Source organism: Mercenaria mercenaria, unplaced genomic scaffold (genome assembly GCF_021730395.1).
Source record: "Mercenaria mercenaria strain notata unplaced genomic scaffold, MADL_Memer_1 contig_1713, whole genome shotgun sequence".
Lineage (NCBI taxonomy): Eukaryota > Metazoa > Mollusca > Bivalvia > Venerida > Veneridae > Mercenaria > Mercenaria mercenaria.
The window spans coordinates 1-69,970 of NW_026459714.1; the positions used below are offsets into that span (position 1 = coordinate 1).

The 69,970-nt window shown below is 34.2% G+C and overlaps 3 protein-coding genes across 3 annotated transcripts; 2 read left to right on the forward strand and 1 right to left on the reverse strand.

The window, feature by feature from the left end:
* The first annotated feature begins 1,007 nt into the window (after window positions 1-1,007).
* On the forward strand, window positions 1,008-19,475 carry LOC123553807 (calcium-activated chloride channel regulator 4-like). Its single transcript, XM_053532712.1, has 10 exons — window positions 1,008-1,141; window positions 4,838-4,944; window positions 5,489-5,713; window positions 6,636-6,926; window positions 8,236-8,451; window positions 8,980-9,250; window positions 15,508-15,594; window positions 16,161-16,385; window positions 16,797-17,206; window positions 17,462-19,475. Exons 4-10 carry the CDS (start codon window positions 6,825-6,827, stop codon window positions 17,498-17,500), a joined length of 1,350 nt encoding a protein of 449 aa, XP_053388687.1. The 5' UTR covers window positions 1,008-1,141; window positions 4,838-4,944; window positions 5,489-5,713; window positions 6,636-6,824; the 3' UTR covers window positions 17,501-19,475.
* A 3,851-nt stretch (window positions 19,476-23,326) lies between these two features.
* Window positions 23,327-24,413, forward strand: LOC128551799 (uncharacterized). Its single transcript, XM_053532714.1, has 2 exons — window positions 23,327-23,552; window positions 23,879-24,413. The coding sequence occupies exons 1-2, from the start codon at window positions 23,327-23,329 to the stop codon at window positions 24,157-24,159; spliced, it is 507 nt and encodes a 168-aa protein (XP_053388689.1). The 3' UTR covers window positions 24,160-24,413.
* Window positions 24,414-36,539: 12,126 nt separating this feature from the next.
* Window positions 36,540-40,685, reverse strand: LOC123553808 (uncharacterized). Its single transcript, XM_053532715.1, has 7 exons — window positions 40,648-40,685; window positions 40,001-40,136; window positions 39,489-39,535; window positions 38,575-38,771; window positions 38,296-38,333; window positions 37,928-38,065; window positions 36,540-37,167 (listed from the first exon to the last, which is right to left on the reverse strand). Exons 1-7 carry the CDS (start codon window positions 40,683-40,685, stop codon window positions 36,898-36,900), a joined length of 864 nt encoding a protein of 287 aa, XP_053388690.1. The 3' UTR covers window positions 36,540-36,897.
* Window positions 40,686-69,970: the final 29,285 nt, after the last annotated feature.

Sequence of the window (69,970 nt, forward strand, 5' to 3'; positions counted from 1 at the left end):
GATCGAACGGTGTCATAATGTGAAAATGATATATTTTCATCATTTACTGATTATTCACACCAATTATGTAACTTAGGTTTACTAATGTCGGTATATATGACACATTTTATTCATGTAATAGTCCAAGGTCAAGGTCAAACTGAGGTCAGGTGATGTCTGAAGATGAGGAATGGTCACAGGTTACATCTGCATTAGTATCAAGTCATTCTAGTTTGGGTACTGATGCTAGACGAAACGGTCCCATCTGGTTAACCTCGTACGGATGGACGGACGGACGAACTGACGGACGAACGAACGGACGGGCGGACAGGACAATCGCTATATGTCTCCCGCATCAGTAAATGCCGGGGGCATAAAAACCTGCACCTTTACTTAATATGAATTTTAAGGTATTACACATATTTTATGTAAGTGTACATAGATTTACCCCAACCCACTAAGCTGTTTACTTAGCCATTGATTGCTGGATTAACAGATAATAATTTAATTAAAAGTTGTCATGTCAAATACTTATGATATTGTTTAGGAAATTCTGAACATTATAAAGCATAAAACTTGTAAAATATAATCAAGTAATTAAAAGTGGTAGAATTATTAAAAAATTATTAAAAGAATGTATGTAAAACAACAATTTTTCTGATCATTTTGCATGCAAAATCCATCATATTTTGTAAGAATTTATTTCAATTTAGTTAAAGATGAAATATAATATGTTTTAATTTATTCTGCAACAGAAACTAGTATAAGACTAGGACGATGCCTTTAAATTTGAAATACATGTACATTGTCCAGTCAATATGTATAGTATGATTTTTAATTTTCGGCGGCCATATTGGCGGCCATCTTGAATTTGAGCACTTTGCCCACCACTTGCATTCTGGCATCCACTGGTTTTGGAAACTTAAGACTCTTACAAACATTTTGATATATAGTTTGCGATGTGCACATTTGTAGACCACCTACCTCCCATGGAAGTGAACTCGTTTGCGACAGTATTTATAGTTATCAATGTTCTGCGATAAGAATGATCCGGCAACACCTGTAAAAGAGCGATATAACACATTAGCACCAAATATACACAATAAATTGTGCAACTATAAAAGTGCTTGGGAAGTGATGCGACGACACGAAGATTTCAAAAGTAAGGGTTTTGTATGTGTGGATAACGCATGATTTTTCGTGTTATAACATCTGCAGAATCCCGAGGGATTGGTAGATGCCCGAGGCCGGTAGGGCGAGGATACCAACGTTCCCCGAGGGATTCTAAAGATGTTACAACATAAAATGAACATGCGTTAACGCTATTCAAGCATAAAACGCGTAAAACAACTAATAAACGAATAAATTATCCACCAACGTCATTAATTTTCCATGAAAAGCGCGGGAACGTCTGCGTTGTTGTTTTCATCATGACGTCATTTCCTTCTGAATTATCGGTTTTGGGGCCGTGACGCGTTTATGCTTTGCCACGGAACGCGCATATATAAAAAGGTGTTTTAACAGCAAGTGAGCGCGAGAATCTCTCTGTTAAAACACGTTTTCTCTCCTGTTAAGACACCCCCGAAAAAAGACAAGAACATGAGTGTTATGCTAGAATGAATTTAAGGTATTAGACCGATAATAGTGTACCTCCTTTTGAAGAGTATTCAATTCCTACGATAAACCTACTTTGAGTTAAATTTTTCAGGTGGGCATAGGTTCAAGCCCCACTGGGAACAAATTTTGTTCCCTTATATTCCTTTTTTTCTAGTAAGTTTTTACTTTTTTATTATTCATTAATTGTACAAAAGTGGATTTTTTTCATTTGATAAGCGATTTCTTGCTGTTCAAAGTGAATTTACCTCTGAAAGAAAAGGGGGCAAAGTTAGACATCTTTAAAAATACTGAGTTACATGCGGTAAAACTTCTATATTTTGTCTCTACTCTTTAGATTACATATTGTGGAAGAAATGTAGTAGGTTTTACTTCTGCCCCAATGTTTTTTTGAATGAAGTGAGCAAAACATAAAACAGTCCCACAAGACTCGACGTTGGGGTTAGAATTCTGTCTCATTAAATCCTTTTACATGAGACACCCTATAAAAATGATATTGACAATTTTATTCTGTGTTTTATAATTGTTTACCAAAAGCTTGACGTTTCTTTTATCAAAATTAATTGTATAATGAATTATCTGCAAACGTTTTGGATAGTGGTCATCACTACTTGAGCTTGAGGAAATATCATAAATTATACAAAATTTATACAAAACGGCACGGTAAAAGTTGTTTACAAATTGCAACACAGTGCGAAACAAGGTCAACTTTAAGAATATACTAAGCGAATGCCATTTTTAAACATTATCATTAGGGGTCTAATACCTTGATAAATTAATACGTATTCTAAAATTGTTTCTACTGAAAAATGAAATTGCTATTTGTCTTTTTTGCTATTACGGTTAACATATTCTTTAATCTTTATAAAACTGTTGATGCCTCCTTACTATTGTTTGATGATCATTTCAGTGCAGGAAGTCCTTTCGTATAAATCTATTAAGTGTATCGATTTTCACATGTTTTCGAAGTAACATTAGATTTAGCAGATGTTCTATTATAACTATAAACAATAAATGTATATAACTTGTGACAATTAGCTTGAAGTTGAAACAGTTCAGTCTGATAACACACCGTCCAAATATATCTTAATGTTTAAACGAGAGACTGTTTAGAAACGTTTTATCTTTGTTCATTTGAAATAACCAGTCATGAAGTTGTTTGAGTTACATATTCTAGACAGTCAATATATATATAATACAAAATGTATTGATTGGCAATACGGATATTCAAAAGCGAAAAAAAGATGAATAATAAGATGCCTTTAATTTTTTACATTTAATAATCCTAATCCAATAAAGTAGCATAAAATAATGAAACTCAACCGGTTTTACCCTTTTACGGTATCTTCAGGAGTAATACTGTACTGTTGACGTGAGTAACGTCGCTTTGTAACGACGTCGTTTTATCGTAATAAGGGACGTTACTCTTCGGAGTTTTTTCACTATGTATTTATTCATGTGTTATTTTGCATTTAGTTTTGGACAAAAGTATGAATTTATAAAATTTCTTTTCTCCTTCTTTTGAATCTGTCTGTTTCTTGTGATTTATAATTTGGCATTATTTTTTTTAACTAAATCTTTTGAGCATTCTGCAATGTGACGACTGACTGGTAGAAGAGCGTTTTCCGGATTCCTTATATGTTGGTTATGAAGAGTTACTCGATTTGGTAAATTAGACGTTTCTCCACTTTTGAACATCCGGAACATTTCATTGCATATATGACATTTTGTGTTTCACAAGTACCTGAAAATATTATATTGAATTGTCGACCATTTCTGAAGTGGTACTTATTCCCTTCTATCAGAAATTTACACAGTTCACATTTTTTCTTTTCACACTGCTTATTTCTGGTTTTCTTGTTCATTCTGTAAATGATGCTCTTGTCAGTAATTTCTTCAAGTTGGCTGGTTGTTTCTTGTTCTTAATGGTGTTATTTTGTGAAATGATTTCTTTCATTGAGACGTCGTTATATAATATTAGTAGATTTTCTCTTATTATGTTAAAAAATCCAAATATTTCGGATTGTGTGTTGATACATAAGGTATTCTTTTATATACCGATATAAATTCTGTCAAAACTACGGCTTGTATTTCACAAGTAAAAATGAACAGGCAGAAAAAATCCGTATTGTAACTTTTGTACTGTATGTTACCGGACTACTTTCATTAATATGCATGACCTGACACAGTTCTATAAACAACGCACATAAAAACTTACTAAGTTCCATTTTAACATCGGTAAACATTGAAGATTTTGTTCAATAACAAAACACAAAACAAAAAGGTGGAGGTATATAATAAAAGGGTCATTATAACAGTAGCTAGATCTGGGATTTTGTATTCGGCTCTCGTGGATTTTGCAAGGTCGGATCACACTCAGCGCTTGCTCGCCTCGTGAGATCCGCCCTTGCAAAAATCCACTCAAGCCGAATACAGCATCCCAGATCGCGGTACTATTATAATAACCCTATTACATTTTATCTTGTTTTTCTTTGGTCTTTCTCAATTCTGCTTTCACAATTAATAATGCTCTTTGTATTCTATTTTCCTATTCCTTAACCTTAATCATCACTAAGACAAGTTTCACAAAGTTGATCACTAATTTGGCTCTCAAAAATCCGTACGTGTGTTTATTATTCTGTATTGAAAAGTATATTTCAAACATATGTAGTTTAACGTCAGCTTATATTCTGAATTAAACACATAGTTCATCAATAGATTATTCTGTCTTAAACAGTTTATTTCAAACAAGTTTAGCACATCATCAGTGTTGTATACCGTAGTTTTTTTCAAGTGGCTTGATATGTTTGATGCAGTAAACTTGTCATTCGCAAGGTCCAGCGGCATAGTACAACATTGTGATGCTGAAATTCATTAAACTTGATGGCAGACATGTGCTGAAACAACATATAGTTACAATAATAAGAATCGGGGAAGGATGGGAGGGTTTTTTATTGTAAGCGATCATTTCAGATAAAGAATGTACTTGTCACTACACTAAAGGTTTGCCAATGAAACACCCATGGGATTTAGTACTAGTATTTGAACAGATATAAATATAAATACAGGTGCTGATAAGCAGTGAGGCGCTACGTAAGCAAGACAAACACCCACCAAAACTAAAAGGGTTTATTTCTCAAGAGAACATAAATTAAATAATATAAATTGACATATTGCCTGTTATTTGGCGGGTTATGAAATGTATGACACATCATTTACAAATTAACTGATTTCTTTTTGAAAGCTGCAGTTCCACTGCCAAGATCAACAGATACGACACCAACATTTGAGTTTGTCCAAGAAGACTCAAAATATCGTGTATTTGTCCTTGATGTAACTGGAAGCATGGAGGTAAGATATTTACTTTACTGTAATACTTCATTAACAATTAAAAGATTTAAATATCCTCAAGTTTTACATGTAATGGTGGTAAGTTACGCTTGTCCCTTATTTATGTATTCCATACCAGCAGGAAACGTTCAATGGTCGAGCTAATCAGATGTGGCTGATGAGTGATGTGGATCGATTGTATTGCCATCTGTCAAATCGTGGTGCAGCATCCAACACGCTCGCCTTCTAGATCAATGTTGTTTATTCCAGTTTATATAGTATCAATCACAAGTTTAACTCATGTATTTGTCGAAGATCTGATAGTTTACACTAATTATTCCGTGAGGTATATGCTCTCTAAACCTTTTATATATCATTGTATGGCTCTTTTATGGAATCGCTGAAAATATAAAAGTGAGTATTTAAATGTTGCTCTCTGTAACATATGTGAATTGTCTATTTAAAGCCCAATAATGGCATTACTTATAAGTATGACTCGATCTGTCTTTCTTAAAAATTATGAAGGTTTAACGAGTTAGAGAAACATTAAACGGTATAATTACAGGGGAGTAAACTCGAGACACTGTCACAGACAGCACAGTATGTCATTCAAGACCTGGTTCCAATGGGAAGTTGGCTTGCCATAATTACTTTCAGCGATGACGCTAACGTTGTGAAAGATCTAACAGAGATTAAATCGCAGTATGTCCGTGATGAATTGAAAGCTGTCATTCCGACCTGCGCCTATTGAAAAACATGTATTGGCTGTGGAATTGAAGAAGCCATTAGGGTACGTTAATGGACTTTACATTAGCCTTTATCAATTTTTAATATAGATGGCGATTTACCTTCAAACTGATATATTCATTTTAATGATCTTTGTTTCATAGATATCAAATTCAAAGACAAATGTTAATAACAACAACTATACAAAGCATACGTGTTTCCTGTCCCAATTTATTACAATACGTTAATAGTGGAATAAATTGACATTTATTCCCCGCCGTGAAAATGGTAGTGGAAACAGTAATACTGTCGGTCCGTCTGCGTCTCTGTCCATCATATTATTTTGTCCGGGTGATAATTCTAAAACGGCTAAAGGGAATATAATGAAACTTGATGGCAATGAGAGAAAGTAGCGATGGGAAGATCCATAACTATACTTTGAACAATTTTTGAAAGATCTCTCTATTTGTACTTAACTTACTTTTGTCCGAACGATAACTTTTAAATCGATAAATGGAATATAATGAAACCTAATATCCTGAGTCCTACATATTCCGGGGACTCTATCTTGGTTTATTTTTTATATTGTTTTTACCTCTATGTACCCAAATATCTTTTATCCTGTTGTTAACATTAAATCAGCTGAAAGAAGTATTATTACACATAAGATAATGATAGATGATAATATTGCGAATTTTCTGGAATTTAATATACCATAGAATCTTGCATTTTTAATATCAAAACGTTGTCAAAAGAAACGTCAAAAATTTGAAACTAACAAATATACGGACATTTCATTTTTAAAGGTAAGTTCCCCTTTCTTAAGAACATTTAGATAATGCTGTTTGTCTAAAGCATCACTGATGATCCGTTTTAATGACGTTTTGAGCCTCTATGATTTTCACTTTTACATTACGGCCGTATTTATTCTGTTAAACACATTCTTAACTTACTTTTGTTCTAAATTATTTCTCTTCTTTATCCAGATTTTGAAAAGTAAGCTTAGTGACGCAAGCAGTGGGGAGATCTTTGTTATTTCCGATGGAAAAAACAATGTTGACAATATTACTTATTCAAAACAAAAAGCGGTCAGTGAAAATGTCATTGTTCATACCATTTCGGTTACGCAAGATGCTGACATTCTTCTTGCTGACATTTCAAAAGATACCGGAGGAATGCATTTCACATACCTAGAAACTGGAAGCGTTAGTTTCATTGCTGTATTTGGCGAATTAATAACAAATGACGTCACCTCGTACTCCAGTCATTCTGCTGTGGTAAGGTGCTTTAGATTTTCTAGAGTGAAAACACATAAAAACAGGTTTTCCTTAGAATTGAACATACAGCATGATCTTATTTTACTAAACGCACTTATCACTGGACCACTGTTCAACTCTCAGATGCTCCAGTGTGTTTTCTCTATAATATTTAAACTTGTTCTATAAACCAAATTATCTCAACGCCACCAGCGATAACCCATTTAGAAGAACACCTGTATATTACATCTTAAGATTGTATTTAGCGACAAATATTGTGTAAATTCGATCACCGTGAAATGCTACTCAAGTTTAAGATCTACCATCCATAGGTGCGGTCAAAACTATATTTGATTTGTACTCTCTGCTGATCGATTTTTGTAGCAACAGCCGAATTGTAAGCTTGTTTCTTGAAATCGTATCGAAATGCGCAGTTTTATCTTTTTCATAGTCCCTTCGCTACCTCTGTGAGTTAAGAATAAGTACCGAAAAAGGTCTACTGTCTGCTGTTTTTACAGAAGTTTGCGGGTGAAGATTGGAGATAGTACATTATTTTACGTCAAGCTCACACTTTTCGATATAAGCAACCTGGAAATGTGACAATTAAACATTTAGCTTATAGAAGCAAGCGACATTAAACTGATAGTAAAATATTCATTTTGGTCAAACCGAGGAACTTACAGTCACCTGAATACATCGTTCGACGCTGTTTGATAATGATTTAATACTTGTAACCGAAGCAGGCCAATGACGTCAAAATCTTAAAGTCCGGAGACAAAAAACTTTCATGGGAGATATTATATCTTTCCCTACTTTGAGTCAATGATATTTCCCTCTCAGAATGGTAGGGATTCTTCCACACATTGGTTCGGCAATTTTATTTTCATGTCAAGGAATAAACTAATATTATCCATGTGGAACATCCATTTACTAATGATAGTATTTACACTACAGTTTTATAATACTGATATAACTAAATTGGAAACCATAAGGAAATCTTATCTTTTCCTGTGTACACTGTTGCCGTCGATTTAAAAGAACGTTTCGTTAAGATACCACTTTTGTTTTAACGTTTGGGTGTTATCTTAATGCATGATTGACTGTATATCTTTGACACTAAAAAACGGAGTTGAAGGCCTATATAATGTATCCCGAGTTTTTTCTCTAGTCACGAATGCGTATTCTTGGTTTATAATATATATCCTCTTTGTGGTCCGTTGCACATATTAAACATTTTCTTTAAAATTAATTTTCTACTTACTATAAAATGTCACTGCAAACAGAAATCGTCTCATCATTTTATCATTTCAAAAGATGTCTTTTATTTCAGCTGGCTTCCGAAAGGATAACTACAAATCCATCTAACATTTTAAATTTTGGCTTTTCGATAGAAAATGATTTAGGAAAAGACACATCTGTTACCGTTTTATTGCAAAGTCTTAACAGTAGTAGTATGCAGCTTCGTATCTCTGGTCCTAACAATTACATCGAGGCTTTGAATACAACCGAAAAAACAGCAACTATAATGATACCAGGAATCGCTCAGGTAAATGTTAATCTACGATACTTTTATTTATAATTTTAGTGACAGTTTCGTATTTGTGAGTGAAATCTATATTCTTTCGCGTTTTATGCTCTCACATTTTGTAATCGTTAGTGTTTGTTACGTCTAGCACTATCCCTCTAAGTAAGGACGAAAATCCTATTCTATGATCTTCATACTGTTAGAATAAGTAGCTAAGGTAAGTCTAAGGTACTTTGATGTCAAGTGAAAATTTAACAATAATCTTCGCGTTTTTGGAGTACGTTCAATACATATCTAATAGATTTCCGCATATGAACAGACTAAACCAAACCGAGACTACTATTATTCTTCTAGGTTGCGTTCTATACTCTTACAGATCTCACAGATAACTTTTATGAATAGTCCGTATTTGTCTCCTTATTTATGGGAAGCATTTTGGTCTTGATACTTAAAGCTGAATGTTTGTTTATTGTAGGTAGATAAATAATATCTGGCATATATACTTTGCCGCCGACATAGATTATACATTAGTCGTACTTTTATCAACAGGCTGGTGACTACGAAATGACAATTACAATGGAAAGGGGTGGACAATCGGTTGAGTACTTGGTAAAGTCAACACCAACGAATTATGATATTTTAAAGATTTCCGCCACACTTTCAGCCACGAAAATTGATTTCTCTTCTGGAGAGATACCCATCATTTTTGCAGAAATAACTAAAGGCTTTTCGTCGGTGCTTAATGTCAACGTAACTGCCCGAGTTGAAACAGCCAATGGTAGCCGGGCATGCGATATATCTCTGTATGGTAAAGGAATGGGTAAGAAAACGGGTTTATATAATCTGTTGATGCATTTTGTACATTATGATACTTTATAGTAGTGTGACAACAGCGTCGTCTTTCTAGACAAGACTTGAACTTGCTCAATCAAACAGAGTAGCAACGCACTATCGCATTGTGTTTTCGCGTCTTCCCATCGTATTATCGCACCATTGCATGGTATCTCCACAAATAAGATTGGCCCTAATGGAACACCACGTAATATAAGAAGTTCGACAATATTTTTCGTTCTTCGATCGCCCATTTAGCTCATTAGGGAAAGCGCAGATATGGATCCCGGGGTCGTGTGAAGATCGGCATTGTGTCTAAAATCATTCGTCCTCCACCTCTGCACCACGTGAGGATGTTGGTAGTTTCTTGCATAGAACAAGTTAGTATTGTTATAGAATCCAGGAATACTAGGTAGGTTAACTGTCCGACGTTACATAACTTAAATGCTGTTCTTTACTTACAAAAAAGCTCAGTGTTTTTCTTTCAAGCCATAGAATAAATGAAAGGTAGTTCTTACCGCTCTGCGACAATGTATTCGTAATAATCGGATTATTCAGGTCGATATTTCTCTATGAGACCTGAACTACTGTTAGACATCACTATATCAAAGAAAAATAAAAAAGCAAAGGGTACATGAGTTTGCGAAAATTCAAGATTTGCAAACTAAACCAATAGACTGTTTATAGATATATTTAAACGGTTTCTAATTTTGTTGATTCAAAAAATAAAAAATGCCCCTCACCTCTGAATTCGAGCCCCTATCGGCTGTTCATGTGTGGAGCAACCCTACTAGATTGTGGAAGATCGATTGTCCGAAAACATTTAACAGTTATATACAGGATGTCCTCAGACTCTGTGAAATATAGTTTGATTTTAATTGATTATGTAGATAGTGTCGTCACTCTATGAGTATTAGACTAGCATCGTACTTCTCAAACATGTCTGCTGTCAAATAGAATTGAGTTGTCTTTATAACTGTTTAATACATAATAAACTCATTTTTATTATATAGCCATGTGTTGCTGTTTTGAGGGTATGTTCTAAGGTGGAGAAATATTTATGTACATTCTGTATATTGTCGTAGAATTAACAGCTTCTGCTACATCGCGGTACAAAAAGGCTCAAGTATAGATTTTACAATATTTTTCTCAGAGACATTTTTGTTTCTGTCTTCTCGATCTTCTTCCAATTTTTTAAAATAATATTTTAACAGATTGATTACTGGATATCATAGTAAGCCAATCCCTAGTCCAAGCTTTAGTGTTATAGCAACCTTATTAGACTTGTACCAGCTAAATTTTAGCTTTAAAATATACAGAAAAAATAGAAAAAGAGGAAACTCTACAGGTCGCTCAACACGACAAAAAGGAAAATGTTGCAGGCTCGGTTTGATTGGGTCTGTTCATGGACGGTAGCGGGAATGCAAGCTACCGTCCACGCCGTGGGTTGAGCAGAACTCAACATTTACACATGTTACAAGTACCAGAAACAAATTATAGACATCCACAGATATGTTCATACGGCGGTACACATCGAACACTATTGCGTAAGTCCAAAGAAGCGGCGTATGGTTTCTAGTTATAACAAGTGAATGAAGTATTACCATGCAATACAAAGTCCCCTACTGGAAGGCACCTAACTGTCTCTATTGCAGTATTACATAATGAACTGATATCTGTCAATGATGTATAAACAATATTGTACTATATATACAATATAATATAACAAAGCACTTGGATTGAAATTTGCATATATAAAAACGTGCAGTTGTTTTCTATTTTTTTTTTTGGCCGATTATACAAAAAATTATCATAAAAGTTATTTATAGTAACAACAAAGTGAAATTAACCCTAAAAAATCTAGATAATACAAGTCCACAAGAAACTCTTTACCAGGTAGAGATAGATCAAAATGTACTTAAAAATTGGATGTACCATGCGTGTTTTACCACAGAAACGTGGTCTCGATTTTTCCCTACGGCCAGTAATAAACAAGAGCTGTCACTAATGGTGACAAATGCCCCCGCAGCGCCTTGACCTTTGACCTGGTGACCTTGACCTTTGACCTGGTGACCCCTAAGTCAGTAGGGGTCATTTACTCAATAAGTACTATCAGCATGTGAAGTTCGAAGGTCCTGGGTGCAGTGGTTCGCGAGTAAAGTGCCTTCATGCAAAAAGTTAACATTATGACGAACGAACTAACGAACGGACGGACAGTTGAAAACTTATATGCATCCCTTCGGGGGCATAAAAATTACAATATAATCTATTTATATTAACAACAAAGGGACGTCATTCTAAAAAAAGTGTGCCTCATAGTGGTGAACATTTGTGCCAAAAAAATCCTCCATGCATGAAGAAGAAATGCTCCGGACAAAGTCATTCTTGAATTTGACCTTTGACCTCTAAGTGTGACCTTGACCTTAGACCTAGGGATCTGTTTCTGACGCATAACAATTTGTCTCACGGTGGTGAACATTTGCGCCAAGTTACATTAAAATCCCTCCATGCATAAAGAAGAAATGCTCCAGACAAAGTCATTCTTGAATTTGACATTTGACCGCTAAGTATGACCTTGACCTTAGACCTATGGCCGGGGCTTTGCGCACAGCACGTTGTCTCATCCAGGGGAATGTTTGTGCCAACTGATATTTAAATCCTGTTTTGCATGACAAAGTTATAGACCGAGAAGGAAAAAATCCTATTGACCTTTGATCTCAAAGTGTGACCTTGACCTTTAAGCTAGGGTTCTGGGTGTTGCGCATGACACGTTGTCTCATCATGGGAAACATTTATGCCAAGTAATATTGTAATCCCTTGATGGATGACAGAGTTCTGGACTGGACAGAAAAAAATCCCTATTGACCTTTGGCCTCCAATTGTGACCTTGACCTTGACCTTTGAGCTAGGGGTCCGGGTTTTGCGCATGACATGTAGTCTCATCATGGGGAACATCTGTACAAGTAATATTGAAATCCCTTAATGAATGACAGAGTTATGGAGTGAACAGGAAACAGACCCTGTTCATGCCATGTTAACATATGACTGCTAAGTGTGACCTTGACCTTTGAGCTAGGGGTCTGAAAGTTGTGCGTGACACATTATATTATTATGAGGTACAATTGTGCCAATTGATATCAAAATCCCTTCATGGATGGGAGAGTTATGGACCGGACAGGAAAAAAGCCCTGTTGACATTTGACCTCCAATTGTGACTTTGACCTTTGAGCTAAGGGTGCGGGTTTTAGGCATGACACGTCGTCTTATCATAGGGAACATTTGTGCCAAGTAATGTTAAAATCCCTTCATGGATGAAAGAGTTATGGACCGGACACGAAACAGACCCTGTTCATGCCATGTTAACATTTGACTGCTAAGTGTGACCTTGACCTTTGAGCTAGGCATCTGGAAGTTGTAGAGGACACATCGTCTTATTATGAGGTACAATTGTGCCAAGTGATATTAAAATCCCTTCATGGATGGGAGAGTTATGGACTGGACAGGAAAAAAAGCCTGTTGACCTTTGACCTCCAATTGTGACCTTGACCTTTAAGCTAGGGGTCAGGGTTTTTAGCATGACATGTCGTCTCATCATGGGGAAATTTGTGCCAAGTAATATTAAAATCCCTTCATAGATAAAAGAGTTATGGACCAGACACGAAATTGCGGACGGACGGAATGACGGAAAAGCGCATTCCTATAGTCCCCGAAACTGGTTTTCAACAAGTAGGGGACTAATAATTGGCTTGCCCTTAATAGAAAAACAACGGGCAGAACAAAGTATTAAATATAACTTAAATGTTGATTTTATCGCAGATTCAGCTTCTGAACATTTACAATGTGTTATACATGAGGCATCGCTGCGTAATGAATGTTCAAGTTTCATATGCGACAGAAAAGCATTTATTGATAACATAATTTTAAATTGATATGGTTCAATAATTAACACGTTATTTTTCTTTTGCATGAGACTATTCGATAAATAATTTGACTATATTTGAAAACACAGTGAAATGTTTACCTTTTATGATACTTAGATTCAGAAGACCCTTTGCAATAAAATTTAGTCAAAAGAGACAGCCTGCAATAAGGAAAGAAGTTCCTTTGCGTAGCTTTACGTACACTAATTGTTTTGTTTAAATAATAAAGGCAGATCAGATCTCATACGTTGCTACACATCTTCATTCTTGTTTTTATTCAAATGTCACAATGATGATGTCATAAAACAGTCTGCACTGGCTTTCTTGGTAATTGATATGGCAGTTCAATATCCATATATTATCTTCTGATGTTGTTAATATAATATAATGTCTTAAGCCTCTACTAATCTTCATGAACTTAAACAACGCCTGCAACATTTTTGTTTATGTCTTGTTGGGAGACTTGTAGTTTTCCACTTTTTCAATTTTTTTTTTTTGCACGGTAAGACTATATTTTAGGATTTACAAAAATAGAAAGAGGAAACTCCACAGGTCGCTCAACACGACAAAAACAAAAATGTTAAAGCCGGGCTTTAAAATACTGTCTCATTGAAATGATGTAAAGACAAAGGATGCGCTTGTTTCACTAAAATAGTTCATTTTAGACACTATCTTTAAATGGATAAAATCTTTAACTTGTTTGTTTGTTTGTTTTTGGTTTAACGCCGTTTTCCAACAGAATTTCAGTTAGGAATTCTGTATCAGTACAAACCTGTTATCCGCAAGTAACTGCCAACGTCCCCACATGAATCAGAGGTGGAGGACGAATGATTTCAGACACAATGTCTTTTATCAAATTGTCACTGAGAGCATACGCCCCGCCCGGAGATTGATCTCACGACCCCGCGATCCATAGATCTGCACTGTCCCTATTGAGCTAAGCGGGTTGGTTTAATTTATTTTGACTTAATGTATAAACTAATTGTGTTTGTAGAGTTACATTCACAAATTACTGTCACGAATAACTGTCATTTGCTAGGTGATCAAAATAAAGGAGATACAGTCAGGAGTTTGGCTGCAAGAGACACGCAAGACTTGAAATAATAATTGTGTTATCTCCCTTGATAAGTAAGGTATAGGTAAAGGGAACAACAGGCTCAATAAAGGTTGTTTTATGATTGTTTTATTTAACACAATGAGTGAATTTACTATGAGTGGTAAATATTCGATCCCAAGACGCACATAAAGTTATATTTTGTACATAAGCATTTGATCAGGGAAGATGCAATCCTCATTCCGTATTACATTTATAACCCACTTCTAATTTTGGATTATTTGAAAGCGATAGTTACCATAATTTACTTACATAGCTTGAAACAGATATGATATATATCATATCGATGAACTATACTAAGATGGTTTCAGTAACTTAAGGACGGACTTCCTATTGCCTACATGGCCGTATTACATTTATAGGTCTCAGTAGAAACTTTAATTTTGATAAATAATTTCAGTTCAAGTTAGTGTGGCAAACTATTTCACAAATAAATGCTTAATCATTGACTACGACAATCCATACCAAACATATTTTTCCTTATGCACTGCTACAATGCTAATATATATATGGAGCTGACTTATACTTGCCTTTATTTTTTTTTATAAGGCACCTGCTTCAAAATGATACACTGGCCTCTGTGTAATATACAAAAACAAATATTTATACATTTGTATTTTAGTTGAATTAAACCCGCACTTTAACTGTAGGCTTACGGAAAGTCGGTGGTTCTACCCAGGTGCCCGCTCGTGATGAAACAATGCACGGAGGGACACCTTGGGTCTTCCTCTACCATCAAAGCCGGAAAGTCGCCATATGACCTATAATTGTGTCGGTGCGATGTTAAACCCAACAAAATCAATAATTCTAACACGACCAGCGAATAACCTACATACATGTAGAGCAAAATCTATCTCGGGTTATTCTGCAATTAACCATTCGCGTGCAATGACGTCATCCGATCCAAGTGAGTAGCACGGTCGTAAAAAGTAGTTACTATTTTTCTAACACTGTTGATACTAGTATGTCGTGTTAGAATCGAAAAAACAAGTTCCCAATTGTGATTTATCGTATAATAACCCGTTCTTATGCGAAATGATATATCACTCAGGCCTACGGCCTTCCTGATATATTCTTACGCATAAGAACTCAAAACACGGGTTATTCTACGATAAACCACTCTTGGAACTTATTATTTCTTAAATAAATCAACTCTAAGTTTCATCGGAACTGATAGTTAACTTAAAGTGCTATATATAAAATACATTTTAGACCCAGATGGCATTGATAATGACGGAATTTACTCCGGGTATATATTACCACATTGTTTATACGAAGGACGTGTAAATACCAAAGTATGTTTGACTTCCCGGTAATGCCAGGGTCAGTTCGGCGTACGCCAATGTGCGCCGGTGTAGCAATACAGGCTAAGCATAAATCATATATTTTCGCTATATCCGTTTGGATAAACATTTGAAAACTTGTGGTAAATACCAGTAAAGGTAGAAACATACCAAAAGAAATTAATGCTAACTTGTTTCGAACAGGCCACGATAGAAAGTCATAACTTATTAGAGGTTTGATTTTTCCCTTGCAGCTCACGTGGCCGGCGTGCGACGGAGTGTTCGTTTATTCAAAATTCGGTTGGATTTTTAACTTACCGCTCGCGTGACCGGTATATCCCAGGTTGAGTGAAACGAACTAGCCCAATATTCATTATTTGTCAAAGCAAATACCTTTTTGTAAATGAAACAACGGGTGTTAAATAAACACCGTAGATATATATCTGTGTTTATGGTGAATTAGAAATTGTTAATAATTTTTCTAGGTGTTAACTTTACATACACTATTAATATGAAATCTACCAATGTCGTTTGTACGTATAAATGATTCGTTATTATTACATATTTGTATGTCTTGACTAGATGACAAATCAGAGGTCTATGAAGATGCTTTTCAACGCGTTAAGGTATTGGAAGATTTGTACATCAAAAATTATGTTGACCCGGATCAAAATGATACAGTTCCCCCTGGAAGAATTCTTGATGTTGATATACACCACATCGTAAAACAGAACAGTCCGTCTGGTGAGAGTAGAAACTTTACTATTTCTTGGACAGCCACGGGTGATGACAAAAATGTCGGTCAAGGTTTGTATATAGCTGTGTGGAGAATGACGTTATTGTATCATTACTAGGTGGTGTCAAATTATGATATCCTTGTTTGTACACGTTTTTGTGGTTTAGCACTGAATGTCGACAAAATGCCAATATTTGAAAAACGTAAAGTGTTGAAACAAACATTGTAAACACAGAAAATAAGAAAATATCGATTACCAAATTTTCAGACTAGCCTAGTTTATGATTCAGTCGCATGTGAATATATTTTTACAGAATAAGATATTCTTATAAATATTTGATACAAAATATTTTGTAATATAAGAAAGATTCATAGATGTTTTCATGTAATTATCTATACACTAACCTCGTTTCTATTTTTTGTTTGGCTACGTGGAAAGTATTCATTAGATCACTGAAGTATCTATTTTTCATATGTTGCAGCCTCAGCCTACATCCTTAGGATTTCCGATGACTTCGAAACACTTCTTAATGATTTTGATTCTGCTGTGTTACTTGATATGAAAAATATTAGTTTGAGTCCGCAAACATCTAGTCGGAAGGAAGCATTGAAAATTGTTGTTGATGCTGAGCAGTCGTATACTGGCACGACATTCTTTGCTCTAAAGGCCGTTGATGAAGCAGGAAATGTTCGAGAGATATCAAACATTTTATCTATAGTTGTTGCAAAGGGTTACCGTGCGTTTGGAGAACGTGGCTCTTTTGATGACGATGTAAAAGCAAAAGAGGAAGACAATATGATGATATATGTTATTATTGGAGCTTTAGGAGGAGGACTTGCTCTTCTGCTGATATTCATTACAATACTGTTGTGCAGAAAGCGACAATTTAAGGTTTATAATATCTTACGTACTTAAAGTGACAGTAAAACAAAGTTGCGATTATGATTTAAATATTAGATTAACTTAATCGTTGCCATTTAATTTAAGAGAAAACGATGCTCATTAGTATTATGTACGTATTCCATGAGCATTATTTTCCTTGGCAAGAATGAAATGAATTCAATCTCAAGTCAGATCTAAACAGTAATACGATTTTGTATTTTCAAGCTTTTTTGTTTTACAAATCAACATTTTTGTTTATTGCAGAAGGCCGATGACACCAACATTCATATGGGAAGGATTTGAGCAAGAGTGACAGTTACATACTTGGAATAGTCAAGTGAATGAGTAACAATGTACACGCTGTAGAAAATATTTTGAAAACAAGCAAACTATATATAGGTCTTGAAAACATACTCGTGACTTATCTTCTAATCTTGATGTTTTAAACAGGAACATAAACACGTCATAGTGTTATTTAAACAACGCAATGATTTGTTTTGAACCGATGATGCATTTCTTTACACAATGGCTTTTCTGTGAGAACTATGTTGTGAATGACATACATGTACATATATAAATCACACACGTGAATTGTTCAATGAAATACAATTACCAATTCAACGACTAAAACCAATTGAAAATCACTCTTTCATGTATCACACTTATCAAAGGATGGAATTATAAACTAAGGAAAACACGAATAGCATTTACCTAAATTTCACAAAGAGAAACAACAGTTTTCTAAGAATAACTTTAATTTGAAGTAAATGATGTAGGTATTTTTCTTCTTTTGTTCATAGGATAGAGTTATATCGTTAAGTTAATACTCATTACGTTTTTATTTTTGAGATTAAAATTATCGAGTCGAACTCAAGTTTAATGTTTTGAATTCTGATATGTTATTACAGAAATATCAATACTTTTCAAGATTTTAGTACAAGAAGTGATGCGTAAGAAGAATGTATTCGCCATGTATTTGCACAGTCTGTATATATTGTTTTATTTGTATTGCTACCTGCGGCTGCTAAATCTGAAAAAGAGTCTTAACACATGTACTGTAGTACTGTAAATGTAGAGTAATGTTTAAGCACACTAACATACATATAACGAATCTTTAAACTTACAAAAATTTATTCCAATGCAAGCATTCTTCACATGTTCCCAACATTATTGTTTTGTTCATTGTGGAGACTGCAAAACGATTACTTCCGCGTTAAGACAATTTTACACCTGAAAGGTATTGCTCGTTGTATTAGAACTGTAAAACAATCTTAAATGGAAATGCCTGGTGTATGATATTGCAGATTTCGTTGATTTAAAACTTTATGCACTTTTAAATTTAAATAATTTTGAAATTTAAGTTTATGCGCAGGAAACCATTTCTGTAAAAATGATTATTTTTTTCTGGCAACACTAAATCTGTGCTGAAAATACCTTTTGTTGTGAAGCAGTAATTTAATATTACAATTTAAATCATTATACATGTAGTTGTTGAAATTTTCAATGTGGTGGTAATGCAGTAGCACACTTTTCTGTCTTAAACTGCTGAAAAATGCACTTGACTCATCGGCCCTATCGGCACCAGCCTGAGTATTTTAGACGTGTTTAAAATAGTTCGAGTTGGAAATGGCTACTTTCATTCACTTTGCTTGTAAGTACGAAAGTCAGAAATGTAAAATCAAATTTGCTTATGTTTACTTATATTTTGCGCTTTTTTGTTTTCGGGGTGACTCGATTTTTAAATATTCAGTTCTTTTTGTATCACACGTTTCAGGAAGGGCTAAATGTAATGTTGATAGAACTTGTTGCTCAACCCATTTCCTTTCGTATTGTTGTAATTCTATGTATCTTCTTGCATGTATATAAAACACTTAAATGTGGTTAAATCATTTTCAGGATGTGTTATCACCTTAATAATGTTATAAAATTCAAAGATTTCCTTTAATATCTTTATTTTTCTTTTGAAAACAATACTATTGAATGTGAGATCAACTATTAGAAACTTTGCTCAGCGTAAATTCGTCCAGTGTTAAATTTGAAATCTGCAGAATTTGTATGTAGCTAAAAATGACAAAGGCTGTGCTATTCGACAGTATCTTATCACTTCATGACAATTTCTAAAAGCATAAAATAGAAGACTTTATTTCTAATGTAAATAATACTTAATTTTTGTTTCTATTCATTTTCTTATCCTTATGCTTTATAGACTAGTTTTGAATTGCTAATATTGTATCCAGATAAAATATATGTAGTAAACAGACATAACGTTCTTATATTTTCAGGTATCCCCGAGGTTCCCTTAATGACAAATAGATAGAGGATATTTGTTTGTTTTTCGTGAATATGGAATATATCTCACAGAGAAGTGAGAAAATATCAAATATTTTCACGAGCGCGTAGCGCGAGTGAAAATGTGAAAATTTTCTCATTTCGTTTTCAATCGGACATAATTATCTACTTTTGTGTGGTGTTATTTGCTCCTCTAATGTGATGTTAACAGATAATTTACTGTATTATTATATTTCACTCTTCTATAGAATAAATGATTTACAACATATTCATGTTAATATTACAATAAATATTACCACTAAAGTCACTCAAACGTATGGCCGGAGATTACCAGAATCATCTGTCTAATACAGGCCTTAATTTGTCCATCCATACTGAATCCATAAAAAAACAAGCTGCTTGATATATAATTAGCACGTAAACGTTCAGCTAATCATCCCAACGGATTTTGGTAAGTTTTGAAGTAATGCAATACACTTCTTCAATTACACTTGTGCTGATAAAACCAAAATCAATGTAAGACAAATAGATGATTTGTTATCGCAATTTCATAATCACGTTATATGTGATTCCGGAAGTATTTAAAGGTAAAAGGTAAAAATTTAAAGGTATTTTTTTACCGTCGCTTTGGGTAACAATGACCTCTGTAGAGCATTTGATTGACCCTAAGGTAGGATCAGTTAAAATCAATTATACCTTAGCCCAAGCAATTCGTTGGTACCTATTTACAGCTCAGCGGACTGAGGTAAACGTGCCTTGTCCAGGGACACACCTCAGTGAGTGTAGCTAGGAATCGAACCCCGGACCTTCACCTCCGTAGAAAAGCGTCTAAGCATTTATAATTAAGATGGATACACGCAAACGACAATTAAAGTTTCGTTTTAATTGCTGTAAATCTTAACATTTTTAATGTGTATATGTATCACAATTTGAATAAGTAGATTTTCTGCAGTGCCTGGGTCAAGTATTGATAGGCATCCTATCATATAAAAGTAGTAAGATATACGTGGCAAATGGCAGACTATATTTTCTGTACAGCCGAGTGAGCTACAGTTTTAATCAATTTAGGCACACGGGACGGTTCGTTTAAAGTTGCTCAGTTTGTCCTCGTTTTTCATAAGTGTCATGTTGGCGTACATATAGTATCGAGAAACGTAGGATTTCAATTAAAAAGGGATGTGGCGAAAGAACATAGCTACTGTTTGGAACTTCTGTACATAATATAAGATAAATTAGTAAACTTTGATTAAATGTTTCATTGAAGTTTGATATACTAAGTAATTTTCATAACAGCCTAGTCGCCTATCAGAGTAAAGGATAAGCAGGAGCATTATAAACATTATAAATATAATTTGTAAAGTAGATCCCTCGGAAGCCCCGAGAACAATGCAAACAGTGAAAATTGCAGACTCGGTTTGATTGAGTCTGTTTATGAGCAGTAATTGAAAATGCAACACTGCCCACGCCCCCTAGCACCGGCTTAAGCATTATTTAGTTTTCAAATCTGAGTTGAAATCAATGATCCCGAAAGACCAGAAAATATAACAACACTGAGATGAAGTCAAGGCGACGTCTTACGGCCGCCACACAGCATTTAACACCCGCTGTTGTGAAGTAAATATAATATGGAAAGTAGATCCCTCGGAAGCACCGAGAACAATGAAAACAGTTAAATTGCAGACTCGGTTTGATTGAGTCTGTTCAAGAGCAGTAATGGAAAATGCAACACTGCCTACGCCCCCTAGCACCGGCTTAAGCAGTATTCAATTTTCAAATCTAAATGAGTTTAAATCAATGATCGCGAAGGACCAGAAAATTTAACAACACTGAGATGAAGTCGGGGCGACGTTTTACGGCCGCCACACCGCACTTAACACCCGCTGTTGTGAAGTAAATATAATCCGGAAAGAAGATCCCTCGGAAGCACCGAGATCAATGCAAACAGTGAAAATTGCTGACTCGGTTTGATTGAGTCTGTTCATGAACAGTAGTGGAAAATGCAACACTGTGCACGCCCCCTAGCACCGGCTTAAGCAGTATTCAATTTTTCAAATCTAAATGAGTAAAAATCAATTATCCCGAAGGATCAGAAAATATAACAACGCTGAGATGAAGTCGGGGCGACGTTTTACGGCCGCCACACAGCACTTAATACCCGCTGTTGTGAAGTAAATATAATCTGGAAAGTAGATCCCTCGGAAGCACCGAGAACAATGCAAACAGTGAAAATTGCAGACTCGGTTTAATAGAAAATGCAACACTGCCCACGCCCCCTAGCACCGGCTTAAGCAGTATTCAATTTTCAAATCTAAATGAGTTGAAATCAATGATTCCGAGGGACTAGAAAATATAACAACGCTGAGATGAAGTCTGGAAAACTTTTTGAGGCCGCCAAAATGCACTTAACACTCGCTGTTGTGAAGTAAAAAAATCTGGAAAGTAGATCCGTCGGAAGCACCGAGAACAATGCAAACAGTGAAAATTGCCGACTTGGTTTGATTGCGTCTGTTCATGAGCAGTAATGGAAAATGCAACACTGCCCACGCCCCCTAGAACCGGATTAAGCAGTATTCAATTTTCAAATCTAAATGAGTTTAAATAAATGATCCCGAAGGACCAGAAAATATAACAACACTGAGATGAAGTCGGGGCGACGTTTTACGGCCGCCACACAGCACTTAACACCCGCTATTGTGAAGTAAATATAATCTGGAAAGTAGATCCCTCGGAAGCACCGAGAACAATGCAAACAGTGAAAATTGCAGACTCGGTTTGATTGAGTCTGTTCACTGCCCACGTCCCCTAGCACCGGTATGGAAGATTATTTATGCAACAATTCTATTATTGTATTTGATCAAACGCTTTATGATTAATGACAACTATTATTGAATATGGTAAAGTGCTTTATTGTTGATGACAAACGCATGCTACATGTTGCAATTTAGATCACTTATATACGGATATAAGTAAACCAATTAATGCTTTAAATGCCAAAATCCTAAGTATCTTATGTATAGCTTCATGATAAATTTTCAAAGTATTTTGTCTAATGCCAAGTGCCAAAAGAGAACTGGTAGTCATTTACTTGATTTGGGCTATTGGAGACTAGTTTTAAAAATGTTAGCAAATACGTTCTCTCATTGTTAATCAACTGTTTTTATTACAATTATTACATGCATACACTGTAATGTCATTAAGTACGTGTGTAATGTCAAGAGAGCAACGATTTCTGTATTGCGCTTTATGCTTATTCATATACGTAATTTAATGTCTTCATATTTTGTTAGCTGGGTCCATTTTCGTTTAAATGAAGAACGGTAACTCCAACTTACTTATTTGAGAATACAGTTAATAGCTGATCCCTTCAAGAAACTCCGGTAGCCGGTGTCATAGTAAATTATTGCTACGAAAACAAAAAAGTGTAATTATTTGTCTGGAATGAATTCTGTGCCTGTATTTTGTTTCACACAAAAGTTGTTATTATAAATGTTGGGAAGGAAATTGTTATTGTTGGTAAGTTGTGGGAAAGATGTGCTTTTCTAAAAAGCAGCTATAGTTTCTGAACTAATGTAATATAAAATGAGCCGTGCCATAAGAAAACCAACATAGTGGGTTTGCGACCAGCATGGATCCAGACCAGCCTGCGCATCCGCGCAGTCTGGTCAGGATCCATGCTGTTCGCTTTTAAAGCCTACTACAATTAGAGAAACTGTTAGCGAACAGCATGGATCCTGCTCAAATGTGTTTTCTTTAATAGCTTTATATAAATGTATAGTATCTATAAGAGTAATGTACTGTGTTCTACATACTATGATTATCACATGTTTAGGTGATGGAATAATGGACTCTCCAGGACACTCTGCGCAATACTGCAACTACACTCTAATGGAAAATGACACGAAGGACCTTCTATGTAGTATCATAATTGACAAGAGAATGACTGATCTCAAGTCAACAAATATGGAGAAAGAGGGACTGATCCGAGGGCTGAGAACATTGAGAGAGAACAGAGTGGTTGTAAAGGAATTAGTGACTGATGCTAGCACTACTATCGCTGCTATGATGAGTATGTTTACCATAAGCTCCCTAAAATAACTAAATAATATGAAAATTATATTTGCATACTAGCAGAATCCACATCTGCACATTCCTAGCTTGACTTTCCGAAGAATAAGTACAGCTATTCTACTAAAGACAGTGTCATTCTTTGGTTAAATTTGTCGCACCAGTCCAATATCTAATCTGTTATGAATTTAGGTAATTTTTTATAGGTGTTCTGTAACTCTGTCTTTATGTTAAGGTTTTTAAAGAAAGTTTGTACTGATCTTTGACATTCTTTGCAAGATATTTCTCCATATTGTAATGAATTGAAATGATTGCATTGTCCTCTAGTGTATTTCACATATTTAAATTGTAGACTTCATAGATGCTTCTGTAAACGAAGTGGAACATACAGCTGGTACAAAGAGAAAGTGCCAAAGACATACACATATGTAGAACAGTTGCTCCAAGATATTCTGCATTCAGTAGCTACAAGAATTGAACCCTTAAGAGCTCCAGTGACGCTTACACCTACAGACCCTCGAAAGATCAAGAGAAGCATATCTGGTATTACTCCACCACCGACAAAGTTTTTAATGGCTTCCAAGAAATCCAGAATTGATGAGAAGTGAATGCAACTTACACAAATATAGTCTTGCATGAATTGTCATAGAACTGGACTTTAGGACAGAAAGATATCCATTATTCTACCATATATGAAATAAACATTTGCAAAATCTCAAAAATATTAAGGATTGAATAAATGTAGGGTATTTCTTATTTGTTCAAACCATTTGAGAGGGTAAATTACACTATAACCAAACCAAAGAGCAAAAGTCTTGAATCCACATGCAGTTTGTTTTCTTTGTAAGTTGTGTATATAACAAGTGCCAAAATGTCTGTAGAACAGGAGATTCAAAGATAAGCTATTTGATCAGTAAAGTAGGCCTGTACACCATAGTCATTTTAATAGTGACCACTGCGAAAAAAGGGTCAATATACGGGAGTGTACGGTCCCGTATATTTCGAAAATACGGGCGTATACGGGATGTATATTACAAATATACGGACCTAATATACGATCCCGTATTCGGAACATCTAGTATACGGGAAGTCCGTATATTTGTCATGCATATACGGGATCCCGTATACGCCGAATATACATAAATGTATATTTCCCGTATATATGCAATATACGAACTTTCCTAAAAAAATCCCTAGAAATGGTGTTTATTCGTGTCCTGCTTTAACATAAGTTTCATTTTCATGTATTCGAAGGGTCTTGAGACTTTTTTTCCCGTTACTTTCCGTATTTTAGAATATAGGGAAAACACGTATACGAGCCTGTATATTCCGAATATACGTAGTATACGGATCCCGTATTTTTTGTCATATACGGACTGTGATTGCATCTAATATACGGGGCATATACGGACTTGTATTTTCTAATATACGGGCTTCGGATTTTTTCCGTATACGCATGATATACGTAGTATACGGATCCCGTATTTTTGTCATATACGGACTGTGATTGCATCTAATATACGGGGCATATACGGACTTGTATTTTCTAATACGGGCTTCGGATTTTTTTCCGTATACGCATGATATACTAAGTATACGGATCCCGTACTTTTGTCATATACGGGGCATATACGAAACTGTACTTTTTGATATACGGGCTACGGACTAATCCCGTATATGCATGGTTTACGCAATATACGGATCCCGTACTTGTGTCATATACGGGGAAAATACGAAACTGTATTTTTTATTATACGGGCTACGGACTAGTCCCGTATATGCATGGTATACGCAATATAACGGATCCCGTACTTGTGTCATATAGGGAATGTATTTGCATCTGATATACGGGGATATACGAACCTGTAGTTTTGATATACGGGCCAGGTTTTTCCCCGTTTTATGCAAGATATGCAGAGTATACAGATTCCATATTTGTGTCACATTTAGACTGAATTTGGTTTTCGTATTCGGGGAATTCACGGACCAGTATTTCTAAAAGATACATTTACCAGACTTTTCCCGTATATGCATGTATAGTATACAAATCCCGTATTTTTTTTTTATGTAAACTGATTTTGTATATGGGCACACACTGAAAGATGACAAATGAATGTCGGTGATACCTACAGCAGAATACGGTATGTTAGAAAAAAGCAAGACAAAGACAGGGTATGAGAAAAAAATCATATTGTTATTAATTGGAGACATGTCAGATTAAACTAACATTTTATTCAACTTAAATACTTTTTAAATCGGTTTTTCAAACGGTTATGAATCATTTTCATTTCTTGTCAAAATGAAATAAGCAGAATTAAAATGTGAGTAATCAATAACATCAAGCATTTCTTTATATTATTATATGTTCATTTCTAATTGAAAAACTAGCAAATTCGCACATTTAATTCTGCGCGGTTGACTCAACAAATCAGTTGAGTATCACTTCTTTTACTATTGTCTGTACATGTTTTCGTTATTCCTATGAATGCTGATTACCGCTATAGGCTTTTCGATTTGCCGTCTTCTAAAAAGAGCAGTACACCCCTCCTAATGTCCGCAGATGTACTTTAAAAAGACGCATGTTGGTTCTGTACTGGAACACGATATGTAAGCAGGTTACAAATGATGAACCACATGGAAATATTCAGTTTCCTGATCTCAATAAGTATAAGCTTTTATCTGTTGTTACGAATGTCACTGAGAACGAATGGCTCATCCGGGCTGTCTGTCTGCATCTGTTGATCAAACTAGTAGAAACTTCACACATAAGTATATTCTCTATCGTGAAAAAAAATAGTCGTCCCGTTTTCTGATTCCAGTAAACAACTCTTGTGTCAACCTGGAATAAAAAAAAATGCACGCATTAAAAGTTATAAAAAATGGACTCTTGCAATTCATGGATACTGATAATTATATTATTAAATGATGTGAAAATTATGACGAATAAAATGACATGTGGTCGCGCCGGGAAACGAACCCTGACCGCAGTGGCAATAAAGAAGTTTCCACTGTCATTACCAATTATAACGCAAGGAGGGTTTAGTGTTTAATGCGCGTTAAATATACAATTTTTATCGTAAAAATTAGTTAAAACATCTAATTCTCATGTGTTTCCGCAACATTATAGTCTGTCAGTATACGTAGCATAATTGTACACCATTAATATCCATATATCTAAAAAAAATATAATGCCGTGCCATGAGAAAACCAACATAGTGGGTTTGCGACCAGCATGTATCGAGACCAGCCTGCGCATCCGTGCAGTCTGGTCAGGAGCCATGCTGTTCGCTTTCAAAGCCTATTGGAATTAGAAAAACTGTTAGCGAACAGCATGGATCCTGAGCAGACTGCGCGGATGCGCAGGTTGGTCTCGATCCATGCTGGTCGAAAACTAAGACTATGTTGGTTTTCTCATGGCACGGCTCAATTATATATATTTTTTTTCTGTTCTTGTCGGACGATCTGGAGGCCAGTGCCTTTTTTTAGTATTCGTTTAAACATTGCGTTATTTCTTAAATTTATTTTAACCCCAATATTGCATACAGTTACACCAAAAATAAGATAATTTAATTGTGTCAAATGTTTAATCACCCTTTAAATTTCATTGTGTATTACAATATTGCCTGGGGATAAGAAATATCCGGTCAGTGTTGTTTCAAGCTGGGTCATAAAAATATCTTAACCCACTTACTACAAGTGATAGGTACTTTAAATTTTATGGTTTTATGGTTAACCTGTTAAGTACATCATTTTGCGCCTGCTGAAAAAAAAGACGTTTGTGGTCATATTTGAAGATTTACAGCTGTAAAATGGCGTAAAACAGAGAACTGAAAAAATACCAGTCAATCGGAATATCGTCAACTTTTAATTTGTTAAAATGTTTAAATGGTCCGTTGAAAATCGATTTAAAATAACAGACTAAGCTGAGCAATTTACTTATTGTTTGTACATGTATGGTCCTGAAAGTAAATGTTTGTTTTAGATGTATAATATGTAACGATTTTAAATATGTTAGATACCATATTCATATTGATAAATATTACTTTTATTTTGACAATAAATAAAGTATTATATACATATTCGACTTGTTCCGCATTTCACTTTAATATTAATTTAAACTTCATTCAAGTACATCGTTAGTAAACCGTTTGCCTGTAAATGCATCAGATAAAAAATTTTAATGACCAAAGCTATTAGTTTATCGATTCACCCCACCCCCCACCCCGTGTTACAACAACAACACTTTGTACGGAAATCGACAAATTGGATTATTTGTTCTCCCGCTTTATCGGTTTTAAAGATGTTACTAAAAATTGGTAATTCAAAAGATCTATAGTATGTATGTATTTTAGGTCACTATAAAATTCTTATAACTTTCAGATTAATAATCAAATTCTACATAATATAAATTGTTATTATTACCAACCTTTTTTTTATATAATACTTTGAAAAAAAAAATACGCATGACAACCGCTTCCATAGACTTACAAAGTCTGTAGAGATAAAATAATCTGTAATAGTATTAATTTCTTCATACTGACACTGATATTTTCGCAGAGAAAAACATTTTCTCTCTAGACAGAGGCAAGAGATGTTGTAATTTTTTCAAAAGTGCCATCTAGAAAAAAGCGTTATTTTGTCAGATTACCGGTACCCATTTTCTAAAAATAAAAGATTGTAATTATTAACTTTATTAATGCTTTTCCGAGATTCCAGTTTTAATCGAATGAATGAACGTGCGTGCCGCCTTATTCATTCTTAAAGCTAGCCTCGGCTACCTAGCTTCTACGAAATAAAACTTCTATCTGGAGTTGTTTTTGTCCTTTCAACTTTAATCTCGTTTAACCCGAATGGTATTCATCAAATGATTTTTGCACGATATTTTTTATTTCAAACACTTGCAACATCAACATTTGGTGACTGACATCCTTGTAGACTATCGGATGAAAGAATGAATGAAATAATAGTTAAATGATTAGTTGTGAAGAAATGATCAATCGAATGAATGAATGAATGAACTACTTAACGGCTATTCTGAATTTCTTTTTTATATTAAGATTACAAAATTAAACTGACCTTTTTGACGCTTCTGAATTTGTTAAAGCAATAAAAAGCAACCCGTGTTTCCGATTAATTGAAAATAATTCATGGTCTGGTTTGTCACAAAAAAAATCGGTTTATTAAAAATTAAAACATATAAATCAAATAAGTACTTACTCGTGACTTCCTTTCCCTCTGAAATATGCAATACAGATTATCGCGTGCGGTCACTTGAGCCAGATGTTATCGCTTCGGGATATATGAACACGCGAAGCGTGACGAAGCGTGTTCTCAACTGATTGGATACCTAATATCTATGCATTAAAGATCCCAATTAATTTGCGCTAATTTCTGTTAATTGGCATTCATCGAGTTTCTGATATTGTCAATAGCAGCATTCGGCGGGTTATCTTCCCAAATCATTTAACAGGTGTCGCTTCGGGCGAATAGGTCCTATCATGCGGTGTACTCTCGGCTTTTATCATAGTGTTAAAAAAGTGATTAGGTTTAGATTATTTAAAAAGATAGAATCATGTAATTTATCAATATCATCTATTTGGATAGCTGTTTCTTCTGCTTTTAACACGAAATTATAGCCTCACTTCAAAATGCTGGCCAGTAATAAATAACTGAAATAATGTCGAAGCATTTATTTTTAAGCGAGTCACATTTCTATTTAAATGTGAGCAAAGCTGGGTTAGCTAATTTAGCTAGCTAAAAATATTGCTAAATTTACCCGTGTATGGATGCTTTGTTTCACATAGACAATGGTGACTCTGGATATTAAGATTGCATAAAATTTCTTATCCACTGCATACTGATTGTTATCACAAAAATGTGCATGACATGTGTCCTGTTAACTCTAGGGGGTTAAAGAATATGTCCTTGAAGCAGACTTAACACTTCCTGCTCCCACGTGAGTGTTACATATTACAAGTTTTCTTAATACTTTTAACACTGATTTGACATAATGTCTAATAGGTCTCACATTTTTTTTTCTTTTTTTTTCCAAAGCTCTACAAACCTGTGGTCTGTATATTAAAAATCCTCCGGGTGTTTTTATAATATGTAAAGATTCATATTTTGACATTCTTGTGATATTTCTACTTTGTTTTCTACAGTTAAGAAACAAACGTGTCAGGGTTTTTTGTTGATTAAAAACATTTCAACTAATTGTTAGGGTGTTATCTCAAGAGGCGGTGCTTTAAGCCCGACAAAAATTTGAGATTGAACCAATGACCATTTTATTGGAAATTTGTTTTTCACTTTATGTGGGCAAGTTGCTGTGAATTTGAATTGACTGAAAATTAAAGAGGCAGCACCATAAAATTAAAATTAACACGAGATAAGTTAATTTGTCAATAGAGATCATTTATGTCTCATGTATGATATTTTCATAAAATATATGAGAAAACAGCTGTGATAATTAACTGGGCTAATGGAGAATTGAAGGGACATCTTATCACAAGGGCGTATATTTTAACGTTTTACAGTAATTATTATTATAATTTCTATATTATTCAAGACCTCATTGCATTAAACTGCGTATGCAGATCTTACCGATTAAGTTGTAACTATATACTGTCTATACTGATATAGTCTGAATACTTGCAAAATGATAAAAGGATTTTCCAAGGAGGGCATTTATTATTGAAAAAAATACTTTAAAGCTAAATAAAGCACTTATTGCCACAATTAACAAATATGACAATCATACAGTCCATAAATAAACTGACACACAGAAAATGTACTTTAAAACAGTCTACAGCATAGAATATCCATAGATATGAATAAAGCTCTTCAATCAAAATTTTGCTCAAGTGATAAACAACTAACATTGATGACTTTGTCGGATACTTTCCAAATCTACTAATATTTTGAAGTGTCATCGACTGTATAACGATGTAAATAATGTATACAAACTTTTCTAGGACCTATTCGCATGTAGCGCCACCTATACGCGCACCTGTTTTATCAGGGGAATTAACTGACCGATATCGCCCATTTGCAGGTAGAAAAATGTTAGAAATTGTCAGACTGGATTACCAGGCTTAGGGTATATGGGCTATCTATCTGATTTAGTTAATATGCATACAATTATTATCAATTAATATTGCAGTAAAACTGTTCGCAGAAATTATATGTACAGTTTATTTTCGTGGAGATGGGTAAATCAGTGTAAATGCTTATATCATTTGATTTAATGAAAGACACTCATTAATCTTTGCCAATATTTTTCGAGCGTTTTCGTTAATTTTAAAGGTATACTAGACCCGAATTTCATATTTGAAAACATGAAAAAAATACTACCAGTAGTTTATGTAAAACATGGAATAAACAAATGTATGTGTATTAACACTGATCAAATTGGTTAATAATAGTACACACTGTATACATGTACAGCTGTAACAGTATAAATGTGTGCTACCATAAAAAAACTGGAAGTTTTTTTACACAATCAGCTGTTACTACATGACATTTGATTATGAATGTAGCTAAATATAGACAATATATCTATATATTTAGTGAAGTTAAATATATTTGATGAGGATTCTCTTCATTTGAAGTAAATATCTTAACATAAGATAGTTCCATAAAAGATTAGCAGAATACATCTTTAAAGATGTTTGTATATTTGTATTTTATACAGTCAATCAGTGTCACGCCATCCACGTTACCACGGTTATCATTGCTTTAAAGTAAAGTAATGTGATGTTATCGCTACCTGTTTTATCTTTATAAATTTTATTTTTTCTCTTAAAGTATTTATTTTTTAGTACGCTTGTGACTGGTAATGTGTCTTTCTTTTTGTCTAGAATATTTTAAATAATTGACCTTTTTACACGGGTGAATATGATAACTTTTAATAAATGGACCATAAATATCACGGTGCGTTTGACAAATAAGTGGAAAGTTTGCAAGTAAATTTAGGGGAAAAGGTATGGCCAAAACTCGAACCCACTACACTGATATTGGCAGCTAAACGCTTTGCCGCCCAGCTACCTGCACATGCGATAGTATAATATCAACTAAGAATTATATATGTAATATTTGTATCGCTATTTATGTTTGGACATTGAAAATGAATTTATGGAAATATACGAAATATTCACATGTGCTAGGTCAATACTAAAGGACCCTACATCCACGAGAAATAAAATAGTCTGCCACAGTGTATACTACAGTGGAATAGAGGGGACAGAGGAAACATTTTATTTATCACGTGCACACGTGTTAGCACCACATTCGCACATGTTAGATACCACGTGCGAATGTGTTGATTAACACGTGCGCACGTAATAACTATCTTAGCTAACACGTTCGCATGTGATAGCTATCACGTTCGCAGTTGTTAGCTGACACGTGCGAACGTGAAATATTACCGACGAAACTAATCGAGTTATCAGCCTTTTTTCATAAACAAGAAACATTTACTTCGTAAATTACAGCTAACTATAAATAACACTTCCTTATGAAAGACATCCATTTAGAAAAATTGCAGATCTTTCACGCTTTTTCATTGATCAGCTAACACGTGCGCACGTGTTAGTTATCACATGGGCACATGGTAGTATAACGTGCTGTCACTTGCGCACGTGATAGTTATCACCCGCACACGTGAATTACCACATACGCACGTGGTAGCTAACACGTGCGCACAGAAAAAGTAAAATATTTCATATGAAGGCGTTTGTTCGAATCTTTGGACGCAGACACATTATATCGATTATTTTTCGTCTTAAAATATTAGAATTGATTTCATAAGTAAAGTATCAATACATGTCTTATATACTTTTTCAGTACGAAATATAAATGGATTAGTTCCTCTTTTTTTTTCTATAAATATTTGCATTGTATGCACAAGCGTTGGAAATGTGCAGAAAAACAGTTAATTTATGCTTGCATTAGATTTTTACAATGGCGATGATCAACGGATGTATTTATCACTACAATTAAATAGGGATGAATTGATTAATCCTTTTCTTTTCTCAATCGGCTATTTAGATTAAATGTTAAAATAAATCGGGAACGCGCTAGAGGTTACATTCTACCAATTCAATTCCTTATTTATTTCATATTAATAACAAAGCATTCAGAACTCATTTTCAGCACTTTAGAGCATTTCAATGATATGAAAACCATATATGGTCATTTAGTATAACATGTCTTCTTATCAAAAATAGAAAAATATTGACATGTTATGTTGAATATAAGAAAAATAATCTGTTCTGAGAAACATCACCCTCTAAAAATGCCCCCATGAAAACAGCCGTTTTGCAGTTACGCGTAGGTAGACATTTTTCGCAAAGAATAAAACTTATTCCAAGAAATTTACAATGAAAATGGTCTAGATCTATTCTCAATACTATAAGCAATAAACATAAGCCAAAAATTTAACTGTCACCTCCTCGTGTCACTCATTATACCAGATTTCATCCATAGCATGGAACTACATTTTGGACTACTTCACATGTAACACTGAGTAGTCACTTCCGGTTTGGTGTAATCCGTCCTTTCATTCATGTTTGATTTTAAATTTATACCTGTTTTGGTCCGTGAATGCTTTTTTCAGTTCACGTCATATTAGTATTAAACATTTCTTTCTTTCAATATTGGCATTCATTCTACATACACGTACAAGTTCGAAAACATGCAAAACGTTTGACCTTTGAAATGGCCGGAGAATATAATTTTCACTACACATATTGATTGCATCCCGTATTTTTGAAATATATAAGTTATTTAAACCCCGTATTTCCGGCATATACGGGAAATATACAGAGTTGTATACCAAGCATATACGGACATATACGTCCCGTATTTTCGAAATATACAAATTATTTAAATCCCGTATTTCCGGCATATACGGGAAATATACGGAGTTGTATCGAAGAATATACGGGAAATTTAATCCCTGTATTTTCAAATATACAAACTATACATACCCCGTATATCCAGAATATACGGGAAATATACGGATTGTATACAAAGTAATATACGGAAATATAAGTCCCGTATTTTTAAAATATACAATTATTAAATCCGTATTTCCGGCATATACGGGAAATATACGGAGTTGTACCAAGCATATACGGGACATATACGTGCCGTGTTTTCGAATATACCAAATTATTTAAATCCCGTATTTCCGGCATATACGGGAAATATACGGAGTTGTATACGAAGAATATACGGAAATTTAATCATGTATTTCGAAATATACAAACTATACATATCCCGTATATCGGAAATATACGGGGTTGTATATGAAACATATACGGGACATATACGTCCCGTATTTTCGAAATATACAAATTATTTAAATCCTGTAATTCCGGCATATACGAGTTGTATACAAAGAATATACGGGACATTTAATCCCTGTATTTTCGAAATATACAAACTATACATATCCCGTATATCCAGAATATACGGGAAATATACGGGGTTGTATATGAAACATATACGGGAAATATACCTCCCGTATTTTCGTAATATACGGATTTATGTATTCCCGTACACAAGACATATACGGGAATATACGGTGTTGTATACGATCAGAATACGCCTTTTTAGAATTTCCCGTATTTCAATAATATACGGGATATCGTATACTAAGAATTCCGTATTTCATAGTATACGGAAATCCGTATTTTATTAGTATACGGACTTTTAAATATACAAGCCCCGTACACGCCCGTATTTTAGTTTTCCCGTATTTCTTCCCGTATATGGGTAAAATACGGGATCCCGTACACTCCCGTATTTAACTCTTTTTTCGCAGTGGACTTCATTACACAAGAAGGCATATTTCTTCTTGCTGGAGTATATTTCTGATCAATAATGGACTTACTTTCAAAATGGCTGCATTTTATATCTGACATATTAGATGTATTTGTATTTGTTCAGCTAATGATCAAAAATACTCCATTTAATAAGAGGACATATGACATCATGGTGTATGATACATGATACAATCTCATGATACAGTCCAAAAAGTTTGTATCAGACAGATTAACCAGTTAATGGGCAATATGGTCAAACTTGTCTATAAATACCACCCTTGTGAAAGACAAATGGTCTTTTTTCATGGGTTAAAATACACTGTAAATGTTATAATTTAGAAACAAAACATGTGGTCCCTGGAGCCAGGTAGTCTCTTTTAACCCTTATCATGCTGGACACAACTGATTCTGCCTTTGCAACCAGTATAGATCATGATCAGCCAGCACATCCATGCAGTCTGATCATCATCTGCACTGTATACCATTCAGTCAATAGGTTATGGTAAGCACCCCTTTTTAACAGTTAATGGACCTGTCGTAACTGAAAAATGGACAAGTTCATTACATAAATTTACCATGGTAAGGTGGTCTTTAAAAACAAGTTTGACTGTAAATGATTTCTGGAGTACTCATGAGGCAGAAGCCTCTGGCTACAGTATACTAACAGTACTTATGGATTTTTACCGAGAAATAGCGACACACAATTTCTATTTTTGGCTTGTGATGGATGGAATAACGAGTCTCATGTTAACGTTTTTGTTCATTCAATAGCTTGACATGTTGGTATGATGGACTTTATTTGTACATGACCCATGATTGATTTCAATGTCTCTGAATCGAATGTCAAGATTACAATGACCTGAACATTGGAAAAATGAATTCTGCATGATATATGGACAAGTATTTCACCTAAGATCTTGGAACTTCACAGTAATGTTGTTGGTCTTTATGTGTACATTAACATTTTTGTTAAAAGGTCACTGCTTCAAAGGTCAAGGTCACAGGGACATGAACATGTTAGCTTGGTTGTTTTTATTCAATATCTGGATTAGTATTTCACGTAGGATCTTGACACTTCAAATTTATGATGGTTTTGATGTGAACATGACCTCTAATGATTTCAAGGTCACTAAGTCAAGGTCACAGGGACTTGAACATTGAAAATAATTTTCGCTCAGTATCTGGACAAGTACTGTCTAAGACTTTGAAAGTTTATAGTTAAGTTGGTCTTTATGTGTATATGACCTCAAATGATATCAGGACAGGGTCAATGGAACCTGAACATGTAAACATCTGTATGACCTCAAATGATATCTAGGTCACTGAGTCACAGGAATCTGAACATTTTAACTTTGTGTTCACTCAATATCTGGACAGTACATTGTATTACACCTTGGACTTTGAAACTTCATACCTATGTTAGTATTGATGTGTACATGACCTCATTGTATATTCGGGGTCACTGGGTCAAACATTGAAAATGGTTTCTGTGCAATATCTGGACAAGAATTTCACCTAGGGCCTTGAAACTTCATAGCTATCTTGGTCTTCATGTGTACCTTACCCAATTATTTTTTTAGGGTAAAAGGTCAGGGTTACTTGAATGTTACCTACTACCAAAGGTAAGAACCAGTTATGTGAATGGGAGCTAAACTGTTCAAATGCTGGGAGTTATATGGTTTTAACTATAGAATGTATAGGGCTGTTCGGCTACTGACCAAACTTTGTTGAAACATTTTGTTCTTACTTATTCTATAGTTCGGTGAAGATATGATAAAAATAGTTCTACATAGAAACACATGAATCTTTGTACCTAGAATTGCTTAATTTACATATGCTTGTTCATAAAATACAAAGGATGTCTCAGAAATTCATGGAACAATTTCATTTATGTGTGGAGTTACTTTTTGTAAGCTTACAATGAATTCTTTATACAAATGCACACAACAAAAGACTAATTTCTGTAAAACTGTTACGTTTGTTGGTTTACCTAATCTGTGTGTGACTAGCATGTCTGATGAATTTTTCAGTACTGAAAACAAATTCCAAAAACTTCTTAGACACCCTTCTTTTTTACAAGACACTAACTAACCATTGTTAAGCTTTTGATATGTAGATAGAACTCATGACTGTTATTAATAAATGATATATTACTGACAGACTGTAGTTACTTCAGCTTTTTTTTGGATGTTGAAAATAACATCACTTGAAAATTCCTCATGATTTCCTGTAGTCTAAAGACAATACAAACTGTATCTCAAAAGTGTCAATCATAAGCAAACAAACTCAAATGATAAACATCAGTAGTTGAATGTGAACAAAAGTCTCCAAGACCTAAACTAGAACTTTCATAAGGGTTTTATATTCACAGTCTTTCCTTTTATACATTAAAGAAAAGGCACTGTATAGGTGAATAATCACATGACTGTCTTGACCATGCTTTGGAAAACTGGGTTATTCTCCTCTGAGTAAATTACACATGGCACAAAAATGGTAAGGTCTGTAAAATGACAATGTAATTCAAACGAAACATGCAGGCACAAAGCCTGTGTACTGTCCTGAGGCTGAAGGAAATGTTTGCCTTATAGCTAGAACACAGCAACTAGGAATCACTCGTCTGATTCCAGCCCCCAAGTGTCCGTATCTCCAAAGTGTAAAATTGCGATATCCTGCATGTCGCATGGTTCTATTGTAATCTTCAACTCGTTGGCGATGTCTTCCCAACATATCCCTGTAGTAGGCCTGTCCTATTGCCATTACTCCTGGGTCAAGAACAATACGGTTCATTTGCTGAAAAAAACACACACTTTTCATGGATTTACTGACTTATCTGTACCTATTTAATATATAATACAGTACAACCTCTCCAGAGCCGCACTTTCTTGTGCAATAATTTTAATTGCTCTATAACATCATCAAAGTTTCTCTAAGCTGAAATATACTTTAAAGTTTACTTCTCTCGAACAAAAACATGTACACAATTGTCAATATTTGTATCCCCCTAAGGGCACTGCTCAACAGAGGTTGCACTGTATTGAAATTTGTGCTCTAAGATAAAGGGACACAATATAGACAAACACATGAAGAAAAATCAGATACATGTTGAAGAAAAATCAGATACATGTATTCTATAAAAAGGGACCTAAGTTTGCTACAATGTAATCTTGCTGTGTTAGATTGTCCCAATGTGCTGAATATGTGTGGAAACAAAACAAAAATAATAATAAAATTTAAAAAAATTAAAAGAGAGTAATGTCAGTAATCCTATGATGTCTTATTATGTTGAATGTATGTGTCAAGTTTGAAAGCAATAGACATCCTGGTTGTGGAAAAAATAAATAAATGCAGAACTTTCATGACACTGGCACTGATAAACAAAAATGTCAAGCTGAAAAAAACTAGTGTGGAATTTAAAAATAGATAAACTTACATCTCGCTGCTTCACACAGTTTTGTGGAATACAACCACAACATTTTTTTTTCTAAATCCGTGGGCATTTCTCTGCAGAAACTACATCTGCACCATGATGGTACTATGTTGCCTGAAGAACCTGGAGGTGATGGTGGTGGAGTCCCGTCATGATGACGGCGTCATCCTCTACAAGATCAAAGAGAAGCCCCGGCTCCCTCTTCAGTAAGGCCAGAACCAGATTCCTCAGCTTCTCTGTGTCCATACGTTTCACCAATTCCTATCAGAAAGAAAATTAATATGATATTATCAGAATACTCATTTCATAGTCTTATCCTAGTGCTGTCAAACTATAGTCAAGTCCATATTAAAAACCAACTCTATTAAAATCTGTCATGTATGTAAAGCACCAGAACTGAAAATTTACACTAAAAAATTAGGACAGACACACCTGTTGTTAAACACCACCTGTCTATAAAGTATTTAAATAGTTTTATACAGTAGGCTGACTCTCTTCACATGTTTGACTGTACCAGTACTGGCTAATTCTGGTGAAGATATTGATTTTTAATAACTAATGTATGAGAAGACGGAAACTGTATTATCACAGACTGAAGGAAACAGGAAAATCTAATTTTCATTGAACGGTTTATATTATGAAACAAATGCTGTTAATGCTGTTTTATGATAATTAATTATGCCGGCAATAACAGCAAGATATTTATCACATTGTAGAAATACTATTTATACCTCGGCATTGTCTGACCTTTCTTTAAATCTCTCTTCGACTCTTTCTTTGTCTAACTTGGACAACCTGGTACTTTTGCACGACCACCCGACCCCTGCCTTGCCCTCGTCTACCCCTGCTTCCACCACTGCTTCTGGACCTACTGCCCCAAACTCCTCTTCCCCTTCCACCTCTGTCTGTTCCACTGGTTGTCTTAACTCTAGCCCTGCCCCTGCCCCTGCCTCTTCTACTGCTATTCCTCATATTAAAAAATGAAGACAATACATGATGAAATTCATTAACATTCTGCAGAAACAACAAATGGACATAGTTTGCCATATTAAAATTTATTAATTGGGATATATATTAAAAGCATCAGTAGTACTTGATCAATTATTGGGCTGAAAGGCTAAGTATGAGGTATTTTTACTTTACAGTAACAATTGCATGTCTTTTGTATCTCTTGCATCATTTGTGCTCATTGCAATAAGATAATATAATGTTCACAAATATCTGGTATCAGTTTCACAACTTTTAAGGGAAAGGAGAAAAAACTAAAGCGAAAAGATATATTTAAGCAGTGCCATGAGATAACCAACATAATGACTTTGTGGCCAGAATGGATCCAGACCAGCCTGTCCATCCGTGCCTTCTAGTCAGGATCCATGCTGTTTGCTTTCAAAGCCTGTTGCAATTAGAGAAAATGTTAGCGAACAGCACTGATCCTGACCAGCTTGCGCGGATGCACAGGCTGATCTGGATCCACAAAGCAACTATGTTGGTTTTCCCATGGCGTGGCTCATTTAGTATCATAAAAAGGTGCAGCTATGTGGTAATGTCAAGGTATTCAGTTGAATCCCAGTCGGAGCTTATCATTTTCAGTCAGATATACTTTATGTTTAGACTCAGGTTGATCCTGAATCCCATATTATATTGTAATACTTGTAAGCGAAATTAATATGTTAAGACATTTTACCTTTCTAACTCTCCTTCAATATCTTCAAGATCACCAAAATAACTTCCCTGGAATAAAAAGATAATTAAACTAAATGAGATAGCTAATACTTCCCATCTTTGTGCCAATTATTTTGTTGTCATGTTTTTATGCAGCATGGTCCAAAGGTCAAAAGCTTGACTGTTTATATTTGATTAATATTTTTACATTTTCTAGAAATAAATATTTTTTTTTACAAGAAACAAAATATCATAAAGAACACAAATCATGGTCCCTGTGTCAGAACAATTTTGAATAATGACCATGCAGTCATTCCGTAATAGTGTTATTACATGATACCTGAAATGAATTTTACCAGTTCCTCAACTTTTCAGTTTCACTTTAAGCAAAATTAGTTTGAATGATAGACCAGTCAATAGCATGTACTTAACATACAATAAAAAATCATATATGAGCGGCACCATGAGAAAACCAAGATCCACGCAGTCTGGTCAGAACCCATTCTGTTCGCATTCATAACCTATTGCACTTACAGAAACCGTTAGAGAACAGCATGGATACTGACCACACTGCGCTGATGCACAAGCTGATCTGGAGATATGCGCGTCGAAAACACACCATGTTGGTTTTATCATGGCACGGCTCATATGGTGACGAGTAACAATTAGCCTATTCATAATCATATGAACACATGAGCTTATGTTGTATTTGTTTGATATATCTTGCCGACTTTGACACTAATTTTTTTTATTTGATTTATAATGGTCAACATAATTCTGTTCAATAGTGTCAGTATTGATCTCTCTTTCTAGGTTGTGTCATCATTTTTTTTCTCAAATAGATCTAGTGTCATCTAGATACTTTTTCAGGTCTGCAAATTTCTGTACTAATTATACATTCATCAAAAGACTATAATTTGGTCAACAGCACAAATTGTATACATGCACAGGCGAGTCTTTCAAGATTTGCTGCAATATAAAATGATATTACAGCGGTCCAACGATTATCCCTTCGGAGCCCCGGAGGATGTTAGATCAAATTTGCATCATTTTACTCGCTTGATTTGTTCGATATGATCTCGAAGCAACCCAGTAGTATATTAAATGTCCCTTGTTACAACGAGGATGTACCTAAAACCAAGATCTTCTAAACAATAAAGAAAAATCGAAGTAAAACTTACTGTCGCAGTCGAGGTTGTATCATACTACTGGAGTCCATGTTTGTTTCGATTTGGTGTACCATGTGATCAGTCACGTGGTATGGTGACGCTTGAACGCGCTAAATTTAGAACCGGAGATATATCTTACTTTCACTTTCACATTTTTTTCCTTTACGATTATGACATTTTCTGTAAGTCTTTTCACATGGAAGGTACTGTATACGTTATTAGGATAGATTGTAAGCAAGTTAGTGAAGAAACAATTTTTATTTTTAAAACATACTGGCGCTTTAAAAGAACTTGTTCGTTTTTGTTCCTTAATAGCAATTGAACAAGCCTGGGGATCAGTACTTATAATTTTAGGACATGTGGCGCCCCATGCATTAAAATTTATCAAAATTTGCCGGTTCCCGGCTTCGTTGAAGTTATAAAGAACTTAGTGTATGGTGGATAGTGCATTGTCGATATGCCAAGTATCGAAATTTCTTTTTTCCTATTTAAAACTGTAATTAATGCAAACGCATATGGAAGAGCTACTTAACAAAATCAAAGTATGGTCATACATGCAAACAGTTGATTTATTCTGTGCATCAAACTAATTGAAGTATATGCATGCGAACATTTGATATAGAGCTATGCAGGAAGCATGTTATCAAACACCAAGCATATAGTGTTTATATTCATCAAAAGTGCGTTACATAACATACATTTGTCTACAATCATAAAGCATTTGACAAAATGCAATCGAATGTTTGTCATGAATCATAAAGCATTTGACCAAATGCAATAATGTTTGTCGTGAATCATAAAGCGTTTGACCAAATGCAATAATGTTTGTCATGAATCATAAAGCATTTGACCAAATGCAATAATAGAATTTTTGCATAAATAATCTTCCATACGCCGGCTTAAGCAGTATTCAATTTTCAAATCTAAATGAGTGAAATCAATGATCCCGAATGACCAGAAAATATAAGTCTGCTTCAAGACAATATCAAACAATCCGCTACTTCCGTGAAAAGTATCATAACTTCCTTACCTATGTCAAAGCAGCTCTAGAAATCACCACTAATACCTTTACATCATACATAATTCATGCATCTGGGAAGCTTCAAGATAATTTTGATTGCAAATAAAATCTGTAAGAAAATCTTCCAGAAGCATAAAATGCAACCAAGCAAAATAATTGCAGACTCGGTTTGATTGTCTGTTCATCAGACGTAATAGAAAGTGGATAATCTCTCACTGCCTCCAGCGGAACTCTAATACACAAGTATTGAATTGCCTCCATGATCACAAAGGTCCAAAAGATATAACAACACTGAATCCAAGTACAGGGAGAGCTTTTACAGCCGCCACCAGACACTTAAAGATTGCTGTTGTGATTGTTACAAAATCTGTAAGAAGATCCTTCGGAAGCATGGACTACTTGAAATCTATTGAAGTGTCATCTGAAATAGAAGAGTTCTGTCATAATCTGACCACAATACCTTTAAAACAACTTTTAAGATTTTAAGAGGTAACGAACTGATAGTGTCATCGGATTACTGCTGTAAATTATTGCCAATTGATTCGTCGGTGTTTAATGCACATTTGTTGAAATTATGTTTTGTAATGCTACCTTTAAAATAAAATAAATGGTGACAATTAATCATATTAAGCAAAGTAAATCATACCTGGTATATGATAGTACTAATACAGTACTATAATGGAACCATGCCATAAACAATAATACATTAAGTATTTTAGAACAACAATATGAGTGAGTAAAAGAAAAGTCAACATGCTGCTCAGAATTTATTTATAATGGATCTCAAAAGTAAAGGACATATTTTATTTCAATTGATTAATGACAAAACTCAGCAGTTATTACAAGTGAAATCTCTCAAGGTGCTGTGTTAAAGATAAAAGTAAACATAGAAGTATGGTTTACACAGGGAATAGATACCTAAAACAAGCGGAGGCCTCCGTGGCCGAGTGGTTAAGGTCGCTTACTTCAAATCACTTGCCCCTCACCAATGTGGGTTCGAGCCTCACTCGGGGCATTGAATTCTTCATGTGAGGAAGCCATCCAGCTGGCTTACGGAAAGTCGGTGGTCCTACCCAGGTGCCCGCCCTTGATGAAAGAATGCACGGAAGGGCTCCACCATCAAAGCTGGAAAGTTACCATGACTTATAATTGCGTCGGTGCGACGTTAAATCCAATAAATACAAAACCAACCTAAAGTAAGCAGTACAGTAGCCGGTAGCTGACGGAGCTGGATTGTATATTTGCTGTGTGGAGCATACCAGGTGACGTTTTTGTTGGGTTAAGAGGTTTCTGATACGTTTATATTGGTAACACTGCACCTAAGTAGATCTATATCTCACTTTTAATAACTGTATTAATACAGTTGAAGCATGGTTTAGTTTGCTTAATTAAGGGGCACAGTAGTCAGTACTCGGCAAATAGACTGAGAATGGGACTGAACTTGCATAGCTGAGGAGGCAATTCCAGACGTTTTGTGTTTTATATGGTTTAGAGCTTTTAATGGTGGAGTTGGCGGGTACCTGGGTTGAAATTTAAGTCAACTAAATGACTTTCTCACATGAAGAGTTCTAGTTTGGTTGAAATTCTCTTTGTAGTTTAGGCGAGTATAATCTTAAAAGAACAGAAGATGAAGAATGGATGATGAACGGACGGGCGATATAAACCCAACGTTTTCAAAGCTCCCACTAACACTTCGAGCTCAGGATAGCAAACACTTTTAATCAAAGCGATTTTGTGAGCAGTTTTCTGTTGTAAATTTATCTATTTTTTCCATTGTTTACACGTAGCGTTTGTTTGTAGATAAAGTAAATCGGGGTACGAATCCCGGTCCAGACAGTGAAATTTCTTAGATGCTCTTGTGTGTCTCCCACCTAACTTAGAGGCTTGTACTGATTGGCAAAGAGCTAGGCTAAGTTAGCCGGACAGGCCTGTATCGAAAAAGGATGTCTCTCTATCCGTTCTGGGGGCTTTATAGATCTGGTCAGATCGCTCTGTGTCTGTACTAGTAGAGATTGAATTTCGCAACCTGTGTGGCTGCGTTTGCGCTATGTAAAATAGAAAAAGTGGAAACTCCCCAGGTCGCTCAACACAACAAAAACGAAAATGTTGCAGGCTCGGTTTGACTGAGCATTTTCATGGACGGTAGTGGAAATGTATGCTACCGTCTACGGCCTCTAGCCCCGGGTTGAGCAGAACTCAACATTTACGCATGCTAAAAGTACAAAAACAATTTGCGAAGAGACATCCGCAGATGTGTTCATACGGCGGTATACATGGAACCTTCAATGCTACACTAGTGTGTAATTCCATGAAAAGCGGCGTATGGTCCCCGTTGGCCTTGAACGAGAAAACAATGGGAAGAACTAAACAAACTGGAATTTAGAAAGGGGATCTGAGATTATGGAGCCTGCATATTACAGGAACTGCCAAAAGACAAAATTAAAAAGCAGACACCATATCCAAGGGGTGATTATACAGTACTCAAACGTATGAAAGCAGGAGTATTGGAACCACCCAGGCCAAAATAAACGTGTTTATCTTGAAAAGAGCGCTATATAAATCTGGTATAATAATAATAATAATGATAATAATAATTATGATGATAATAATAATAATAATAATAATGATGATAACTGGACCAAATTAGATTATATAATTATCATGGTAATAGAATCTTGGAATAAATCGTTGATTGAAACAACCGATTTAATAACAAGTAGTTAAATATTGAGGTAACAAATTACTAATTTATTGTCTAATAATTTATCTTACAAATATCGGTTTCCCATACATTTTATAAATACACTAGGTTATTATGTAAGTAATGGTTTACCTTGAGACAGATAAATATCAAATAATTAAGACAGCAATACTTTTTCAGAGCCTTATTGTCTTAATCTTTTGACTTTATCTTACACTAACTATATGTCTAAATATGACGCTTGTAGCCTAGATAAATTGTAAATTTGAAACTATTTCCCGTTGTTTATATTTTGTTTATATTTACGTATCAAAAAATTGACAAATGAAAATTAAAAGCCTTTGATATCACTTTTTTTCTGTTTTGTCCATATCAATCTGTAGTGCAGTTCGACTGTGTATTATAGGGTTATGAAAACAGAACTTTAACCTGCAATACTGTTTTCGGGTCTCGTGAATTTTGCAAGGCCTGGATCATTCGAGTCGCCTGGCCAAAGGGTTATCCGGCCTGGGAAAAAGCGCGATAGCCGAATGCATCATTGCAGATATAAGTACTGTTTTAATGACACTTTTTATATATACATAAGCCAATTTATAGTGTTATATCAGCCGAAATTGACTATATGACAGACAAATAAGACTGAAAATTCGTTTGGAACGGTCAACTATTTGACACATGGAACGTCGAGATTATTTCGTCATTCTGATTAAATATTTATCAGTATCCGATAGGAGTTGTATACAGAGTTTTGTATTCGTTTGTGAAATACATGCTGTACTTCGCTGTATTTGAGACAGAAAATTGAATGAAAATTGCATGTTTGAATTGATAAAACGAACAAGTCAGATTGTGTCAAAGTGTATTCGCAAATCGGCAGTAATATGTTCTATGCAATATAAACACATGCATTAATATGGCTAACTTAAAAATGTCCGAAAAATACACTTGTCAAAGACTGAGGTAAGAGCGGTAAACAGTATGGAAAATATAAATTATCTATTTACCTTGCATGTCTTAGTACTAAACAATGCTCAAAATAGTTCGAATATTCAAATAAAAGCATTTTTGTAGAGATAAGCGTAAATTATACATGTAGAAAAGACTTGGAAATTCAATTGGTATTCGACAAAATTACATGGAGCTGGGCGTTGTAATTTACATCTCAGTCTCAAATTTCTATACATTGGGACAAAATAAAGCGAAATTGTTTTGTGATTCAAATATGTTTTCAGAACAAAATGTGATCTGTTCATAGCACGATGCTTATTTTCTGAAACATGGACACAAAATCTAAAGGCTCGTCTACACTATTCAAGAAAATCTTGTAGGGCCCATAAATCACTAGATAATTTATATCTTGTACAAGCAATTAGTGGTTTGCGATATTTCTTGAACTTGGAACACACATGAATTTTAAATGGAGGGAAATCATGACAGGTAAATAAAAAAGATGGCCGAAATGATACCGGTACAAAGTGTTTATAAAGATCAAATATTTGTACATTTAAAAAATGAATCATTGGTGAAAACATTGATTGAGAAAAACTCTAGTTGAAGTGATACATATCCAGTTGAAGAACAAAGCTATTTAAAAGATATTATTTCAGGAAATATAATAAAACAGTCATATTTTGTTAATATGTAACTTTGTGAGAACATCATTGATAATGTAAAAATACTTTTTGAGAACACCGAACTTGCTGATGCTACTGTTCCACTGGAGTACTAGATATAATTTTATTATTGAATTATATAAACTTGGCTTTTGAGCATGTCATTCAAATAAAACATCTTTTTTTCTGCTGTCCACACTGCCATGTTTATTGTTAAATTATCAAAGCCAAACATTCAATGATGGTTTTATTAGATCTCAATACACATTTAATGAAAAATTGTAAACAAAATACCACACTGGACAGGTGCTCCTCATCAAAAACCCTTTATCAGAGCATTTGACAGCACTACCATCCAAAAAAAAATACGATGAGTTCTAAACGCTACAAGATCTTGTAGCCGAAAATTATCTGGAAACTGCCATTCAAAAAGACACTAATGGGGGACACAATGTACTGTCTACACTATACAAGTTGCTGTGATTTATATCTTGTGCAAGTTTTCTTGAATAGTGTAGACGAGCCTTAAGACGAGCAAACGGTCTTTAAATATGGTATTATCTACTATTTCTAGGTACCCTTTAAAACACATTATACATCTTTATATTACATTCGCTGTGATAACCAAGTTTTAATGTATTAGGTATTTAATTGTGCCAGACTAAGGCGTTCACTTCTTTACACCTAAATATACCTCAACAAAATTTTACGTGTAAGAACGATAACATTTTTTCACTTAACCTGATTTTTACACATGTACGAAGTATTAATTATTTAAATGATAACTTTTAATAAAAAAAAAACATCAGGAAGAATTTATTAAATGTACGTTTCGAAAGTACGCTATCGATGCAAATCTGAATTTTCTTCTTTGTCGATGTGCATTTTCTTAGAAACAACGTTTATAAGTAGATCTAGGTCAAACAATTGACATTAGTATGCTTCGTGATTCTTTTCGATGAAAACATTACCTCTCAGATATAAATACACATTAAGAAAACTGAAACTGAATAATTTGGCTAAACGCCTATTTATATACAATGACACAATCAATGGCGTTGTACTTTATAATAAAACTAATAATGATGGTAACTTAATTTAAACAAACAGTCATGCCCGCATCCTTCCCTTGAAGCTATTTAGGAAGACAAAACTTACGACTTCTAGTAATATAACTTTCTTACCGAAACAAAGAAGTGTAAAATTATTTGTTGTAGCTCACCTGAGCATAAAGTGCTCCTACAATTTGACGGATGATACTCTAAAGATTACAATTTTTGACCGAATGTTAAAGAATCTTTGTCACAATGTTACCTATAATAAAATGTCAAACACTTATCTTGGATCAAAACTAGACCACAATGTCAAATTATAAGATAACATTTTATCATATCATTTTCTACCCAATCGTTAAAGAACTAACAATGTTTAATTTCTACGAAAAGTAGGTCAATTTTGAAATTTGCTTATTTGTGATCAACTCTAGAGGAAACAGTTTGTACTTGATCATCATTAATCTTTGTCAGAATGTTTGTCTCTATGAATTCTAGGTCGACTTCAAAATAAGGTTACCTAAGGCTCAAAGCAATGGTCACTTTGTCAAATCATAGAACAATCTTGTTACCACTAGCGATCTTCATATCACTTTGTAAGAATGTTTGCCATTATCAAATCTAGGTAAGGTTCAGAAACTGGGTTACCTGAGGTCTTTACCTAGGTCACTAGGTCTGATCTTAGGGAAAACTTTATAACACTCTAGAGGCTTTGTCAGATCGCTTGTCTCTATAAAATGTAGCTTATGACCAAATACCTGTTACCTGAGATCTGAAACATTGTCACTTGATAAAATCCTAGGAAAACCTTGTCACTTTTGACGTCACATTTTCAACTTGATCTTCATAAACTATGTCGGAATATTTGTCTTTTACAAACTCTTGGTCGTGATTAAAAGTAGGTTACTTTGGGTTAAACGTCACTAGCTAAAATCCTAGAAAACCTTGTTAACACATTCGAGGCCACCTTTTCTGTTTGGTCATCATAAATCTTTGTCAATGAACTCAAGGTCAAGTTCAAAACTTAGTCGTCTGAGGTATAAAGCTAGGTAACTATTACTTGCAAAAACTTGGTCTATGATTTACCTGATAAAACACGACTGGGACTGTTTTTCTCTAGGAAATATATGCCAGATTGAATACTAGTTTATCTGAGGTGAGAAGTAAGTCAGGTGAGCGATTTAGAACCATCATCGCTCTCTTGTTTTAATCTGAATAACCTTATAGTCTTAAAAAATTAACTAATGTGAAATACTGAATTTATTTAATAATCAATTTACAAACTTTAAAAGCAATGATCAAATGAAACTGTACACTATATTACAATAATATGAAAAGAAAGATATCTGATGGAGTGACATACTGCGAATGTTTTGTAATTTGAGTGTGCAGTTCAATTGGTTGAAAGGAATAAGTGATTTATGATAATAACCAAATTTTATTCATTTATTTATTTCTATATGTCAAGTTATACTTCAAATTAGTCTTTTGTTAGGGTCGTATAAAGATCGTAACATTAGATATTGTAAACATAACCTGTAATTACCCCTATAAAACCTAATTTACATCCTGGTACATGGCATTGATCTACTTTATTTATATCGGGGTGCTCAAATGTCGATAAGCACTGGATATGTTCATTTAACATTGTAAAGGTGAATTAATTTTCGTATTGGACCAAATTCAGGCTTTTCATTTATAAATATTGGAATTATAATTATATCTCCCAAATGATATCATATATTAATATATTGCTATATCAACTTGAGGGTCACTTGACACAAGAGGAAATGCTTTATAGTTTGAAGAATATGTCTAATAATTCATCTCCTGGTCGTTCTGGTTTTACAGCGGCATTCTATAAAGTACTTTGGATTGATATAAGTATATTTTTAGTAAGGTCAATGAACTACTCTTTTGAAAATGGAGAATTATCAATAACACAAAAGCAAGGAGTATTTACATGCATTCCAAAAGGTAATAAAGATAAATTACTGTTGAAAAACTGGGGACCTATTTCACTGTTAAATGTCGGATACAAAATCGCTTCTGCTAGTATAGCAAATAGAATGAAAAATGTTCTAGATACAGTGATAAGTGAAAACCAAAGTGGTTTTTTGAAAGGGAGATTTATTGGTGATCATATTAGACTAATCTATGATGTAATGAGCTGCACACAAGAACAAAATATCCCAGGGATGCTACTTTTGGTTGATTTCGCAGCAGCGTTTGATTCTGTATCATGTAAATATATGTATAATGTACTAAGATTTTTCATTTCGGTGGTGACTTTCTAAAATGGATTCAAGTTTTTTACAAAAATATCCAGTCTTGTGTAACTGTCATCTATCTGAATGGTTCTATGTACATCGTGCTTGTCGCCAAGGCGATCCTCAGTCTGTCTCCGTATCTATTCATTCTCTGTGCTCAAATACATTCTATTTCAATAAAACAAAATAAGAACATAAAAGGAATTAAAATATTTGATATTTGCTGTATTTGAGACAGGTATTTTTACTGTCACAATATGCCGATGACACTAAAGTTTTGTTAGATGGTTCAGCAAAGTCACTGAGAAATACTGTAAACGTGCTAAAGTTCTATGCAGAAATATCAGGTCTCCATGTAAATGTAAATAAAACTAAAGCAGTTTGGATTGGTGCTTTAAGGAACAGTAATAACTGTATTTGTCCAGATTTGTCGTTGCAGTGGGAAAGTACCTTTAAGTTGTTGGGAGTAAATTTTACAATACACTTAGAAGAGATTGTACAACTGAATTTTGGCCCAAAAATTGAAGAAATTAAAACTCTATTGACAATTTGGTCTAAAAGGATTTTAACTCCTATTGGAAAAATGTAGTTTTGAAAACGTTAGCACTACCAAAAATTAATCATCCTTTTGCTAGTCTTCCTACCCCGTCACATGATATAATAAAGGAAATAGAAAATATGTTCTTTAAGTTTCTGTGGAATAAAAATAAAGTAAAATGAGATACAGTTAAACAAGACTTTAAAAGGAGAGGCTTAAGAGTAATTGATGTTGAAAAGTTCATAATTGCCATGAAGTGTTCATGGTTTAGTAGGTATTTGACCAGTACACCAATTACTTTTTGTAAAAACCCCAGCAAATTGGGAAGATTTTCTTTCAGAATCAATTTTTAATAGTCATAAATTTCATATAGGCAGAAAGCCATTCTGTTTTAGAAATTTTATTTGTAAAGGTGTTGTTTTAGTAAATGACTTTATGGGCAAAGACGGAAATCTGCTATCACTTGGTTTGTTTCAAGAAATATATGAAACAGAAGGAAACAATGTTTTGTTATATAATAATATAGTAGTGGCAATCCGAGCTTATTTAAAAACCTTGCATGTTTCACATAAGGCAAAGAAGAAAAACATTCCATTACAACCTCTTTTGACTAAAATTATTCTTAAACAAAAACAGGGATGTAGGTTCACTTGTGGTACGAAACACAAACCAATATCTCAGCAAAAATTGATAAAGAGATAAATATTGTTAACTTTTAACTTTGATTGGCAAAAGATGTACAGTCTACCTTTTAAAGTTACAACAGATCCAAAACTACAGTTGTTACAGTACAGATTCAATCTCAGAATCTTAGGAACTAACCATCTTTGTTTCAAAATGGGAATTGTACATGATAACCAATGCTCCTTTTGTCATAGAGCTACAGAAACTATTTACGTCTGTTTTATGAGTGTCCATTTATAACCACATTCTGGTTAAATGTTAGAAACTGGATTCAAAGTAAGTGTTCATCAATTACATTAGGTGCAAACTGGACAAATACTGATATTTTATTTGGTAACAGACTGTTTCCAGATGTACTTAACATTGTCCTTATTTCATGTAAATCATATAATTATTTATGTAAAACTGAAAAAAGTGTATTAAATACTTATTTAAAGTAAATAAATACAATGCAGTTCAAACTTTTAAGTTACAAAATTTCGAAAGTCAATGGAGACATTTCCTCCCCTTGATAGAATAGAAATTCTTAAAAAAAAATCATTTTGATTACTATTATACCAGATTTATATAAATGATATTTCTTGCTACCTTTTATGCTCTTATATCATAAGATTGAAAATGAAAGCGCTTCTATATTGTTTGTATCAGGTTAACAAATAGGTTGCCCATTCCCTCCAAATACATGTAAACACCCCGTCACACAGATAGAAAACTCACGCGCTAAACCCCCTTGCCTTTCTATTTTCTTTCCCTCTCTATTTTTGTCTTATCCTATGTTTTGTTGTTGCTGTTGTTGTTGTTTTTTCCTGGGGTACTCCTATTGTATTGTGCTCATAATATTACAGTATCAACTGACAATCTAGATTTTGTTACCTTCTCTTGGTCTTTTTTCTCTACCTCTAACTCAGTGACTATTTCTATTGTCCTAAACACACTGAAGAAAATGAAAATCGGTGTACTTTATAACCTAACCACTGGCAAAATATTTTTCTCAATACATAGTCTTAGAATGGATTAGTTAAATTAGAAAAGGCATGACTGAATTGTTATTAAGAATAAGAAATACTATTATAAAGATAATTTAAAATTTTAAAGAATGAAAATAACAAATTATGTTTTATATCAATCTCTTAGCTTTATATCTGTTTTCTCTTCGTGATTTTAATACAGCCTTACAAAGGGAAACAACTCAGTCACAAAGTATGTATCGTTAATAACAGCTTTTATCTTCCTTCAGTCATCTTGTACTGTCTATAAGTAGGGAAGTCTGTATTGCTGGCAAAAGAATTTACGACTGTTGTCGTTGTTATTCACTGACTTTGTCACTGTGTACTATGTTCAGTTACCTGTTTGTAATTAAACATATCATGTTATTGATACTTTACTGAACTATTCATGCTATATTATGTGAAAATGTAAAAGGAGTTCTCTAGAAATAAAATATAATGATTCATATCCTTCAAATCTTAGTATTTATTTTTGGAAAACTTTAAGTGAAGTTACATCTGCATTTAAGATATTGTATGTCAATTATTCGAAAATTGAAGTGTTTACCTTGTTCTCGGTGCTTCCGAGGGATCTACTTTTCAGATTGTATTTACCTCACAACATTTTACATATTTTCTGTTAGACTAACCCGTAACAATTCGTTGCCTGAAAAAGGAGTCTAGTTTGCTTTATCTGAGTATGCCTGTTCAGTATCGGATACTTGTTGTGATGTTTATTTATTTAATCAATTGTTTTAAAAATTAATGTCGCATACGGTGGAAAACTTTGTGTAATATTTGTTGGTGCAAGTGTTTGTAGGGAGGTTGGGGTGTAGGACATTGTACCGAGTTAAACTCTAGACTGCAATGTAATGTTGCTTCGTCCATTATTAATAGTCACAGTTTGGCTATGTTCAGAAATATGACTTTAACTGCAACTCAGTTGGTCTTTAGACTGAGAACGTTTATCATTACTTCCGTAACTGGATAAAACAATACATCATTTCAATGTAAATCACACTTAAAGGCACTGGCCTTCAGATCGTTCGACAACAAAAAATACCCTTTTAGATATGTGGAAATTAATGCTATATTTCTTAAGAATGCTTTAAAATTTAATTACTGACAGACTATATGATACGGAAACGCATAAGAATTAGTTGTTTTTACTACTATTTACGATGAAAATCGAAAAGCGTTTATAACACTTCATTCGAGGTTAATTGTCTCGATTATAAATATCTATATTTATCACGCATTAAACTCTAAATCCTCGATAACGCTATTGGCAGCGGTCCGGGTTCGAATCCCGACACGATCATCGTTTTTTTTTTGCATTTAAAAAATAGTTTAAAAAAAACAAAAACATATTCTTATGTTCATGATATAACTAAACTTCAGTTTGAAAGAAAGATATTTTTAGCCAAAATCTGGAGGTCAGTCCCTTTAAATAAGTAACAAGCCTTAACATAATTAAACACATTAGGTCAATCTCAACTTAATCAAAATGACTTTGATTATAACAGTATAGAGATACTAAAGTCTCAATTGGTCAAGGTGTGTAACATTTGCATGTCAAAATACCAAACACAAAGACGTACATCCGCAGGCCCTGGGCATGAATGAAACGAAAGCTAAAACTTGCTTCAAAGGCACACAAAAAGGTCATACCGTTTCTCGGACTTCAGTTGATAAAGATGAAACACGTTAAAGAAAATGATCCAAGCACAGAACGATGTACGCAAAGATGCTCCAGGAATTATTACGTGAAAATGTTCGATGACACCAGTGATAGATATGAAACAGCTAACCACAGCCTATCTTGTAATTATAACCCATGGAAGGTCAAACTAAACAGGAGCTGACACTCCCGATCATATACATCAAAATACAGACAGTTTCACCGAAAATAGTCTTTCTGAAGGGAATCTGTATGAAAGTGTGAAACATGTATCACATCAACATCCTTTGACACAAACTTCTACAAGTTGTTCCTATTCACGGTTCTGGCTTTTTACACCCTGTTTCACAAATTCAAAGAAAACATGAAAATGAATTGGTATATTTAAACAGCAAAAGGAACTATTGTCTTTCTTCCAGCAGTAAAGGTAAAAGGAATGACTTTCAAAATGTTACAACTGATTCCGGTTATGCATATATGGACCACTGTACAAGAAGTATTTCGTTACGTCAACTAAAAGGATGGCGCATTATCAATATTAATAAATACAATTTTTTCCGCCGAGGATTTTATTATATTCTGTCGGTGTTAAATTTATTATTTTTGCTGCTAAACGTGGTCGGACTTCCATATTTAGTTTTTGCTATAGAAACACAAACAGGTAATAATGTACAAGAATTCAATGCCTGTTTTGAATGTGACGTATTCCATACTTTGACAAGTCAAGATATGAAAGATTTGGGAATCATTAAGTATACAAGTGGTCAGTGTTGTGTAAAAGCCATGAATGACCTTTTAGCTGTTCTTGTAAAGGAGAGTTGTATGTTTTACAGATATCGAAGACAAAAATCATGTCTACTATGTTTTTAAATGGACAAAAACTATTTTCTGTACTCTATCTGTTGTTAAGTAACAGATTATAATTTGGAAAAATACTTTGTTTCTATTACAAAAGGCTATATTGAAATTACTTAGTTTTCTTCTAGATTTTCCACGCCTAAATGATATATGCTGATTTAAGATTCTTATTGGCAAATGCATTTTATGTAATAAATTTATTGAAACTGTTTTTCTACGCAACACACTAGGGTTGGCCCAGTCAGCAAGGCGTAGAGAGAAACTACAAACTTATCAACACATTACTGACACGTCGTCGTTCAGCCATTCAAATGTCAGGATTTGGTAAGTCAATGTGCAAAGAAATTTGAACCGCGCCACGAGAAAACCAACATAGTGGCTTTGCGACCAGCATGGATCCAGACCAGCCTGCGCTAAAGGTTTCTCTAATTGCAATAGGCTTTGAAAGCGAACAGCATGGATCCTGACGGATGAGAGAGAGAGAGAGGGAGAGTGTGTGCGCGCGCGCGTGTGTGTGTGTGTGGAGGGTGGGGGTATTCATTTTTGTATAAATACCCAAAAGCCGCTTGGTACAGAAAACAATATTTTTAGACAATTTGAACTATTTCAGTTTATATATCATCATTTTTTAAAATTAAAACAATATAATGTGTATCCATTCACGCTTTCAAGATGTACAATTCAATAGCTCGACTTGTTCCCACTGTCATCAAACGGTTTTGTACATATTATGTCAATCAACCATACCATTTAAAGAACAAGGCAACGTGCTTGCTTTTAAGTTACTTTAATCTGAAATGAAATTTATGACAGATATTTTTAATTTCCTCCTTATTTTAGTTGCTGTGATGCAATTTCACCTCCGAACGGACCCTGCCACTATTCCCCTGCCACTGAAAAAAAGAATACTCCCCTTTTATTTGCGAAACAAATTACAAACTATCTTAGTTTCAAAGGATTCCTTTTAGCGACTATTTCTATCTTTAGCAAGCTTTTGAAAGATCACACAGCCAATTGGTAGGTATACAGTTCAATAAAAAAAAAAGATTATGTACATTAAATATGTATGTCATGCTATCAGGGTTGTCATACATTTAAAAAAGACAAATGAACTTCAATATTTTAAAAATGGTATGTGAAATGCTAATACAAAGAACATAATATGTTCTAATTTTTATTGCCTCTTGACATGCAGTTCAATAGGTAGGACAAAACTGTTTCTCAGTTGAACAGAATTTTAAATGTTACATCAGTAAATACCTACTGCTTTTATGTAGACTATATAATCTTTAACATTTTATGAGGGTTTAAAGGATAGAATGAGATCAAAATTTGTAGGAAGAAATCAAATCACCAGTCACATTAGTTCTCTAAGATGCTAGAAACTCTGTAAAATAAGCTATGTTATGAAAAAATATATAAGATCAATTATAGAACTGAAATTTTGATTATATGTATGTGTCAAAATTTTAAAGTATAAATTGACAAAATTGAAGCTTAATGAGTGACAAGTGCCAGATCAGGATTCGAACCGGAGACCTTCCAATGACATTGTACTTCCATGTCTGTGGTGCTCCAACCATCTGAACTACCTGTCACTGAATGTCCTTACTGAGAAATGAGAAATTATTAGATTTTTAAATTTTGAGCAAGCCAGGAGATCTTTATGTCATACAGATCTGTAATATGAAATAATCAACAATAACTTCCAAATATTTTAGTATATGAGTTTACTATTTACTACAGTTGGGTCATAACTTCTTTTTATAAAACGTTTTATAACTTTACTAAATACAATGACCCAACAGTATTTACGTAATTGATAATAAGGGTAGTCTTACCGAAGAAGCGTATTTGTAATATATTGATTCCGTTTATTGAAATCCTCAAAATAACTACACGCTCTGGCAAACCAAATACAGTTCTCTTTTGTGTATGGTGTTTATTTCATTTATTTGAGAAATATTTCACTTAGATACATTCATTTCTTGCTTGTAATACTCAGACCTTAAAAGTTGAAAGTGTTGTTATTCCCTTACAGAAGTCTACGAGAACACAGTATTTATACTATGTAATAAAACATTTAACGGACGTTCATATTTTTCAGAATGTTTAATTTTTTCACAATAATATTCTGTAGGCTTTCATCTCTTATCATATTGCTAGAAAAAAAACAAGTCAAGGAGTCGTATGGACGGACACAAAATAAAATAAAACTGTTTTTATAGGACTCGCCATTATCTTCGAATCTATGTTTCAAGTTATATTTTTAATGCATGCACATATTAAGGTAAAGTATTATCGTAGTACAGTGGGTTCAAAACTTTACATGTCGTGTCCCAGAAATGTCTCAATATCAAAACAAAATGTTAAAGCTTAAGAAGAACCTGCTAAACGCAAGTAAAATGCGACAGAGTATTTAGCTGAATCTAGAGGCATTCTACATGTAGATATTTATGAAGCCGAATCGTTAAAATATGTCATGAACTAAAAAGTAAAAACTAATAGAATACGACATATGAAAATTGTGATTCCATGTGTTAAATGTAGTCTGTTCATCATCCATATATTTTCAAACGTATGTATTGTATTAACAGATAATTATATCACAATACACTAATTTCTACAGTGAAGACAGAAGTTACTACACATATAGATAAAAGAAACATTTATACCATAGGTATGTTTTCTTTCCTGCTAACCTTTTTGAGAAAACCCCTACTGTAAGTGCGCAGTCCGCTGTCCGCAGTCCGCGTCGAAGTAAGTTGAAAATCTCTACTGCCGCATGCGTACAACTACGGATCAGCTCGGACGGCTATGGTGTCATTTTTGGCGACTTAGCGTACAATCAAAAATTATCGTGGGCACAATTTGTTCGTTGGGACTTAAATTCGTGGTTGAGCTCAACCATGAAATCCACGAAAACTTATCCCCCACGAATAATAATGATTTTACAGTATTTGTACAACGTTTAGAATCCATGAATTCATTTTTGCAAGTAATTGCTGCGTGTCTCTTTCTAACCTATTTAATTAAACAGGTTATGAGAGGTCAGAGGTTTTTGAATACAGGTATTCTATCATATCTCAGGACGAAAGATATGGTAAATAATAGTATCGGTATCGTTATTATCTCTTTACGTAAAAACTTGGCCTATCTAGTTACTTTTTAAGTGCCTTTTATCACTGGTTCGGTATTTTTTGCTCTTGAACACGTGTCAAATGATTGTAAGACAATATTTTCAAAATATGTAATACCGAAATGTTATCTGATCAGACCACAGCCAAATAACCTTTTCTTTTAAGAAACAGGTCAATATTTAGTCATATCTGTGTCATACGACCGTAACATAAACACTCTATATTTGTCTTAAGTAAAAAGGGGAGCCCATACACGCAATTAAACAGTCCGATATTGAATGAAACAATCCTCGACCGAACTTTAATGATTATTACCTCTTCGTTATTAGTTAAATAGGGCAAATTCTGATCTTTCCATATATTGTTAAATTTGTCAGTCTGTTGCAGATAACACAATACAATTATCAACAGGTTACTTCTGTACAAATCGGCACACTGCGTAAAAATATGCGTATCAAATGTACAGATAACATTCAAATGAATTACAAAAAAATGTAGATAACATGCTGTCATAAAATATAACCGTACTGTTTTGTTAATTCGTTTACCGCTTCATTCTTTCTATTTCAACACTAAAGAACTTTTAACACATTCTTACTGCTGTAAGTATCGAGATAACTGCTACAACATTGACATACCATTTTCCCCTTTAAATTTCTAAAATGGACTGGTCTATCATTCAGTACTACATATTATTCGAAAAGATGCTCATTTAAAAAAATACTGATTGAAAAGCGAACAGTGAAGATCACGATCATGATCAGCTTGCATGGATGTTGGTCAGAAGTGGCCGCAAAGGCAGAATCATTTGCCGCCAGCCAGCTAAAGCTTAATACCATGCCTAGAATTATACTAGAAGTATAAAAAAGAAAGTTATACTTTCTGTAACAGATTTGAGACCTTCTTTCAAAAATCAGACAATGTATTCCACTCAGAAACAATTATACTTTGTAAGTATACAGGTGGATTTGCAAACCGAAAGCATTTCTTGATGTGATGACATTTAGAAGTGGTTCAAATCGAAGATGGACATGTGTCAATAAACTTGGCCCTTATTTACACAAATTAAATGTTTGAAAGGTACCATACATATCTTTTAAAAACAATGTCTTATAAATGTATAACATACGTGATTTATTAACAGGTTTCATCCATATATATGCATTTTTGACCAAGAGGAGGAGCCAGCGCTGCAGAGGAGGCACTAAGAACCAGAACCGGACCCATTGGCCTGTTGATTTTTGGGTGTTTATATAAAACGCTTTTAATTTATCAATAAGTTTTCCGTTTTCTTTAAACCTTATTGAGAGATATTAATGATTATTTTCTCTATTATAGCATGTATTATGGCGCTGAAACATAGGGTCATTAGTTGTATATGATTTTTTAATGTAAGGGGGATTTCCCATTCGACAACAATAACAATTTTCATGGTCAATGAATTTTGGAATTAAATTGAGTATTGCATTTCTTTTGCAATCGATATGATTACAATGTTTATGTATTTCTCTTCTATTTTCTATTTCAACTTTGTTGTGAGTTTGATTGAATGACACGTACATACTGTAGCCTGGTTTGAATACAGAAATATTAAAACAGATGACTAAATAATACTGCTTAAAGTTATTTTTGTTCTAAATATAACAGTCAAATTGAATTTGTCATATCCATTGACAAGATTTCAGGGATATAGTTTTAACATTGACCGAGTCCATTTGTCACTATATTGTATACAAAAGTCGTATTGAGTTAATATTTAGTAATCTTTGTTGGCCCATCCTTGAAATGAAATAATTATTTTACTGATAACTTTATCATTGTTATCAAAATCATCTTTGCATAATTTAAAGGTAATTGTCCATTGTGAATAAAATGTCAATTTTTTTGTTAATTAGAGTCATTTTATAAAGGTTTAAGCTCATAGTACTATATATAGAACTGCTGTAAGTATTAACTGAAGAATGCATTCATTTAGCTTACGTAATCAGAATCTATTATTTAACATATTGCCCATTAATTAATACAAAAAACTGCAAGTAGAACCATTTCTGAGTGGAACTCTGGAACTACACTGTCCGATTTTTGTTAGAAGGTCTCGGGTCTTAATGTGTTACAGAAAGTAAAACGTCAACTCACCCTCTGTTTACATTTATCGAATAGTTCATGGGCTCTTTTTTTTCAATTCATCCCCAGCAAAGAGAGGGGGCCATTGTTTATAACCCGTGTAATAGAATATTTTGTTTTGATATTGACCAGCTAGTCATTCAACAAGTGTATGACATAAATATAATAATTGTCAATGCCATTGTGTCTTTGGTAATACAATCGTTTTATTCAAGCGGGTGTTATTCAAAACACTTAAAAAGCATTGTGAAGGTACAGCTGTATACAATTCAACACATTGTAGGTTTAGTAGTGTCATCAGAAATGGCGAATATAAAATTTGTTTTATTTTGTTTGCTAATTGGAGAAATATCACCAATTTTTGTCAGAAATGGTCGATACGAAGACCTTTACATAGTTATACAGGATAACAATGATGACAATGAGGTGCTACTTGCACGTATAGAGGTAACTTTTCAAGATAATATTTTGTTCGTCTCAAGTACAAAGTTATTTAAATGCGTTTAAATATGATGAAAATATTTAAGTATTAAACACCGCTATGACACATAAATTTATACATAAATTTCCATTCTTATACTATTTTTTTTCATATTCAATGTTTTCTATATAGGAAACGTAGATTATATACATAACGAACTTTAAAATATCAAATTCTTATTGAACTGCTAAAATACATCCACTGGTATATAAGAGTCACTTCCTAACTCATACCCCGATCTAATTAAGAAATAAAATCTGGAAAGTAGATCCCTCGCAATCACCGGGAACAAGACAAACAGTGAAAATTGCAGACTCGGTTTGATTGAGTCTGTTCATGAGCAGTTATGGAAAATGCAACACTGCCCACGCCCCCCCCCCCCCACCACCCCCCCCCCGGCTTAACTCCCTGGTGCCGAAATGCGACTATAGGCGTTATATTTTCTACCCCCGTAGCGTCGATATCCGGCTATACGCGCGTTATCAGGACTCCTCAGGACGGCGATTGACGAGTATAGTCGCGGCACCGAGATCATGCTTATTGTGACATGTACTTGTTAGTTTTTGATATTCTTGGCTAAAGCAAAATTATTTTGCATACTGGGTACTATTTCTTAGATGTTATAAGGACCTCGGACATTTTCCTATTCAGATTGCCTATCCGATTAAGGAAAACGTGACATAGGGATAGACTTCTGAAATTGCAGAGTTATGATAGTTGAAGACCATTTCTTAATAAATGCGACTTCATTTTACAAGTTTATGAACAAAAAAGAAGACTTTGTAGACATTTCTCATTCTCTTTTCTATTACAATATGAACATAAATCATTTTTAGGTTTTAAGCATCTTTCCCACCAGTGACGCAACAAAATAGTTCATATGCCTTTGTAAATAATTATTATATATGTATGCTGCAAAACTGGCACTTGGTCACGGGTGGGAAAGTGTTTAAAATTGAAAAAAAACTACGTACAGGGTGTCAGCAAATAAATCTTTACATAAATATTTGACACTTATTGCATGTGTTTCCTAAACCTTACATATATACAGTTTTATTCATTTTTGTAAATATTTCAAGCACAGAAAACACTAAACTAAATAAACAGGGGACATAGAAAGTGAAGCTAGAAAGCAGACAGATCCATATAAGTATATCTTATGAATTTTTCAATCAGATCTGTTGCCTCTTGCCAGTCTAAGTCCGTCGATTGAGTGTTTTCAGGATTGAGACAACTGCATCTGTCATAAGCAAGTGGTGTCGACATATTACATTATGTGTCTTCAACGTAAACATGACAAAGAAATACAGACGAACTTCTATGGGAATAGTGCCACTTAGGTGCATTTTTTTACCTTTTGTAGGACGCAGTTGAAGCGAACCTAGAGTGCATTTTAAGAGCAAAATTTGCTTTTATTCGATCCAGCATCCTATACCCTAACAAAAACTACACCAGACACCATCTCATTAACTAACCTAATTGCTTCCAGAACTTACACTGACACCCATAGAACTAATACTGCCTCGCCCATAACTAACACTGACACCCCCAGAATTAACATCAGTTCGCTCACACGTCTGAAACTTATTTCGAAGCCAGCCGAAATACTAGTAAGGACCTCAAAGAACTAACACAGACACCCCAAGAATATCTATATAAATGTTGATACTAGCTGGTGAAGTTCCACTGATATAAAATGCTAAAAGTAAGGCATCCCTGAACCCGCAGTGGAATAGGCAGTCTACTGCACCCCTCTGTGTTCCGTTCATACTGTATTTCAAGGGAGTGAGATAATTTCGTCTGCCAAAAATCTTTCTTAAAATAAAGAAAATATTCATTATCATGCAGCTTCTGACATATCAGTTCCGTCCGATGATGATTCAGTTAAATGAATGGTCGGAAAAAGTTAAGTTTTAGAAGGCTGAAATATTCGTACACTTACATCGAATACGATACAAACGGAAAAACATGAACACAACAAAACATATTTTATAACATTCAAAAACAACGTGACTACATAAACATACGATTGTAAATTTAATAATCTTTTAAAGGTTAATGTAAATATTACAACTTAACTGTCTCAGCGCGTGTCACAAAACATTTGTGTACATGTATACATCAAAATTAACCATGATCGATATTCACACAAAAACTGGTGTTAATTTTAAGTAAATTTATGTTCTCTTAAGAAATAAATACTTTTAATTTTGGTGGGTATTGTCTTGCTTAACATAACGCCTCACTGTTTATCCACACCTGTATTTGTTTTTAAAGCCGTATCACTTTAAATACTAATTATTATATATGTATGCTGCAAAACTGGCACTTGGTCACGGGTGGGAAAGTGTTTAAAATTGAAAAAAAAACTACGTACAGGGTGTCAGCAAATAAATCTTTACATAAATATTTGACACTTATTGCATGTGTTTCCTAAACCTTACATATATACAGTTTTATTCAGTTTTGTAAATATTTCAAGCACAGAAAACACTAAACTAAATAAACAGGAGACATAGAAAGTGAAGCTAGAAAGCAGACAGATCCATATAAGTATATCTTATGAATTTTTCAATCAGATCTGTTGCCTCTTGCCAGTCTAAGTCCGTCGATTGAGTGTTTTCAGGATTGAGACAACTGCATCTGTCATAAGCAAGTGGTTTCGACATATTACATTATTATGTGTCTTCAACGTAAACATGACAAAGAAATACAGACGAACTTCTATGGGAATAGTGCCACTTAGGTGCATTTTTTTACCTTTTGTAGGACGCAGTTGAAGCGAACCTAGAGTGCATTTTAAGAGCAAAATTTGCTTTTATTCGATCCAGCATCCTATACCCTAACAAAAACTACACCAGACACCATCTCATTAACTAACCTAATTGCTTCCAGAACTTACACTGACACCCATAGAACTAATACTGCCTCGCCCATAACTAACACTGACACCCCCAGAATTAACATCAGTTCGCTCACACGTCTGAAACTTATTTCGAAGCCAGCCGAAATACTAGTAAGGACCTCAAAGAACTAACACAGTGGAATAGGCAGTCTACTGCACCCCTCCCTCCGTTTCAACTGAAAAAGGCCAACTACGCCAATGTATGGCCAGCTACACTACTGCATGTATTCAATAATAATCCTCCACATAATGCCGGTCAGTATTGTACATGTGTATAAATACAGTATAGCAATAGATGTATAGAAAACAAACAATAGGATATGATCAATGAATGCATCAGTGTTATCATGGGCACTCAGGTGGAAATAACTGAAGTACAGTTAGGGACCAAATGTTTTGTTCCACTTTTATTTTTCGGCGACGCCGTCTAAATTTGTTTTCGTTACCTATGCCACGTGACTTCAGTTTGCAAATCAAACTACTTGATAACGCATTATAGATAATTTATCAAAATGAAAGATTTATGCAACACTCTGCCTGATTGGGCGAGAGTGTCAATTTCTTTCACTCTGTTGATTGTGCTACGCTGAGTGAAATGTAGACAAAGCGTTTATCCTAAACGAAGCTGTTCGAAGTTTTAAAGCTAACTTTGGCTCAGTATATTTAACAAGAATATTGATATATCTCAAAATGATAAGTAAGTTTTATAAATATGATAAAAACCTGTTCAAATACCAACATATATCAAATTAAAGAAAGAGCTGAATACGGTCTGCGTATCACATGAATTAGGGTGTGATAAGAGTCTTTTATGTAGAGAAGTGATTTTTAAAAGATTTTCCTTGTTACAATTGTCGTCTGTATATGAAAAGGTTTCTTGCTTTTGTTACATATTCAGATTGCATATTAAAAATGAGTACTTGTTTTCTTTGATATATTTGTTATAAATTATTTAACTGATTTATTATATATGAATATTTTTCTTTAGTATGGTATGCAAATATTGAACTCAGTTGAAATCTGTTTTATTATATATATGCTATATAATGACTGAATCTCATTACACTGAAATGAAGGTACGCTGCATACAGTTTATCAATGTGATATGACTACGGTCAAACTTTGCTTATGAAACAGAAATATTGAAATAATTACAATTGTATGTTTTGCTTGACCTTCACTTTTTTATAGGTGTGACGTCATTGTCCAAAGATTCATGAATAGCGAATATGCATTTGTTAAAGCGGGATCAGTTGGCCTATTTCAGAAATAAATAAAAATAATAAAAAATCCTTTAATTGATTTTTTCTCATGCATTCTAATCAAACTTGATTTGTAGCATCTTTATTAGGCCCGCAGCCAACTTTGTTCAGCTGGGACATTTAACCCCTTTTAGGGGCTGCTAGAGCTAAAACTAGAAATGTCTTTATACAGCGTCTCATAAACAGCTTGGTGGATCTTTGTCATACTTGGTCTGGAGCATCATTATAAGGTCCTCTTTCAAATTTATTTATATAGGAACTTGGGCCCTATTAGGGACCACTATAGCTAAAAGTAGATATGCCTTTCTTCGCATTCACCACTAAAATGTAATGGATTTTTATCAAACTCGATGTGTAACAATGTCGTAAGGTCTCCTGCTATTTTGTTACAAATGGGGATAGGGGCCAATTTAGCTAAAAATATAAACACGTTTAATGACCTCTTCTCATGAACCGCTTCATGAATCTTCATTAAACTACTGCTGTAATTATTCATCTAAGGATAAACGAAACAAAATTGCAACTCTACGAAACCTTAGATGTTTAGTTTTGCAATTTGAAAAATGTTAGATGAAAGATGAATGTTAGATGAAAAATTCATAAACTTCTTTCCTTATTACAATTCGCCGACCATCAGTTTTAAAGATATTTCTTGTTTTCGTTTCGTTTATTTTGAAAATTGTCAATAAAACTGATAATCTGCATGGTATCAGTTTATTTATTGTGTTAAAATATTTCATAGTAGACATACTTTAAATACCAATGCTTATTTTAACTAAAAATATACATTTTAAATTTTTTAAAAATATGACCCTTAGTTACAAACTGTTCGGATTTCAAGAAAACGAATATAAGATAAAACTATATTTTGTGACAGTTTGATAGGAATATAACTTATTTATCAGTATTTGAAACTGTTATATAAAACTATCAGCTACTGAAGTCAAGAAATAGCATTGAACTTAGGGCAAAATCCCTAGCATAATGTCCGATGTCCTTAGTGCTAATTAGTTCCCTTGTTAAAGTAAGTGTTTGCAATTATGCGGTCATGTAAAGACGAAATCCACTGTGTTCCGTTCATACTGTATTTCAAGGGAGTGAGATAATTTCGTCTGCCAAAAATCTTTCTTAAAATAAAGAAAATATTCATTATCATGCAGCTTCTGACATATCAGTTCCGTCCGATGATGATTCAGTTAAATGAATGGTCGGAAAAAGTTAAGTTTTAGAAGGCTGAAATATTCGTACACTTACATCGAATACGATACAAACGGAAAAACATGAACACAACAAAACATATTTTATAACATTCAAAAACAACGTGACTACATAAACATACGATTGTAAATTTAATAATCTTTTAAAGGTTAATGTAAATATTACAACTTAACTGTCTCAGCGCGTGTCACAAAACATTTGTGTACATGTATACATCAAAATTAACCATGATCGATATTCACACAAAAACTGGTGTTAATTTTAAGTAAATTTATGTTCTCTTAAGAAATAAATACTTTTAATTTTGGTGGGTATTGTCTTGCTTGACATAACGCCTCACTGTTTATCCACACCTGTATTTGTTTTTAAAGCCGTAGCACTTTAAATACTAGTCTGACAAGTTTTAATCCCACGGGATTTTTCATGGGCAAATTTAGTGCAGTGACAAGTACATTCTTTATCTGAAATCCGTAGAGGACAGATCGTTTACAAAAAATTATAGAAGAATACGGCGGAAAACTGCAGTGCTACTGTTTTGAGAAATCACAATTCAGATGAGTATACATTATATATTTTCAGCACTTATAATTTTGATTGATGAACTTTCTGTTTATACGGCATTTGAATATGTCCTCTGGAAAGTAATGGAGAAACGTGTTTTGTCGTACAATCAGCAACATATTGCTTATTTGGTTTTATTCAATCACTGACTGAATCAGTCTGAAGTGAATTTTAGTTAAAAAAAAATAAATAAACAGGTATAGTGAGCTGACAAACACTCACAGGTAAAACATGGGTGTGGTCGAGCGTTTTTTGTTTGCATGTACCTGCGCAAAAATGCAATACGTTAGTTCCTGTACATTATTCTCGGTCATTATTATTTATGGACTTAATCATATGTACAATATGCAAGTACTGGTTTCACCCGAAGTGTATTGAGGTTTATGCATTTCTAACGTATATTGTTGTGGAAATATTTTGTAACATGGGATGAATCAAAGAATTTTGCTTTGTAGCCTAACATAATTTCAAAAATTTACAAACTATTACGTCATTAAATCAAATAGAAATATAAATGTGGTTGTTTCTTACAATTGTCAAAATTATACTTTAAACATCTTGCTTCAAATGATAAAAAGCATGCTGCATATTCTAGTTATAGCTTAACAGATCCGATGAGAAAGGAGCGACTTACAATTAATTGGTTCTATGCCGTTTTCAACAGTATTTCAGTTATGCAATGGCGGTCAGATGGTTGAAGTGTTCGTAGAGACTGCACATAGGAAAATTGGTATGTAATAAGGTAATGTAAGCTTACGCTTTTTACGTGTCCAGGAACGAAATTGGCTATATTAACTTGATTAGCTGTACTAGCAAGAGAGAGTTCCAGTTGGGTTCGTACCATGGCATGAAACATTAACAACTGACAAGAAAGATATAGAGAATCTGTCATTGGTCTTCGGTTAAGATCAGAAAATCCCAACCCGAGGACGCACCGCTCAAGTCTTAAACGAGGCTGTGCCGAGTTTAAGACGAGCGGTGTGCCAGAGGGTTGGGATTTTCGATCTTCACCGAACACCAATGATGGATTGTATTTCTCACTTACCACAACAGAAACAATGAAAACAAGTATGAAAATATGGAACTATTTAAAACGCGGGAAATTGACGTCCGTAAGCAGAAGTGACGTCATGATATTTCAGTGACGCATAATAACAAAGTTCCGCTTTAGTTTTATCGTTTGTAGCGTAACGGTACGTTTTTATCATAAAGTAACGAATTTTGAATCGATAAATACACTATAAGGAACGGAGAGAACAGATAAAGGTACCTGATTTTTAATTATTTTACATAAATAATATGTATATTCAGTGCATGAAATAGTCCGTCACAGGAGTGTGGGATAACCCATGTGAGATAAGATTTTCCACCATTTCTAAAAATAGAGATTTTTCTGTCCGATAAGTGAGAAACGTGTATATTGGATGATTTCATAATGTAACATCTTGGTTAGCTGCTGTTTGTTAGATTTCGAAAGAAATGTAAGATATATTTTAATTTTATACATCAGCCGTGCAACCTAGATCTTAACTGTTGTAATGTATAACAGTAAATGACAAGTGATGCTTACGAAAATTAATAACAGACTGTCACAATTCTAAGTCGTAGAAATAGTTCTTCCTCGTTTCTCATTAGTACGATTTACTAGAACCTACAATATCCTATTAGGTCTGGTATATTATGCGCTTATTTTCATAGTTTTCTGCACCTTCGCGCTGCTATGTTGCTTCCATGCATTTTAGCTGGAGCTTTGTCCTTCATATTTCTTCATCATTTTCATTTATACCATGCTATATAGTTACAATATGCCATAACTTTTATTTTAAAATTTATAATAAAGTCATGGCCTTATCCCACATAATCTTGTTTTATTTTTTTGTTACATACTTGGTAATTTACTCTTGTCATAAGAAGCGAGGAACTCCCTTATGCAATCAGACCCGTACTGTAGACAACCTTCAAATACATATAACCTGTTTACTAAAGTCACACTTTACCTGTCTTGAAAAATTCAAGTTTTCACAAATACCAGCATTTTCAGTCCCCGAGGGAGGTTTTGCAGGCGGGTTTGACTGTATATATATATAAATACTATAGCACCCACCAATAAATTAAGTAAATTTAAGTTCTCTTAAGAAACAAATACTTTTAATTTTGGTGGGTATTGGCTTGCTTAACATAACGCCTCACTGCTTACCCACACCTGTATTTGTATTTATAGCCGTATCACTTTAAATACTAGTTTGACAAGTTTTAATCCCTTAGGTTTTTCATGGGCAAATTTAGTGCAATGACAGGTACATTCTTTATCTGAAATCCGTAGAGGACAGATTGTTTACAAAAATTCCCTCCCGCCCTTCACATTACCGTATCTTTGTTGTTTTAACTTATTTCTGCCGTCAAGTTTAATTTATTTCAGGGCCATAATGGTGTACCATACTGCTGAGCCCTGCTACAAATCTACTGCTGCGCCATATATGTCACGCCGCTTCGTTAATCTACGTTATTCTGGTGAACAAACTCTTTACATTGTGTCAGTGTAAACTCAATTGTGCTAGTATGCTTCTGTTGGTACATTTAATCATCATGGAACAATACTGTTGAATGGAACCGACTTGATTTTAAACTGCAATATTCATTTATGAACATTTCGAATGTTACATTTTTTTGGGTACTTTATGGTTCTTTCTTGCTTTTGGTTAAATTTGGTTTAAATTTAAGCACGAAGTTTTCATCAATTAGCTCGGTCTATAGTTCATGCGAGGTTTACTACACAAAGCGATAACACGCAGGTTCGCCAAATCCTGGCATAGCATTTGCAGAAAAATGAGGAGATGGTCTTAATGTCATTTATTCTGTAAAAACACATAACTGAAATATTTCTGTAAGAAATTCATCGATTTATAATTTGATGACAGTTCACGGACATTACCCAGTTTTTTTCATATTGTTTTTGTTCTGTCTGGCACATTTATTTTGTCTACTAGAAACGTTGATGTTAGTATTCTCCCTACCTCCCTCCCCCCCCCCCCCCCCGACCTCATATATAAAAATATTATAAAAAAATAGAAATTAGTTAGGGTTGGGGCAGCCGGCTCGCAGCATACGATTAACTTGTCTTTCTGGGTAGTTTTTAGACGAAATTTCAATAAAAAAACGTTTGCACAGTAGGTGTATGTGTATATAAACTTGATTTTATTAGTGAACATACATTATTTTTTATTAGTAAATATACATTTTTTGCATTGATTTGATTTCATCATTTTAGAATTGTTTTATTGTCGTGACTTCAATGGTGTTGTCAAATTGGTGATCTTTATTCGGGGTACAGTAAAGAAAGTCTTCTTTATCAAAAGGTTTGGCTCAAGTCAATTCTAATTTCATTTTAATTTTTGTCCGTGTTGTGAGCAATATTTGATGATCCACAAAATATTTTATTATTGTATACTACGGCAATATCAAAAATAAAAGCTCACTTGTCTAGGTTGACCTTCTCGTATCTGCAACCTCGCGCTCGGTAGGTCATCTCTTATTATTGGTGTTACTGGGCGGGCGCCCTTTAACCGTTAGAGGGGGCCTTGACCATGTGGTCGGCCATTCACCTGGTCCATGGATTGACTGTGTCTTATATAAACAGGGTTGTTCCACTTATCGGCTATACGATTATTAGTGATCAGTCGAAAGTTGCATTTATTATATATACGTGTAGATCCGTATATATTATATAATTTGTGGATCATTTTCCTCTAACACATGGGTTATGTTGAAACAGACATTAAATCCCCCCTGTTTTCTTACGTTTCCAGTCTGTCGGTTAGCTAAGTCAGTCGCTTGGATGGATTATATATTATTAATTGTAGCATAGTTTGCTATAACCATTCCCTCGCACTGGGTCCGTTCCTTCATATACGTGTATAGATAAAAAGAGCGCTATAAAAATCTGGTAAATAATAATAATAATAAAAGAAATCCTCTTAAACGGACCAAACACGCCTACATCTAAGGGTTGGAGAATATGACTACTGTGCGGGGGTAATACAAACAATATTCACTCCAGCAAGCCTGGCTTCCGTTATTACATCAGATGTGATACATGTCAAATGTCCATTATATAAAACTATAGCAGGTGGTTTGACAAATTTTAGGAAATAATTCTTGAAAATATCCATGAGTATCTCGCTATTAGACCACTCAGCCGACGTAGTAGTGTATTTGGTGTCAGGAAGACCCTCTGATACAA

Coding starts and splice junctions, on each gene's coding strand:
- LOC123553808 (XM_053532715.1), bottom strand. CDS start 40,685: ATGGACTCCAGTAGTATGATACAACCTCGACTGCGACA. Junction 38,772..39,488: donor ATTGAAGGAGAGTTAGAAAG/GTAAAATGTCTT, acceptor TTTTAATATGAG/GAATAGCAGTAGAAGAGGCA. Junction 37,168..37,927: donor TCCACCACCATCACCTCCAG/GTTCTTCAGGCA, acceptor TGTTTTTTTCAG/CAAATGAACCGTATTGTTCT.
- LOC128551799 (XM_053532714.1), top strand. CDS start 23,327: ATGGACTCTCCAGGACACTCTGCGCAATACTGCAACTACACTCTAATG. Junction 23,553..23,878: donor TACTATCGCTGCTATGATGA/GTATGTTTACCA, acceptor ATTGTCCTCTAG/TGTATTTCACATATTTAAAT.
- LOC123553807 (XM_053532712.1), top strand. CDS start 6,825: ATGCATTTCACATACCTAGAAACTGGAAGCGTTAGTTTCATTGCTGTA. Junction 6,927..8,235: donor ACTCCAGTCATTCTGCTGTG/GTAAGGTGCTTT, acceptor CTTTTATTTCAG/CTGGCTTCCGAAAGGATAAC. Junction 8,452..8,979: donor TGATACCAGGAATCGCTCAG/GTAAATGTTAAT, acceptor TTTTATCAACAG/GCTGGTGACTACGAAATGAC.